This window comes from Trachemys scripta, chromosome 9 (genome assembly GCF_013100865.1).
Source record: "Trachemys scripta elegans isolate TJP31775 chromosome 9, CAS_Tse_1.0, whole genome shotgun sequence".
Lineage (NCBI taxonomy): Eukaryota > Metazoa > Chordata > Testudines > Emydidae > Trachemys > Trachemys scripta.
The window spans coordinates 42,523,698-42,584,534 of record NC_048306.1 but is presented as its reverse complement, the minus strand read 5'-3'; the positions used below and the strand labels follow the sequence as shown (position 1 = coordinate 42,584,534).

The window sequence follows — 60,837 nt, the reverse complement described above, 5'->3', positions numbered from 1 at the left end:
GAGGGCAGAATGTGCACAATGCACCCGGCCCCCTCACAGAATCTCTGCACACAGCAGCACAAAACCCAGGGCTAAAGCAGAGCTCCAGCCAAGTCAGAGCTGGAGGCCAGAACTCTGAGCTACACTCTGCACATGCTGCAGGGCCCTGTCCTCTTGAAGCAGGAATGTGCCCAGGTGTGCCCCTAGGGTGTGATTAGAGGGCAGACCCTTTCTTCACATCACTAACATCTCCACCTGCCTGGGTTCAACTCCATCCCAGTGTGACTCTGACTAGTTCTCGGAGGCTTCCATGCTGCTGTAGTAGGGGCCATGACATCTCACGGGCCCCATGGAGGTTGCAGGGAGATGCTAACGTGGCTGGGGCAAAGGAGACAGCCTTGTTGGATCCCACCAGTGAGAGCCCTAAAGCTGCTGCCCAGCTTGATCCCCTGGGGTTGTTTGGATGCTGGATTTGAAGTAACTCAGTGCCCAGCTACCAACTCTCTGAGACGTATCAGTAGCAGCGCCTGGCCAGCTATAGGGGCAGAATGCACACTCATACCTGACTACCAGCACACAGGAACCCACATCAAGTATTGCTCTGTTCAATGCAGTAGCACTGGATCCTGTCAGCCCGACTCCTGCCCTCTTCGCTGCTGAGATCCAAGGCCTTTAAGCCACGTGCCTTTCTTCCCCCCTCCTGCACCCTCCCCAATTCCCCACTCTGACCAGCAAAGGCTATTGCAAAGGTGTCGCGGAGTATCGGGGAACTCAGGGCCCTGCACCCCCGGCTTCCTNAGCCACACTCCCCTGTCAGCATTCACACACCACAGTAAGAACAGTCCCAGTTTGTCACAAAAGGGTAGCAGCATGTGAGCAACACAGGCAGCCAGAGCACCTAGAGGGTGATTGCGAGGGGGGATCAGACTTGAACCAGGGCAGCAAGGGGGCCGGAGAAAGTAACCTCAGTGAGAAGGGCATGAATGTCACCAAGAGCATTAATGGGCAAAGGGAACTGGAGCAAATCCACAGTCTGAGCTCCTATGTGGAGCAGGCACTGGCATGAGTAGCTGACAGATTCTGTGCAGGCATATCAGAGAGATGCTCTCTGTGGGGCCACAGAGGGGAGAGTCCCAGTCAGGGCAGGAAGACAGAAGGTAGCAGGCTCTGTCCATGCTGTTTGCACTGGGCCAGGCCTTGTGTGCGGGGCAGGGGGAACACGACCTTGGCCATACCGGAACACCACAGAAAGAAGTGTCAGGGTCGAACAAACCACACACTGGAGTGTGGCTCCCACCTGTCCCCCCCCTTCCCTTACAGGTCCACATTCCTACTTAGCCCGCAGCCCCTGTTCAGGGCTATCCAAGCCCATGGAGCTGCTGCAATGAGGGAAAGTGGGTTTATTGGTGTGGGCTGGCTGGAAGTGGGGGACTGCCCAGGTGAACTGGATGATGGGAGCCTAATAAAGTGCCAAGCCAATGCTGTTTCAGGGTTTTTGCTGCTGCTGCTGCCTCTGGTCCCTGCAGGAGCCCATCTACCTTAGGATCTGCCTCACCAACCACAGGATCTGAGCACCTTCCTGGAACACAGAGTGACAATAGGGAAGGCCTACATGGACTTCCTGGAGGCTGGGGCTGGAGCGGGTGGGGTTGGCCTGTGCTGGGTGAGGGGTGAAACCTCCGGCTAGTGCTGCCAAGGCTCTATCAAAGAGGGAGACCTTGCAGTGTTCCCCGAGTGCCAACTCCTTCTGTTTCCTTCTGGAGGTTGGCTCCAGAGCCGTCTCCCCTCTGGAGAGAATGCTTTGCCCGCATGGCTAAGGCCTCAGTTCCCCTTGTGCTGCTGGCTGGTGTGCTAGAGAGCTGGGGCTGTGCTGACGGAACCTGCAGCTGGGGGGCCTCTCAATGGGTAGCCGACTCGGCTAGCGAGTGAAGTGTCCCACCTAGAGGTGAAACGCGGCACCCATCATGACAGCACCGCCCCAGGGAAACCCAGCCTGAGGCCCTGCTCCAGCCACAGGACAGTCTGGTTCATTCCTCGGAGCTGCTGGCATACAGCTCCTGGGCATGCAGGCTCATTATATTTGCACAGCTTCCCGGGCCATGGGGCATTATGGGGTCCCATTAGTGGGGGGGAGGTGGGTATTTTGGGGCCCCTCCCACCACCCTAGGCACTCCCCTTACGCTCCCTGCTGGCCAGCCAAGGCCCTCAGTTGATGGGTCCATCCAGCTTCCCCGGCCGGTCCCCGGTGCTGAGGAGCAACCACTGCCATGGTACGCGGCCTACCACAGAAGTGGTCCTGGCTCCTGGTCACACTGCACTCCCCCTCCTGGGCGTGTTAAGGACTCAGTGTCTGAAGTGCAGGTTTTTAAAAGTGGGAGGGCAGGGCCCCTCCTCCCTTGTCTCCAGCACCTATGAGTTCAGGGACCCTTGAGAATAATTTGGGGTGGCAAGTGCCAGGGGGAAGCTCACCCAACATCATCTTTGCTTGTCTGCAGCCTAGGCTCTACCAGCTTTGGAAGCAGATCCCAGCTCCAGAGGCATGTGGCCAAGTGGCTTCCTGACCACCACCCCTGTGGTGTTGTCCTGAACTTGACAAATGAAGTCCCCTTAGACTCATCAAAGCTGCTGCAGACATGGGTGAGCTCCGCACTCCTGCGTCACTCTAGGACCTCACCCTCCTCTTGCTCTGACTGGGGATGGTACACATCATACAGAGCAGCTGAGTCACACATGGCAGCTATATTGGACAAGCCTGTGGCTGCAAAGCCCCTCCTTGCTGGGCTGCACAGCATACTGCCAGCACTCCAGCTGTGTCTACATTGCAAGCAAAGTGGTGTTCTTCACTTGGGTTAAAATAGCAGTTAGCTTTTAATTTAGGTTAGCAGCTCCTGTTCAACCCCAGGCTTCCTCATAGACAAACTTGAATTGCAAACTGTAGCCCATAGAGCTAGCTGTGGTATTTATTTTATTTAGCAGTAACACAAGGAACTTACAGGCCTGTACTCTGTAAGACACTGACTTCAGCAGTTAGCATAAGGCTTGAGGCCTATGAAGTCTGGCACAGGTAAATGGCCTAACGGTCACCCCTAAGTTTTGGGGAACTGGGAACAGTGTGTGTAAGGGGGAAGTTTGTCCATAACGACACCAGCCAACCACAGGAACATGAGCCAACACCAGCTTTTAGATATTTTAGAATGGGAACATCTGCAGATGTTTGACCACAAGAGTGCCATGGTAACAAACTGACATATATAATGATATCATGAATATACTAACCTATTGGAGAAGGGCACCCCAACATTAGTAGGGTGAGGAAATACAAACAAGGAAGAGGGGAGAAACCCCTACTGAATATGCATTACATAGAGTGGCATCAGCATAACCTATTATACAAGTTGTAGCCCATCCTATGTGCGGGGTGAGAGAGAGATGGGAGGTGCCAGGACGATGGCCACTGGTGATGGTGATGAGGAAGATAATGGCTAACATTTCAGGTTGTTCTGCAAGGGAAGGTGTGAGTCTCTGGATGTTCAGATGGAGAGTCTGTATTATCTCTACCTACCTTGCTGGGTTAGAGAGTTTGGGACTTTGCTAAATGTATTAAACTACTGTAAATATAGAGGGACTCCTAAAGTGTGAGTGTTGGAGCTGTACACAGCAGGACTCCCCACTGAACATTGAGTTAAAGAATACTCAGCCTGATGTTGGGCCAAGAACCTGTCAAACCTCAGATAAAATGGGGAATTCTTAAGTAATCAATAGAATTAATACATAATCTGTAGATTGGGTCACAAGATAGCCCCTCTGCTGCAAGCTGGGGCTTTTCACAGCTGATTGATTTAGGGGCCAGAGATTTCACAACTTTGGACTAACAGCATTTAGGGATCCTCTCTAAATTACAGCACAGCAGCAAACTGAAAATGCAGTGACCTGCAGGTGGAGAGTCCCTGGAAAAATACACCCAACAGCAACAACCCAATGAGCCCTGCAAAGCACACACAGTCGCATTTGAGCATCTGCACAATCTACTGTGAGGAGCATCTCCTTCTGTGCTGTCATGGGGTGAGGTTGGGGACAGTATCGCTGCTCCCACTCTCCCCTCCTCCAAGCCCTGGTTAATTTCCCTGGTTTAGTTTGTAACACTGCTCAGGGCAGAGGACTCCACTATCCTGTCTGCATTCCACTCCATCTACCTCACCAGCAGCTCCTGCCTCCCATAGCGGGGCCAGGGGTAAGGGGGAACTTAGCTGCGCAATCACCCTGAGGTTTAAGGGGAGATGGGGTGGGTGAAGCCATCCACCCACCCCTCTTGCCTGGGGCAATGGGAACACAACATGCCAGGCTGCTCCAGCAGGGGTCACTCTAGCTCAGCATTTCTCAAATGCAGCTACCAGAGCCTCTTCTTGCAGCCACAGCCTCCTGGGCTGTGATGGGGAGTGGGAGGGCAAAGCAGCGGCCCGACCCCTTCCCTCTTGTTCCTGGATGCAATTCCTTGGTGTTGGCTGCTGGGGCTGCAAGCAGGAGTTGGGCTAGCAATAAATAAATTACTATGATTTGGACATGTATATGGGTATATTTATTTGTTTCTCCTAAAGCTAATTAAGTATTTTAGGAAAAAGTGTGGGAGTGGCTACCAGCAAGAGTTGGTGGCCTCACTCTGAAGTTACCAAAAAATTTGTCCTGAGAACCCCTGCTCTAGCTCCAGGCCTGGGGTGGCAGACTGTCTTGAGTGGCCTCTGGCTGTAGCAGCACTTTGCTGCCTGCCTGCTGGTACCCCTGGGCATGATGCACGCAGAACCCGTGCCAGTTGCAGCATGGCAGATTCTTTTACATGTAAAGTGAAAAACAACTCAGTACCTTGCACCTGGAAAGACAAAAAGTGGTTGGACCCTAAACCAGGAGGGCCCCTAGCTCCGCAGTCTATGTCCCTACTCCACAGTTCTGTCAGTTTCTAGGGCTAGCTGGCAGCCAGCTCTAGCCAGGATCACACTGCTTCTCCTTTCTGAGAATCAGAACAGCTGCTTTCCTCTAGTTAGCTGCCACCTCCCCTCTGGCTCAGGAGCTTTCAGAGAGGGGTTCTAAGAATTTGGCAGCTAATTCCCTCCATGACCAAACATTCCTGTGTGATGTTGCACCCCATAATGCTTTATAGAACTATGCTTATGAGTGTGAATATAATGTAACTGGAATATTCTTCATGCAAAATGTCTCTTGTAAGGTATCATTACAAAGCTTGTAATCTACTGAGCTTGGTCATCCTATTTGTATAAATGTATCATTCTTGTATCTGAAACTAGAAATATGAAGTATAACTCTGAGGTCTTATTGTAATTATGCAAAGTGTGGGCCATTAATGGTGGCTTGGAATCTTGATGGCTCCCATTAACCAGGACAATTGATTGTAAATGGTCTGTTTATTTGTAAGTCTTCCCATATACCTGTGTGCTGGCAAGTAGGTAATGAAGTCTTACAGTGACATGGGATCATGTCACCTGAACTGGAATCCATCTTTAACCTGGTGCTTTTCCATTAAGAAGGAGAGGTGGGAACCCAGAGAAGGACAAAGGATTCCCGCCTTGTGCAAAAGATATACAAGGGGGTGGAACAGAACAGAGGGGGCAGCAGTCATGAGAAATCCCCTAGGAAAGGATTGGGTCCAGAGTAGAAAGGAGTCTAGCCTGTAAAAGAAGTTTATTGGAACATCTCTGAGGGTGAGGTTTCATCTATAACCAGTTTCTTACTGTATTAGGCTTAGGCCTGTGTGTTTTTGTTTTATTTTGCTTGGTAATTTACTTTGTTCTGGCTGTTTTTACTTGGAACCACTTAAATCCTACTTTTTATATTTAATAAAATCACTTTACTTATTAACCCAGAGCAAGTAATTAATTCCTGGGGGAGCAAACAGCTGTGCATATCTATCAGTGGTATAGAGGGCAAATAATTTATGAGTTTACCCTGTATAAGCTTTATACAAAGTAAAATGGATTTATTTGGGGTTTGGATCCCACTGGGAGCTGGGTGTCTGGGTGCTAGAGACAGAAGCACTTCTTAAGCTGTTTTCTGTTAAGGCTGAAGCTTTTGGAGGATGTGGTTCAGACCTGGGTCTGTGTTTGCAGCAGGCTAATGTGTCTAGCTCAACAAGACAGGGTACTGAAGTCCCAAGCTGGCAGGGAAAACGGGCTCAGAGGTAGTCTCAGCACATCAGGTGGCAGTCCCAAGGTGGTTTCTGTGACCCAACCCATCACACCCTGTGAACCAGACACGCTCCTGTCTGACATTCCTCCTTCCCAGGTACCCAGTAACTGCTCTCTCTCACTAATGTAGCATCTCCCTTCCTTACCAAGCTGGTTATGTTGCTTGTCCAGCTTGCTGTGGAAGAGTATGCTGAAGAGTTCAATAGCTCAGCGGTCCTGGGTCAACAACGACAATGACAGTGACAGTGACAAAATCTGCAGGTTCCCTTCAGTCTAAAACCAGAAAAATCACCAACCAGAGAGGAGATTAAACTGAAGGTACAGCTCCTCAGCCCTAATTACACCCCAGCCTCTCCCAGCAACTGGGTACAGCGAGATCAGGCTGAGACTTTGGGTGTCGTAGACCAGGCAGGGAAGTGAGTTGCCAGCAGGGCAAAGGGATTCCAGCTCAAGCTCCTGTATAGCAACACAGACATTCAAAAGGGGGCAAATGAAGGTTAAACAGGCAGCCTTAATTCCAGCATTTCCTACCTTGCAGGTGTTTCACTTTGCAACCTGAATGTTCTTTTAATGTAGAGCTTTTGTTTGGCTTGTGTGGGGAAATTCCTAGGTTTTTAAAAAGCAAACTGAAAAAATAAATTCCTTCAACAGGGTTGGAACCTTTAGATCCACCACACTGACATGTGAGCTAAAGCAGTGGTTCTCACCAGGGGTACGCGTAACTCCTGTGGGGGGGGGGTGGTACGCAGAGGTCTGCTAGGGGGTATGTCAACTCATCTAGATATTTGCCTAGTTTTACAACAGGCTACAGAAAAAGCACTAGCGAAGTCAGTGCAAACTAAAATTTTATACAGACAATGACTTGTTTATACTGCTCTATATACTATACACCGAAATGTAAGTACAAGATTTATATTCCAATTGATTTAGTTTATAATTATATGGTAAAAATGAGAAAGTCAGCAATTTTTCAGTAGCACCATACCATGACACTTTTGTCTTTTTATGTCTGATTTTGTAAGCAAGTAGTTTTAAGTGAGGTAAAACTTGGGGGTATGCAAGACAAATCAGACTCCCAAAAGGGGTACAGTAGTCTAGAAAGGTTGAGAGCCACTGAGCTAATGGAGCAACTGGGTAAAAGGGTAAACAGGATGACCTGGGTAATTATAGCATCCGAAGAAGTGGGCTGTAGTCCACGAAAGCTTATGCTCTAATAAATTTGTTAGTCTCTAAGGTACCACAAGTACTCCTGTTCTTTTTGCGGATACAGACTAACACGGCTGCTACTCTGAATCTTGTCTGTCTGACATCAATAGCTGGCAAGATAATGACATGGCTGATACAGGGCTTGATTAATAAAGAATTCGAGGGTAATATAATTACTGCCAATCATCATGGGTTTATTGAAAATAGATCCTGTCAAACTAACTTGATTTTTTTTTTTTAAATGAGATTACAAATTTGGTTGATAAAGGTAATAGGGTTTATGTCATTTACTTGGACTTCTGTAAGGCATTTGACTTGGTACACAACATTTTGATTACAAAATTAGAATATAAAGTTAACAAGGCACATATTAAATGGATTAAAAGCCGACTAACTGATAGGTCTCAAAATGTAATTGTGAATGGGGAATCATCATTGAGTGGGCATGTTTCTAGCGCAGTCTTATAGGGGTCGGGTCTTGGTCCTACACTATTTAACATCTGTGTCAATGACCTGGAAGAAAACACAATCACAACTGAAGTAGTTTGCAGACAACACAAAGAGTGGGGGAGTGGTAAATGATGAGGATAGGTTGCTTGGTAATCTGGGAAAGCAAACAATATGCATTTTAATGGCTAAATGTAGATGGATATATCTAGGAACAAATTAAAAATTGTTACCTACCTTTCTGTGATTGTTGTTCTTCCAGATGTGATACCCAGGTCCAATCCACTGTAAGTGTACATGTGTCTCATGCAGAGTTAGAGAACTTTTCCCCTCAGCGGCAGTTGTCAGTGTGGCTTGGCGCAGATCTAAGAGGATAGAGCCACTCCAACTCCCCTCAGTTCCTTCTTACAGGATAGATTCAATAGAGAAGGGAAGGAGGGTGGGTCGTGGAATGGACACTTGCAACACATCTCAAAGAACAACAGTTATGGAAAGGAAGGTAGCCATTTTTAGTTTGCGTGACTGCATATGTCCATTAAACTGTAGGTGACACATGAGCAGCTACACATGGAGGCAGGCTTAGAGTCTACCTGAACAGCAATTGTTGCTCTCTGAAATGCCGCCTGAAACTGGTGGTGTTGCTGGACTGATGGGAAATGGCATAATGAGCAGCAAAAGGATACACTAATGACCAAGTCACCGTTTTGCCAATGTCTCAAATAGGTATGTGCACCAGGAAAGCTGCCGAAGCTGCTTCCAATCTAGTCAGATGACCCTAGCAGATGGTTCGACATTAATTAGTAACACATACAAATGCAAGAAGAAATCTAGGAGGAAATCCTCCAAGTGGAACCCAGTTGGCCTTTCACTCTGTTTGCAACTGCAATAACGGTATTGAGATCTAAAGGACCTGGTGCAGTCCAAGTAGAAGGCTAAAGCTCTTCTCACATCCAACAAATAAAGTTTCTCCTCATCTCTGTGTGTGAGGCTTTGGGAAGAAAGTTTGCAAATAAACTGCCCAGTTATTGTAGGAAAAGGAAACCACAGTTGTAAGGAATTTTGAGTGAGGGCAGAGGTAAACTTTATCCTTACGGAGAACTGTATAAGGAGGATTTGAGAAAAGGGTCTTTATTCACTCACTTTCCTTGCTGAGGTTATTGCAACCAGAAATGGTACTTTCACAGAGAAATGGAGTAGGGAGCAAAACGCAAGAGTTTCCAAGGTCCCGTTAATTTTGCTAGCACCAGGTGGAGATCCCATGAGGGCACAGGTTCTTGCACCTGTAGGTATAACATGTCTAACCCTTTTAGAAATCTGATAGCTATGGGGTTGGAAAAAAGCAGTCTATTACCTACTGAAGGGTGGAAAGCTGAAATTGCTAACTGTACTTTAATAGAAGTGTCAGACTTTGATGTTTTAGGTGCAACAGACAGCCCAAAATGTGGGTGATGGAAGCTTGCACTGGAGAGACCAGACAGAAAAATGTTTCCCTTTGGCCAGGTACGTATGCCTAGCTGAAAGCTTTCTGCTACTCAGAAGCATTTCTTAACGGCTTCTGAGCAATCCCTTTCTAATTGGGTTAGCCGTGAAGCATTCACACTCTCAAGTGAAGGGCTTGCAGGGTGGGGTGGAGCAGATGGCCATGGTTCTGAGAATCACATTTGGAGCCAACAGGAGAGGCAGTGGAGCTCTCACTGACAACACTAGTAGGATTGCCAAGGCCACGTTGGTGCTATTAGTATGAGGTAATTATGGTCCTGTTTGGTCTTGAACAAGACTCTGTACACTGATGGTAATGGAGGAAAGGCATACAGCAGGGAGTTCTTCTATGGTAGCAGGACAGTTTCTGCCCACGACCCAAGCGGTGTCCCCTGCTCCCTGACAGCAGAACTGATGGCATTTTCTTTTGGCCTTTGTTGCAAACAGCTCCATTTGGGGAGTCCCCCGCAGCTAGAAGGGGCTGGCCACATCTGGACAGTGATTATTCCAGCTGAGTGGAGAAGGACCTGCTAAGGTGATCTGCCGTGTTCTGCTCTCCTAGGAGGTGTAAGAAGCTTTGAGGTGAATAGAGCTGGTGATGCAGAACTCCCACAGTAGAACTGCCTCCTGGCACAGTTGCGATGAACGCACCCCTCCTTGACTGTTTACATAGAACATAGTTGCTGTGTTGTCCGTTAACACTAGCAGCTTCTCTCTCTCAGTACGCGGACGGAAAGCTGAGCAGGCTACATGGACAGCATATAGCTTCCTGATGTTTATGAGAGTCCTCAGACCCTGTGAAGACCACAAACCTTGAGTCTGCTGAGTTCCCATGGTTGCACGGAAAGGAAGGGAACTCCCATACAAACTTTCCAAGTCTGCCAATCCAGGGAGGACAAAACTGGATGTCTGCCTGCCTAGATAATGTTGATTGGGACCATACACCAATGCTAGCCATTCCTGAAGCCTCCTGAGGCGTAGTCTGGGGTGCTGTACTACGTAGGTACATGCTGCTAGCTGCCCCAGGAGTCTGAGGCAAGTGTGCACTGTGGTAACGGACTGTGCTTTTAGTTCTATGCCCAGGCTATGGAGCGCTTGGAACCTTGACTGAGGCAGAAATGCTTTGGCTTTCGCAGAACCCGGGAGACCTCTGATAAATTCTATTTTTTGCACAGGTTCCAGAATTGATTTGTCCAGACTGAGCAATTGAAGGTGGATTGGATGATGGTCATGCTGGACACTATTTGAGACTCAAACTAGCCTCTCATGAACCAGTCGTCCAGATAGGAGAATATGTGATTCCCCAACATCCCAAAAGGTACGCAGCTACTACCACCATGCATTTTGTGAAAACATGAGGGGCTCCTGATGGGCTGAATGGCAGCAGTGTGAATTGGTAGTGGGCTCTATGAACTTGAGATACTGCTGGTGCCTGGACAGATCACTATATGCAAATAAACATCTTAAGTCGAGGGCAGTATACCAGTTCCCATGTTCCAAGGAAGGATGGAAGCTAGGGTAACCATGCAGAACTTAATTTTCTTCAGATGCTTGTTAAACTCTCTTAGATCTAAGATAGGCCTAAGATAGCCTTTTGCTTTGGGAATAAGGAAATAGATGTAATAAAACCCTCCCACTGAGGAACATAGGAACTTGCTCTATGGCCCCTGCTAGAAGGAGAGATTGGACTCTTGCTGAAGAATGGTCTCAGGAGTGTGGCCCCTCATGAGGGATAGGGCGGGAACGGGGGTTAGAAAGGAAAGGAGCATCTCAGATCCACCATGCTTAGGATCCACTGTACTCCTATCTGGTGAGAGTCCAAGTATGGAGGAAGTGGAATAGACAATTGGTCTGTACGAGCTTGTATGTTGCCCTCAACAAACTGTCAAAATGTGTGTTTAGACTGGGCCGGTGGTCGAGCGGAACCTGCTATAGCCGAGGAGAGGGGAGGTCAGTGGTTTGAGCATTGGCCTGCTAAACCCAGGCTTGTGAGTTCAATCCTCGAGGGGGCCACTAGGGATCTGGGGCAAAATCAGTACTTGGTCCTGCTAGTAAAGGCAGGGGGCTGGACTCAAGGTCCCTTCCAGTTCTAGGAGATGGGATATCTCCATTAATTTACAATTTAATTTATTTACAATTTAGTTCATCGCCTCCTGTAATTCCTGCACCTTTGTCTTGGCAGGTCTTGGGGCCAAGGTATAAAACTCTGATATCTGAGAGCCTGCTGGGGTCAGAACTGCTTCCTCTGTCACCCATGTACAGATTCCAAGAGATTTCAGAGTTACCCTGGAATCCTTTATGCTATGTAGCCTCTCACTTTCAAAGGACAGATTATCATGGATGGTCTGCTGTACTTCAGGAGGGAGACCAGAAGATTGCAGCCATGAACATCTACTCAGAAATATGGTAGATGCCATAGATTGAGCTGCTGGGTCCGTCGAATCCAAGCTGCCCTGGTCACCAGCTTGCCCTCCTCCACCATCACACTGAACTCCAGTAGCTTGTCTTTAAATTTCATGATGTTTTCCCACAGAGTGAAGTCACAGTGATGTAGAAGAGCTGAAGTGCTCGCTGGCTGGCAATTCTAAGTTGCAGCCCCCATCAAATAAAGTTTACGATCAAGCAAGTCCAGTCTCTTCAACTCCTTCCCCTTTGATGTCGATGCTCAATGCCCCTGCCTCTCCCATTCATTAGCTGCCGCAATCACTAAAGAACCTGTGGGAGGGTGAGAGTAGAGGTATTTGAAATCCTTAGAAGGGATATAGTATCTCCTCTCTGCCCATTTTGCCATAGGAGGGAGGGAAGAAGGGGTCTTTCAGAGTGTTTTGATCAGCTCCAGAATTGCTCTGTTAATCGGGAGTGCCGCTTTGGAGAGCCCCATCAAAGTTAATATGTCCACTAGCTTGTGGGATTTCTTGCAGACCTCTTCCGAGTGAATGTCTAACAATAAGGCCAACCTTTTAAGCAGTTCTTGGTGAGCCTGTGGTGAGCCTCTAGTGGTGGTGAAGCACTCACCATTTCCATAACCTCATCTGGTGATGAAGAAGACACATCATGATGTTGAGGCAATGTCTGATCTGTCTCTTGTGGTGGAGGAGCTGAGTAAATTCCAGCTGCTCAGTCCTGGTCATCAGAGAATGCTGTCTGCAGAGCTGATGATATCGGTGCACCCTCAAGTAAGTCAATTAATATGGGTGAGTGGAGGTCCTAGCAGGGAGGGAGACACTCCAGTGCCCAGAAACACTGGTACTGAAAGGTTGAGTACTTCTCTTAGCAGCTACATACACCTCTGCCATAGTCAGTACTGGAATTGGGTCTTGGGTTTGATATCTTGCATAGGAACTTCAGGGGTCAGCCTCGACGGACCTGGCACATGTTCCAGCATCTACTATCCCCTTTCTAGATGAGGAATGCTTCCCCTCAGTCTCTTCCAGAGTCTGTGTTTCTAGATGGCCTTGGTACCATTGATCTTGCTGAATGGGGTACTGAGTCCTGGGATGATGTGCGTCTTTTCTTCAGTACCAGAGACACAGAATGAGGTGCTGTAGACGTCTTGGGTGGTGTGTGCTGTATCAAGGGTGCAGCATTTGGAGTATGTTCTGAACCTGACAGCTCTGATGGAGAGCAGAATGCCACCTCCATAAGGAGACACTTAAATCTTGCTGCTCTCTCTTTTTTTAGAAAGATGTGGGACTTCTCCAAACATTTTAGGCAGCTGGGGTGGGGGTCGCTGACCAGCACTGTCTTAGCACAAAGCTGGCAGAATTTAAGCCCCCAGAAAGTGAAGTATGGCTACAGTACTGATCCTGGTACCAAGATTCTAATTTGGTCCAAATTGGACCTAAAATTAAAACCTATCACAAGCACTAACTGTGCTCTTTACCTAGCTAACTACTAAGAGAACAAAAACAATATACAAAGGGTGAGGGAAAAACTCACAATAGCAAGACCAGAAGTGCTCCAACAACCATCACTGGTGGTCAGAAGGAACTGAAGGAGAGGAGAGGGTGGCTCTGTCCTCTTATACCTGCAAACAGTGGTGCAGAATGGCAGAGGGCACTTGAGCTGCCCCAACAAGTACCACTGAGGGAAAAAAGTTCTCCAATAACTGTGCATGAGGGGTGTACATACCTACAGTGGAATGGACATGTGCAATTACTCCAAGAAGAATGTAGGCCATACTTACAGGATGGTGGACTCTATCCTGGGAAGCAGTGACTCCAAAAAAGATTATCCATCATGGCTCAAACCAGCTGAACATGAGCTACTAGTGTAATCCAAAAGGGCTAATGTGGTTCTTGGATGCATAAACAGCGAAATCTCAAGTAGTAGAGAAGTTATTTTACTCTGTATTTGGCACGGGCGTGACTGCTGCAGGAATACTATGTCCAGTTCTGGTGTCCACGATTCAAGGAGGATGTTGATAAACTGGAGAGGGTTCCGAGAAGAACCATGAGAATGATTAATGGAAAACATGCATTATTGTGAAAGATGCAGGGGGCTCAATCTATTTAGCTTAAAAGAGGTTAAAGGATGACTTGTTCCCAGCCTATAAGTACTTGCCTGGGGAGCACATATTTGATAATGAGTGCAGTTACATGATCAGAACTCTGTGTTGTGATTTTTAAGTACACATTTGAGATTCTTCTCCCCATCTCTTACTGCATAAATTCCTCTATCTGAATTTGCAGTAGTTTAGCCAGCATCTCAGGATGGTAGCCTGGAGTTCTAGAAACACAAGAATTGAAGAACTGCCCTCCTAAAGCAAGTGAAGGATGGACGTGCCAAACACCCAGGGTAATACTGTGTGAACATGTACACTCAATCCCAGGTGGTAGCTCTGCAGGCTGCTAGAATGTGAACGTTAGGGGAGCAGACAACAACACTGCCTTCACCCTAGTGGAGCAAACAACAGGTGACTAATTTTCCCACAACAACTCACATCTTTAGGAAAAAGGCCTTGAAATTAGAAGAATCTGGTTTTATTTACTGGTGCAAATGTTAGAGTTCTAGATTACTGGAAATATTCACAAAGTACTCGGAACACAGAGTCAGCGCTCTGAGGCGGGGCGAGCTCTCAGTCTGTAGCATGTGCGTCCCCACTTCCATCTGGCTGGGATGCATCGGTGCGTCTTGGAGCAGGGGCTCAATCTTCATGGATGTTGAAGAGCTTTGCTACTTCATTGAGGTCAGCATGCTCCTCTCCATCTTTAATGATCTGAGGAGACAGAAGAGGGCATTGAGGGCTGCACACGCTATGTATGTGCAGTCCACATTTCTAGTTGCCAATAGGGGGTTTCCTACACTTCCTCTGAACCACCTATTACTGGCCACTGCTGGAAACACTATAACTAGGTTAGATAGATAGACCAATGGTCTGGTCTGCTGTGGCAATTCCTATGATCCATTCAAAAAGACAGTCCCCTGGCAAGAAAGAATGTCCGGCAAGGGATAAAGATAGGGTTACTCTCCCTACAAAAATAGCCTGTCTACCTATTTCCCAGTTGGCTTTAAAGACAGGACAAGACATCGCAGGTGAAGGTACATTAGATTCTAGTACTTAGCCACAATTTCCTACTATGAAAATGTATTCTGCTGCTCTGATATGTACGGTTGCTGCCGACACATGCTGCATACATGACACTTGGTGAACTCAAGTGCCCCAACCACTCATCAATAGAAAGGAAACATCTGACCTTTCGAGCAATTGGCATCCTGTTGAAGATGTTCCATAAGACAATTCCCACCACCACTTTATCCCTGATGTAGAAGATGACCCCTTTGCCATAGTCTTCTCCTTGCTTTGGAACTTGAGGTGTTGAGGGAGAGCTGGCAGAGATTGTAATCTCAGAGGCTTCTGCTTCTGTCTCACTTTCTGAGCGGATGCCAGTCCCTACAGCAAAAAAAAAAACAAAAACAAAAAAAAACACCAAACCCAGGGGAGAGTCGCACACTGGAAATGTCATGCAAGAGTGCAGCTTTTAGTCTGCAAGGCAAAGCCTGCTATAAGAGCTCTGAATTGCCTATCCAGACCATGCCAATAGCTGCAATGTTGCAAAATACAATGCACCACTGTGAAGAGGAGACATGTCCTAGGTGAAATAAGCTTCTTTACACAAGAGAGTCACTTGTTCGTTAAGTGTAGTCTCTAGAAAGTGCCGTACGATTTTGTTTGATATGTAACCATTTGTTTCCAAGACCCTTACTTACTATCTCTGGAATTTTTAGTCTTTAGTGATAAACTTATTCTTGTTTTCAAAGTGCTGTGATGTTAAGCAAAGGGCTGATCCTGAGTGGAATCATGCACACTGGGGTGTACCGTGTTCCTTTGGGAACAGCAGACCTGGTAATTCTGTGAGCAGCCAGAGTCAGGGGCTGGCTATCACAGGGGAACGCTTCAAAGGGACTCAGATGCACCTATTGTTACCCTGCAAGCTAAAGGGCTGGCAGAGCCCAGAGGAAAGTGCTTGGATGGCTAGCAGGGAGCTGGCACCCAGCCAAGCACAAGGCTCCTTGATGTTGGAGGCAGGGGTAACAATGTGGTTCTCAGTCCTGGGTATCCCGAGAGCCGTCACAGCAGCATCCCCAGTATTGCTATCCAACAATTTTTATACCAAGGTGAGCCACTAAACTGCATTCCTACATCTCCTCTCCACCCCCAAAACCTTTGGTCAGAGCTCATCCCCTGCAGCAAAATGACCTGCCTTGTGGTGGACGAAGGTTGGACACTGCTTCCTGCATGAGGCAGAGGAGATTCAAGCTGAAGCTCTCTATTTTTTGTTTAGACAGAGAATGCTGTTCCCAGATGCACAGATCACTGATCTCAACCTGACCAGAGGAACACCGACATTGCCTAGAACTCAACCACAAGGGTGCTGCTCCCCTCTCCAGAGTGGTGTGGCCAGAAACACTCTCAAGGCGAGCCAAGTTCAAAGGGCAGGTGTCTCCGATGCTCAGCCAGCCTGCACAGTTCTGAAACCCCTGCCACAGGGGAGTGGAGTGACTGCCTTCAATACATGACATCCTTCCACGTATTACCACCTCTACAGGCAGCTGTACAGCCTCCAGCAACACCGCTCCCCTACCTGACTGCTCCGTTGCAGACTTCGGTGTATCTTTCGCAGTTGCTTTCGCAAAAACTCCTACAGTGGGCAAGCTACTGTCTACAAGGCCAATGGCTTCATATCCGACGTCAGGGCCCAGGTCACTCCTACCAATAAACAGAAACAGACCGTTGCAGTGTCCCAGTTTGAAACCTTAACTAGCCATTTAACAATCTGATTGATTTAAAAGAAACCTGAGGCCACAGAACATCCAATTTCTCCAGAACAGCTTTGTGCCGAGATGGGTTACCTGGTGGGCAGAATACTAGAGGTGCCAGCCAGCACCTGCAGGGTGCTCTGGCTGCACAGCTCTCAATGGACAAGTGTAGATCTAACCCAACAGGGGAGGGGGGGATGACCTAGCAAACTTGCCTGTTACTTCACAGTGAAATATTGCAATGCACCACCCCTCACAGAGCTACTCAGCAATCAAATGTGCTTCTGGATGGCCAAATACACAGGATCTACACAGTGAGCGCTATGCCATGGTACGCCGCGGTACCTGGTCTGGCAACACAGCAAGAGACTGGAGAGTAACTTTTAGCCATCACACACTGACAAATGCCGAGCTAGACCCAGTTTGGCTCGCCCGTGGGTTAGTACAGTTAAAATAGAATGTTTGTAGGATGCTGCATGTATTAATCCTACTTAGAACAGCTGCTCCCATGGTACAAGGTAATGTTTAAACATTTGCTCAGACTGTAAATCCCCCCAGGCAGGGGAGAAGCATTGCCCAGTGTGAATTACTCATTCACCACAAGAGGTGTTATCCCCTGCCCATCAGGAAGGATTACGGTGTCCAAATGTGTCATTTTGGAATAAGGCCTTGTTGATTGTTTCCCCCACAGCTCTGAGGAGGGGACATGCCCAAGCCCTCATCCCATCACAGCTTGAATGCTGGGGGAAGGGAATAAAAAGGCTTGTTAAGGAGAACTGATTATTCCTTTGCTGCTTGAACTCTGAGGGGCGAGTTTCTTAGCCTAGGCAAGGAGTCCTCAACAGTTGAGCTTGGGTGAGCCCTAAAGGACATCTCAAGTTTTTAATTACAGAAGTTTCTATTATCATTTGGAATGGAAGACTAACTTGTGTGTGTGTATTTTCTGCTTTAACCTTGTAAATAACTCATTTCTTTTTAGTTAATAAATCTTTAGTTAGTTCATTACAGTATTAGCTACAAGGGTGGTCTTTGGTGAGAGATCTGGGTGCAACTGACCTGGGTAAGTCCTTTGGGACTGGGAGCAAACTGAATATTATTGTGATTTTTGGTGTAAGGGACTATCTGTCACAAAGGCAAGCTTTAGACTGGCGTGCCCAAGGGGACTGTCTGAGACTCCATGGTAAGACTAGTATGTTGGGAGTTCACACTTGTTACTGGAAATCTAATTAAAGAACATACAACCAATCTGGGGCTCGTGCCCTGCTTTGTGACAGTCTGCCCTGAGGCTGACACTCATACTTGTAAGCCACTCCGGACAGCGTGTCAAAAGGTATATAGAAAGAGGGAGTAAAACTACCAGAACATTGACTGATGCCAATAAGGCTTAGCAGCTCCTGTCATGTTTTCTCCAGCTAATCTTCCACTCACAACAGCATGATCATGATGCTCCACGCGTCTTCTGCCTAACTTGATATCGTAGAAGCAGGCGGCATCTCCTGCCTTAAAGAGAGATGCACACAATGAAAAATGGACAAGAGAAAAGGAAAGTTAAAGAGAAAAAGAATGATGGGAGATGTTGCCCAACCATAAAGGGAAAGAAAACAAAGGGTTGCAGGACAGCCTCCGATTTAGCAGGTCTCCATGGCTTCAGCACTTCTGCCAGAACCGGGAAAACTAAGATAGTTTTGTGGTCATGCTGATCACACTTCAAGGAGGTTTGGATTCCCTGCCAAAGGGACCTTTGTGTGTCAACACAGGACTCCTCTGGCATTAGACAAAGAGGTGAGGGGTTACTGGGATATGCCAACTCCTCATGCATTCAGTGTTCATACTTGTCAAGTAGAAGTTTGCACACAGTTCTGACTACAGGAACAAGGTGTGCCAGCGACCGTGCATTATCTAAGATTGCTGGTAAGGCCCCAGACAGCTTCATGGCTGAGACGCTGCTGCTCTCTACATCTTACTTGTATTGTCAGCCCACAATTCACCCATTCACCTAAACTGGGTTTGTAATCACAGTTCTACGTACATGCTTATTCACTGCAACATAAACAGCAGATAAAGAAGAATCTTCCACCTGCACACACTTACAACCCAGATGTTGGAGCGTGCCTGCAGCTCTGCATTCACCCTGAACCCTCCAAAATCAGAGTCCACCTCCAGGCCAGCAGACTTTGCTAATTCCACATTGGGCTCCAGGCCCACTGCTGCCACTATGTGATCAGTCTCCACCTGATGGAGAGAGAAATTCAGACTGGTTACATTACTGGTTCCTTCTCCACATTGCCAAGTGTCTGGCTCACTACCTGCTCCTGGCATTTACCTTTCTTCCATCCTTCAGTTTAATTATCAGCCGGTTCCCACAGACACAGACGGACTTCACCACAGCATTGGGCATGACATTAACACCCTCTGGAAACAAAACATAGAACACTCAACTGGAGGCCGGGGGAGAAGAGCAGAGATTTCAGAGGAAGCCAAACTGTGTGGTGCAGACACGCAAGCAATGTACCACTTCTTGATTGTACCAGGCAGAATTGCAAATGGCTCAGCAGCTAAGGGACACTGGCTTCTCTTTGTTGTACACAGGATCCACAGAGTCCAGAGTAAAAGTGTGAACAGAAAGGAAACCAACTACAGTAGAGCCTCAGAGTTATGAACTGACCGGTCAACCACACACCTCATTTGGAACTGGAAGTACACAATCAAGGCAGCAGCAGAGACCAAAAAAAAAAAAAAAAGGCAAATACAATAGTGTTAAACGTACACCGCTAAAAAAAAATAAAGGGAAAGTTAAAAAACATTTGCCAAGGTAATAAAAATGTTTGTGCTTGTTTAATTTAAATTAAGATGGTTAAAAGCAGCATTTTTCTTCTGCATAGTAAAGTTTTAAAGCTGTATTAAGACAATGTTCAGTTGTAAACTTTTGAAAGAACAACCATTTTAACGAGTTGTTCAGAGTTACAAACCATCTCCATTCCCGAGGTGTTTGTAATGCTGAGGTTCCACTATAACGAGTCTGAAGAGGATTGTTTAGAAACACAGGAACTACAGCAACAAGTGACTGACTGTAAGGAGATGCAAATTACATGCACAGAAACATGCAGGGATTGGGTCCTCTGTTTTCCAGTCCTCAGGCACTATAATGGATACATAGGTTAGATATTGCTCCATTCCAGCCAGGTCCACAGACCGTACAAGGGATGTTCCAGGACCAGTGGAAGAGAAGCAGACCAGCCCTGTCAGTCACTATGCCGTGGCTAAGCCCCACGCCCAAAAGCCCATTAGCTCTATTCTGCCTCCCTAGCGGGTTGGGTGATCAGTCCACTTCCTTCCTCCATCCCAACCCTCGAGAGAATAAGAACTTATTCTCAATGGAAAATGACAAAGAAGAAAAAGGTACTTCAGACCCTATCAGCTCGGCCTGCTAATCCCGTCAAGTAGGGACAAACAGGGCCTTGTTTGCTCAAGATGGGAGACTGTGCAAGATGTGTTCCCTCTTCCACAAGTTTTACTCCAGGCTAGATGGCTGAGGCACAAAACGAGAGGCAGAATCCCAGGCTGTGGACGTTGTGTTCGATGCAGCTCAGGAGAAGGGTAGGATGTCAAGTCTTGAAGCCACACTTTGCTCCCAGAATGCTGGGGCGACCTGGCTGCTAGTATTGTTCCTGCCACAAATTAGAACAGCCTCAGGGCAATTACAGAGATCGCCATGGACAGGGTATCCCGACCATGCCCCCTGCACAAATGGTTGGGAGGACAGGTGCCATAGGACCCACCATGCTGGCTCTGTGCTACCCAGGGAATCCTCAAGCAGCCAGGTAAGCCAGCTTTAGGGCTGTTTTGTGCCACCTAAACAGACCAGTTGTTCTAGACAAAACATGTCCTGTTCTGCTCATGGGTTGCCTGGCAGCGAACCTGTGCCTCTTCTGCATCAGAAATCCCCTCTCAGTATTAGGCAAATGCTCAAGCAGGACCCCCTCCTCTGGAGGGAAGAGACATTCCTCAGAGGGGACACAGAGAGGATCAAAAGTCCAGCCATAGCTCCAGAGCTGCATGCAAAGGAGCGTATGATCAGGTCCAAGTGAGAAGAACCAGCTAAGCCTAAAACCTAATCAGATTAGAGATTCTACAGCACATGCATGAAAGATGGAATCAGTGACACTATCAAAGGTGTCAGTGAGGACATCAATTCCCATGGAAGGAGATGTCTGGCTAAGAGTTCACCGACAAAAAGGTAGAGGCTCTTCACTGGGGACGAGCTATGAGACGGCAGTGCTCTACCACCAGGAGGGCTGCTGTCATATACTTTACAAGAGTAATACTGGTGAGGATGGATCTACTCTACTGCTCCCACAGGCTACCTTGTAGGAGAAGGAGCTCTGAAGAAAGGAAGGGGTTAAAGAACAGCTTTACCTCTTTTGACTTTGTCTGTTGTCCAGTTGCTCAGATACTCAGGCAGGACCTTGCCCATGTTGCCGTTCTCTGGGAACATCTGAATCACCTCCAGCCCTGTGGCTTGTACTGTGAAGAGACCCAGAGAGCAGCCCCTTTATACCACATGGATAACAAGGAGCTAGGCAAAACTGTTTCTATACTTGTTTCATGATAGTTTACACTGCTTAGACAAAAGGAGTTCAAGTCCTTTATTACTGCAATTTCCTAGACACAAGTCACTCTAGCCCTGTGTCCTGGATTCCAGAGTTCGCTTCACAGGTGAGTAACAAAGGAACTGTCTCTGGCCTTTGGAGTCAGACACTGTCTGGATCCCTGACTGGCACCAGCGCACTCTGTGGGATCAGACACTGGATTTACACACAAAGACTAGATTGTGTTTGCCTAAAACAGTCTTAGCAGTGTCCATTTAACTGCCCCAAGGGCGAATTACATCCACACAGAGAGGCCTATTCCTTAGGAGACCTGCAGAAGTTAGGTGAGGAAGATATTCAAGAATGTATGCACACTTGCTAGTGAAAACCCAAACCAGCAGTGTTGGGCTTGTGCTCACAGGCCTTTGGGAGAATTACTGGAGTGGGGCTTCATTTACAAGGCAAACTTGACCTTTCCACAAGGAGCACTGATCTCCAAATGTACTCAAACCTGCCTGCTATTCCAGACAGCAAGCCCATGAGAGCCAGGCTCAAAGAACTGGGAAGCACTTCAAAATACTCTGGGGCCCTGGACTACTGGACCATTAGCTAAGGAGATGTGTGTGGGGCAATGGAGAGCCTCACAAGTCTACCCAGCCAGCCAAGAGTTCATGTGATAATGCACCGGACCACTGCAGGCAGACATCAGACATCTGTTCCACTGGCCAACTGCCTTGACTGGCAGGGAACCTGAGCCCCCGCCTTCCCTTCCCAAAATAAGACCAGAAGTGGGGGGAGAAGAGGGAAGAATATAATCTGAGGGCTTGTTCAGACAAATACGTAGTTCACAGCAAGTTGGGGTATAAATCTACCCCGCACAAGCCTGTCGCACAATGAGTGTCTATGTCAGGGGAGGCCAACCTCTGGCTCCGGAGCTGCATGTGGCTCTTCAGAAGTTAATATGCAGCTCCTTGCATAGGTGCTGACTCAAGGGCTGGAGCTACAGGTGCCAACTTTCCACTGCTCAACCCCAGGCCACGCCCCACTCCACCCCTTACCCCAAGGCCCCCAGCCCTTCCCGCCCCCTCCCCTAAGCCTGTTGCACCCTTGCTCCTCACCCCTCCATCCCAGAGGCTCCTGTACTCTGCAAAACAGCTGCTTGCGGTGGGCAGGAGAGATGGGGAGGGAGGGGGAGGTGCTGATCGGTAGGGCTGCTGACAGGTAGGAGGTGCTGAGGATGATGGTGGTGGGGGACTGATGGGGGCTGCTGATGTATTACTGTGGCTTTTTGGCAATGTACATTGGTAAATTCTGGCTCCTTCTCAGGCTCAGGTTGGCCACCCCTGGTCTATGTGAACCCTGCTGCCATACACTAAAAGTTCCCTAGTGCACTTTCACCTACCTTACTTTGAAACACAAGTAGGCCAAAGTGCACTGAGGAAGCGTTAATTCGCGTCAGCAGGGTCCACAAAGAGAGGCAGGCTAGCAAGGGGTAGAGTCACACCCTAGCTTGCTGCAAACTAAGCATTCGAATAGACAAGCCCTCAGATTTTTCTAGCTTGGGTCTCTCAGGGGTTTCTTGACATATGGCAGTCTCACATGTCAGGCTCACATGTGCTGCCTCGTGCAAGAGACTGAAGCAAGTGGCCTGATGCAATCCACTCACCCTTTCTTCCCAGAGCACAGGCCAGCTCACTACCCAAGAAGCCGCCGCCAATAATGGTGATGGACTTGACTTCTCTTGAAATTTTTTCTAGAGCTCTGAAGTCCTCAATCTGTAAGAAGATTTATTTCCATTTCAGATGCCCCAGTCAGTGACAACAGCAGACAGCATTTTGCTCTAGGACCTCCCTCCAAATGATTTGTGAACATGAAGAAAGCGGTCCCACACTCTAATTACAGGAAACACTCTCTGGGCTAAGAGTCAGCTGTACATATTTCCCCTTCTGTACTTTCAGCAGCAACTCTTGAATTTCCACTGCAGTCTGATTTGACCCACCTGCAGCGATCCAGAGCACAGAGATCGTTCCCACTCCCGGGGTGAACCATCTCCTCATAACAATTCCCCTCCAGCCAAGAAGCCTAATCCCAATTAACGGTGCTCCAAATGGGCCTCCACATATCACCCTAAAGCAACCAAGAACCATGTTGCTCACGTTCTCCCTTCCCCAGCTGAGTATGCCATCCCCTCCAGGCGCTCAGCAGGAGTTCAGGACTAAAAGCTGGTCTGCCAATCGGTAGCACACAACACGGCTCCTTATCACTGGTTCAGTGACTGAACTAGAACAGAGCCCCAACTTCCTCCCATTTAGATTTCAAAACACCACCAGTGCTGCAGACACAATGCACCTAAACCAGCAAGACCAGCAGTCCACTGAGCCCAGCCTTTCGTCCTCCACCATTCCAGTAGCAGGAAGAGGAGGGACTGCAAACAAACATGGGTTACTTTTGTACTGTCAACTCTCCACTGAACCACAAACTGACTGCCCTTTCAGTCTATGCCTAGCTGTAATTTCATAGAGCACAAGAACACTGGAATTGCATACGGGATCAATCCAAATGTCCAGCATCTTGACTTGACTAGTACCAGATGCCAATAATTTCCTTGTGTCTACACAAGGAAATTTTGTACCTGTTTGCTAGCAATGGTGCAACAATACCCATACTACCAACAAGGTAAAATGCAGTTGTAGACAAAGCTCAGGCACTTTCATCAGCCTGTCATTAAATCTACAGGTTTAATTCCTTGCTCCATCCTATCCTTTTATTAGTATCCTCTCTGAACTTTTTGATCTCTCCTCTTGAGGAAATCTCTCCATGGTTCTGATCATCTTCATTGCTTTTCCCATCTCTACAGTCTCCAATGAGCTGGGGTGTCCAGAACTGGACAGCATTCCAGGTTGAGGGATGGGGGTGCATCAGTTTATATACTTGCATTATAGTACCTTCCGTTATTGTAGGGGGTCAATCTAAAGAAATTTCTGTTTTGACAATAGGGCTCTACCAAATTCATGGTCCATTTTGGTCAATTTCATGGCCATAGGAATTTAAAAATTGTAAATTTCATGATTTCAGCTATTTAAATCTGAAATTTCAGGGTGTTGTAATTGTAGGAATCCTGATCCAAAAAGGAGGTTTTGGGGGGGGGGGCACAAGGTTATTGTAGGGGGGGTTGCGGTAGTGCTACCCTTGCTTCTGTGCTGCTGTTGGTGGCGACACTGCCTTCAGATCTGGGTAGCTGGAGAGCGGCAGCTGCTAGCCAGAATGCTAGCTCTGAAGGCAGAGCCGCCGCCAGCAGCAGCGCAGAAGTAAGGATGACATGGTATGGTATTGCCACTCGTACTTCCACACTGCTGCTGGCTGTGCTGCCTTCAGAGCTGGGTACCTGGCCAATAGCCACTGCTCTCTGGCCGCTCAGCATTGAAGGCAGTGCAGAAGTAAGGGTGGCAATACCACGACTTCAATTTGAGAAATGCTGGTCTCCGCCATGAAATCTGCATAGTATAGGGTAAAAGCACACAAAAGATCAGATATCATGGTGGGAGACCAGATTTCACAGTCTGTGACGTGTTTTTCATGACTGTGAATTTGGTAGGGCCCTACTTATTAATCATGCTGCCCTTAATCAAGGAAGAACAGAACTGTATATAGGAAAGGCCTCTGCAAGCAGGGATGGGATACTACCCAGGAGACATACACCATACTGGGGCTAAGGAGAGGGAAGCAAGAGCCAAGGAGGTAACTTTCCATCCCCTACCCACATTTAGTCACCATTGAAACTGAAATTTCTGTGCACTTGCGACTGTCTAACAAAGATAGCTGGTCACGTGGTTAGTGGAATCTTCCTAGACTTTTAAATCCTCTGCTCTAATCCATCTGGGCCAGAGAAGACAAGGGCAGAATGCTTTTGTGCTTACTGCACTGGACTGGGAATCAGTATATCTTGACTCAACCAATATGGCTGTGGGAAAATAATTTACCCTTATTGTGCCTAATTTGTAGTTCCAATCTAATATAAGGATAACCCCACCCTTCCCCTCCTGGGGGTTGGAGGGTGCTCAATTCGTTATTGCTTGTGAAATGCTTGGGAGATATGAGAAAGTCCTATGCAAAGGAAGTGTATAATTACTTGCTACTGCAACCCTAATTTATCTCTTTAAAATCCTGAAGCAAGGGCTCTAATTTCCTGGGGACAAGGTACTGGGATGCTAACACAGCTATCCTGTCAGCTCGCTTGTGGCCAGCAAAGCCGTATGAGGGACCTTCTAGTTACTGACTGAGACCAGTCCCTGATGGGCAAGATCTGTTAAGAATCCGAGTTAGCGCAGAGTTAGCACAGGCTGAAGGTAACAAACCCCATTACGCGTCTGACGAAGTGGGCATTCACCCTCGAAAGCTTATGCTCCAATACATCTGTTAGTCTTTAAGGTGCCACAGGACTCTCTGTTGCTTTTTACAAACCCCATCATGACAGGCTTTGGAGAGCACACAAGGAAAAAAGCCCCTTGGAATTACCTTACGGAACAGCGTCAGCCTTTGTTGCACATCTTTCCCTGCTCTCTCGATTGCAGGAAGATTCCTTGGGGAACCACCTGATAATAGGAGGAGACACAACTAGCAACACAACACTCAGATGAGAGCACTAGCCCTCCAGGCAAAGCTGCAGAATCTGGGTTTGGGCTCCTACGGCCGCAGAACTTATTCCACCCCCTGCTCCTCCCCTCCCACCAGACACAGACACACTCGTGTACATCTCAGCTCTGTTCAAAACACAGGGTTCAGAAGAAATCAATATTGTCAAATGGGACAAGGACAATTGACAAACTCATCAGCGGGTATGAACAACACTAAAGAGCTCAAAATACTGTGCTCTGTTAAGTGTCAAACGTGGCCAAATACAACCCATTTGATGTATTTACACAGCCTTCAGGACATTCAGAACATGCAGAATCTTGGGGTGGGGAGGTCATAAGTTTTCAGCCCTTCTGTTTGTGAAGAAACTTTTCTAAATGTGTCTCAAGTGTAACCAATGCAGGGATGTCTGCCTGAGTCTGCAGACAGCCTGAAACAAGCATTCAGAGGGATGGACTCCCTTGCCCTCCATTAATCTCATTGGGATGTTAACTGTAGCCCATAGAGCAGAGGTCCCCAAACAGTGGGGCACACCACCGGTGGGCAGGGGGGGTGGGGGGCATGGAAGAAGTGCCACCCACCGGCTCCTCTCCTGACCCTAGCCCCACATCCAGAGCTCCACTCCTGGCCCCGTCCCTGCCCCCAGATGTAGCCCCAGCCTCGACCCTCTTACCCCTGTATGTATTCCTCCGTCCCGGAGCCACGTCACCACAGGGTGGGGGGTGGACACAGTGAGGGGTGGTGTGAGGTAAAAAGTTTGGGGACCTCTGCCAAAGAGCTAGCTGTGGTATTTATTTTATTCAGCAGTAACACAAGGAACCTACAGGCCTGTCCCCTGTAAAACATCGGCTTCGGCAGTTAGCGTAAGGCTTGAGGCCTATGAAGTTTGGCACAGGTCAATGGCCTAATGGTCACCGCTAAGTTTTGGGGAACTGGGAACAGAGTGTGTCAGGGGGAAGTTTGTCCATAATGACACCAGCCACCCACAGGAACATGAGCTAACACCAGCTGTAGAGGATGGGAACATCTGCAGATGTCTGACCACAAGAGTGCCATTACAACGAACTGACATATGATAATGAGATCATGAATATACTAACCTATAGGAGAAGGGCACCCCAACATCAATAGGGTGAGGAAATACAAACAAGTAAGAGGGGAGAAACCCCTACTGAATATGCATTACACAGAGTGGCATCAGCATAACCTATTATACAAGTTGTAGCCCATCCTATGTGCGTGGTGAGAAAGAGATGAGAGGTGCCAGGATGATGGCCACTGGAAATGGTGAGGAAGGTGATGGTGAAGAAGAAGATAATGGCTATCATTTCAGGTTGTTCTGCAAGGGAAGGTGTGAGTCTGTGGATGTTCAGATGGAGAGTCTGTATTATCTCTACCTACCTTGCTGGGTTAGAGAGTTTGGGACTTTGCTAAATGTGTTAAACTACTGTAAATATAGAGGGACTCCTAAAGTGTGAGTGTTGGAGCTGTGCACATCGGGGCCCCCCCCGAACAGTAATTTTAATAATACTGGGGCTGATTTTGGGACAAGAACCTGTCCAACCTCAGAGTGATAACTGAGAATTCTTAAGTAACCAATATAATACATACATCATCTGTAAATGGGGCTATCTAACTCTAAACCCTTACAATGGCACCCTGAAGGTCAACGTTTAGCCATTTCAGTGCTAACCATTTTAGCGGAAGGGAGTGGAACAGCTTCAGGGAGGAAATTGAAGGGTGAGAAAAAAGAAGGAAAACCAGGAAAGAGGTAGAGAAACTCAGGAAGGAGGATTGGGAAAGAATGGAACACAGGGCAAACAGATGATTTTCCCACTAAGTAACACTAAAGATGGCAAGGTACTGAACAAATAATAGGTAAGGTAACAACAAACAGTTTAGTTACCACCTTAAGGTCAGTATTCTACACTTACCATGAGGGGTGGGGGGTTGCACAATCATGGGTGATCTGCCATGAACTGTGTCCTAATGTCACACCCTGGCCCACTGACTATGATTCAAAAGGGAATCCAGCCTTCTCCATCAGAAGAGTTTGGCAGCCCGGACTAAGAATCATAGGCTATAGCAGCAATGCCCCACAGAGGGGATTGGAGTTAGATCCTCCCCCTCACTCCTCAGGCAGGCAGGACCTTGAGCCTTGCTTGGCACTCAGCCTTATGTCAGATTTGAAACAAGAACCTCCTTCCCCATATCTTCTCGAGAGTCTCTTCTCAGATTGCTTGGCATGGCTTAGCATGCCTCCCCTGCTGTCCTGTGGCACAGTCAGCGGAGCATGGAGACATCCCATGGTTTCCATGGGATGAGCTGGACTGCACTGGACCAGACAGATTCCCATCAGGCACATCCTTGTCTGTGTAACTGTCCTAGACAAGGTTGCTCGGTTCTAGTCCCCATCAGCTGAAGGGTTCTGTATTACCGTCCCAGAGAACAAAGAACCTCCCCAACATGGTGTGTGACATTACCGGCAACCCAAGAATTAACATGTCAGGGGAAGACGACACACCATGGAACTTACCTGTGGCAATTAAACATTTATCATAGGATATCTGGGTTCCATCATCAAGTTTCACCACATTGCCTCGAACATCCATATGCACCACCTGCAAGGCACAATGCAGAGAGCAGCTCCGGTTTACATGTCCCGTAGGCTCTCTAATCAGTGGGCATAGGTTTACCAGGCAGAGAAGCAGCCACAGAAGATACATTAGCATGAACAAGGTTTCTCTGTAGATGCTCCCTTTTCTGGAGAAAGGAAGCCAGGGAGGGAGCATGGCTTCAGAACTAACAAGAGGTTTTAACTTGGCCGTAGCTCGAAGCTCAGACTGAACCTTCCCTAGGCTTGTTCCTCTCCATGATCAGTGATTCTCAGGGGAATGCAGATCAGGCACCTGCTATGATTCCAGGGACAGACAGGCTCACTGAAACCAAAGGCCATCTGGGCTCAGCTCCCAGGTGTACAGGGGAAGGAATGGCCAGCCAGGTTCAAAGGAAGAGGCCAGGCTCCCTACTCACTCCAACCACGAGACTTGCAAGGAGGCTCCTAAAGCTAACTACGCACACCAGCACAGGGTCAGGTAGTGCTTGGCAGCATCAGTAACACCCCACTGCCATGCTTCAGAACTGGAGCTCCAGCCCAAATGTCTGCACAGCTGTTTTTAGTGCGTACCACGAGCCTGCACCTGTCAACCTGGGCTCAGACTTGCTGCTGCGGGTTTTAAAATGCAGTGTAGACAGACTCTTAGGCTGTCAGCTCTGCTGTTTGTAAAGCACTGTGTAAATGTATGGTGTTGTAACACTGATTAATGCTGTACCAACCTTCTTGCCGCTGAGGACGGCCACTCCACCATTCTCTATATAAGGCAGATCACGAGCAGGTACGTAGAAAGAAGGCGGCTGAAAATATATACTGTAGAGAAAAAAAAGTGTTCCAATATATACAGTATCACTGGTTTTCCCACTTTAGCAGCTACTCAATGACTGGAAGAGCACCCACACATCGAAACACATACAGGATTTTACAAAGAGAAAAACAACCTCTGATAAGTTAACACGCTTCCCTTGCAAATTCCAGAAAGGATTTTGTTTCATAAAACTAGGATGTCTATACTGTTCAAAACCAAGCACTAGTACAGCAATGCTCTGCAATGGAGGAAACCATACAGCTCTAGTCAAAATTGCACGGAGGTTAGCTTTGCACCACATAATTGCATCAAGTTCTTTATGTTCATTTCTTGGAGGTTATACAGTCCAGCTCCAAAGTGTTCAGTATTTTCCCTGAAGACAAAGATACAGCTTTAGGGCAACAGTAAGACACTCATGCACTGCACAGGCACTTCACCATAATGGTCTCCAGCACTGCAACATCCTAGGTTTATAGTCTGTTGCTTGGTGCTTCCAATTGACAAGTCTGTGCACAATCTCAGCATTTAAAGCCAGGGACTCGATGCAGTCAGTGTACATAGTGAACTAAGCAGCTCAACAGTGCAGCTTGCAGCTGTTATCTTCAGTACGAAGTTGTAACTCTTGGAAACTACATGTACCAGCACAGAGTGCTCCTTGAGCAGTCTAGCCACAATGCATGGTGGGATATGTATTTTCAATAGGCTGTCCATCCATAGTGAAGATAAGTGCATGGAAATCTGCTCAATTTTAAGCCCGGAGGTCTTCACGCACCTAAGCAGGCTGTCAATGACTTACAGGTGAGCATAGTTTGGTCACTCAAAATGACATTAAGTAATTAATTCAATTCCCATTAATCACTGCATGCAGATGGCACATACCTTCTCTCTTTGCCATTCCACTGTTTGAATCGCAGAGTCTCTGTGACATTCGGATCCTCTGAAAACCACAGTTCTTTGGAAAGAGGAGGACGCATATATGGCAAGTCAGGATCTTCAGAAACAATCAGCACCTTTAACGTGGGAAATCATTAACAACCTCAACTGTGTTTACAAGTTGAGAATGGCAGAATGAAATGTACAAGCTCTAAAGGGAGCATATCATCTGGCTTTAGACATGCCCCACTCTAGAGCAGAGCTATGCACATCCCTTACCCTAGCCCCAGGATCACGAGCCCGAATGGATCGAGCAGCAGCAAAAGCAGCAGTGCCTCCACCAATTAGCAGAAAAGGAGCATGGGATGGACATTCAGGGCGAGCACTTGGATCTGTCTCTGGAGCTGCAAAGCAACAGATCAGACAGCCTGCTGTGAATACAGCAACAAAGCTCCACCAGGAACACTGCCTGGCCCCAAACAGCAAAGGGATAACATTCACCCTTGAAAGAATCATGACATCCTTTTGCATTTCAAATACTGGTAACTCTCTTTGGTGGGCTGCTGTCCCTTAGCTATTCACTAAAGGTTGCTCTTTCCCATCTCCTCACCCAGAGGGCTGCTTCTCAAATCCCACATGACATTCTGGGAGACGCTACCCTCACCAAGGAACAGCCTGAAACAATGAAGGACTCGATGTGTAGTTAGCATCAGAAGAGATACTATGGAAAAACTGCTTCTTAACTCCGCATACCTAGCTCCCTGTACGTGCCAGTCAGGCCTGCTAAGTTTAGTGACTAAATCAAGTTTTTACCCAGTTACCCTGCAGAGCCAACACATCTAAGGCACAGCAGAGGATTCTGGACAGAACAAAAGAATCCAATAAGATAGAGTCTGTTGTCGGGCTTGTGCTCACTCACCTCCCTGCTCAGCTGTTGTCAACCCCTGCTCTGCTATTTAAAAAAAAAGAAAAAGAGAGTTAGTTAAAGGAACCTGCATAATGAGGCTGACCTATAACTGCATTGGGACATCCTGTTACTAGGCATCAAATGGAGTTGCTTACTCATTTGAGCATTGCTACTGTACTTAGCGGCAGACTGCTATTCAAATGTTCATCAAGGCTCCTGTTATATTTAGAACACCTCCATTAAAAAAAGCTCTGCTTAAATTCACATAGCTGGGTGAAGTGGCTGCAGCATATTCAAGGACCCACAAAGCTTATTGTTGGCACTCAACATGCAACTTTAAAAGCTTCAGGTAAGACAAACATTCTCCTTATAGCTCAGGATAGTAGTTTATTCCAGACAAAGCATCAAAGATTCAATGTCTTTGAACCTTACAGAATCAAACAACTGGTTAATGCTGAGCAAGTGAAGTACTGCAACATCTGTGTAAGTCACACAGCCTGCAAAATGCTCAAACACCAGGGAGATGAGGCCACTAAAGCAGCACTTGATCCTGGTAATATCCTAGCACTTAACATAGAGACATGTTTGAAAGATGCCAAATTCCAACTGGCTGCTTTGTTTAAATCTTTGATGTAGGAAATCTTTACATTTTAAAACCAGAATCACTTAAAGGCAGGATCAAAATTTCGCTCTTGCATTTAGTGCACAGCTTGCAAGTAATCCAAATACATGGAATACTTGAAACCACCAGGAAAAAATCCTGGGGGATGTTTTCTTTTACTCATATATTGAGATGGAGACTAGCTCATAGGAATGTGTTTCTCCCACACACATTCAAACCCTGTTTTAAGGAACATTTGACTATCCTGCATACAGAAATAAAACTGAGTTCAGAGTTTTCAGGGCGATTCCTGGATTCTCTCTCACCTGTTGTGGCCTGGGAGGCAGCACCCACTTCTGGAAGAGACAAGATACTAGACTTAATTCAGCACGATGCAAACTAACAAGAATGCACTTGGGAAGCCACAATTCAGAGTTAATCTCTGGATTCCTCAGGATCAGCAAGCTCCCCTCAATGAAGGTGGTAGAGCTTCTAGTAACAACCTCTGTCATTAGACTGCTGTTCCAACATTTAACCTAGAGAGTTCTCCCCCCCAACCCCAGCTTTGGCTTAGATCTGCTGTGGTCCAAGTTATTGGTCTCAATACCAGGGTAACTGGTGAAATTCGTTGACCTGTGCGACCAGATGATCTAATGGTATCTTCTGGCTTTAATCTACAAATCCTCCAAAATGCAGTGAATCAACAACTTTTTCTTCCTATTGGTTTCATAAGAGAGCACCTCTCATGAACTTACCTCTCACTGCCCAGGACCCACAGTCCCCATTGGCCAGTTCTCAAGAGGTTTCATTCTTTGGCCCAGAAGAAGTCTACGGACCACAGTTTTGAGAAGTGATGCTCTAAAAGATGTGCAGGGGCCTTTGTGTCAAGCTGCCATTTCAGCAGCAGTTGGAGACACTTGACAGTATAAAAATTAAACTGGGAAATGTAATTGTGCAAATATAGTTTCTGAAATGGAAAGTGAGTTGGAAGTGTCTCTTGGACCACAAAGTGCTGCTGGGTTCACAAAGTGATGGAAGGGGATGATCTACAAATTCCAGGAAACATGAAATATGGTTAAGCTTTTTTTTTTTTTTTTTTTTTTTAAACAGTGCTACCAGATGGCCAAGAAAACGTGTTTAGAAACTTCCCTATGCTTTCCTCTTGCCCTTTTACAGAGAGCCATTTGGACGGCTAGCGCCACTGTGCATGCTTGAAAGCACAAGGCTGAGTGTACCAAAGGCTTACACACCAACGGGTGACAAGTGCTCTCCTGTCCTAGCATAGTGCTACCTTGGGCTTTGAAGAGTGTTTTGTCCAGTCTAGTTTTAGATGTCCCAAGTGATCATGATCACTTTTAAGAAAAACCCTTTCTTCTGAGACCCTAAAAACTGGGATATAGCTCGTTAGCTATGATAGGCTATTACACACCAGAGGTGGACTTCACATCTTGGGATTTCATAGCCATTGCCTCGATGCGGTCATTGAATCTCTCTTTGTCTTCTTTCAGTGTCTTGTACACCTGGAGAGGAGAAAAGTGGATAGCAGTTACGCATCTACCATGTGCATATCACTGCATCAATTTAACATTGTGCTTCAACTCATTGATAGGCTTTTGTCCACTCTGCTCACTCAGAAGAGCCATCAATTAAACAAATGAAGCAAAATGGAGCTCATTGTTAAAAGAGAACACATACGTGTGTAGGTAAGTCTACAAAATAATGCATATAGCTGAGGAATCTCAGATTTTATCACTGTTCTATTCATGAGATGAAGCATCTCCACTGTCTGGGTACATTCCTGATCATGGACTGAGAATTTCTGCAGATGTCTGGGAGTCGGGCTGAAGATTTGTTCCAAGATGGACTGTATTGTATGGACCTTGCCACAAAGGCAAAACAACCAATACAAAAAGAACGAGGAGTACTTGTGGCACCTTAGAGACTAACAAATTTATTTGAGCATAAGCTTTCGTGGGCTAAAACCCACTTCATCAGATGCATGCAGTGGAAGATACAGTAGGAAAATATATATACACACAGAACATGAAAAAATGGGTGTTGCCATACCAACTGTAACAAGGGTAATTAAGGTGAGCTATTATCAGCAGAAGAAAAAAAACTTTTGTAGTGATAATCAGGATGGCCCATTTCCAACCATTGACAAGAAGGTGCGAGTAACAGTAGGGAGGAAAAAAACAGCGTGGGAAAACAGTTTTATTGTGTGTAATGACCCATCCACTCCCAGTCTTTATTCAAGCCTAATTTAATGGTGTCTAGTTTGCAAATTAATTCCAATTCTGCAGTTTCTCAATGGAGACTGTTTTGAATTTTTTTTTGTTGGAGTATTGTGACTTTGAGATCTGTAGTTGAGTGACCAGCGAGGTTGAAGTGTTCTCTGGTTTTTGAACGTTATAATTCTTGACATCAATACAGACTGCCTCTAGGCTCTTTGCAAGGGTAGGCCATGGCAGGACAAGTGACTGGGTCTGCAGAAAGCTATTCTGGAGCAGAGAAGGAAGACAGGATGTACACAAAGCTACAGCAAGAAAAAGCAGACAGAAAGCAAAGCAGCTCCCAAGTGCACAGCAGAAGAGCACAGCAGAGCCTGGACTGGCTGGATAGGGCTCTAAAGCGGCAAGCCAGAGTCTAACTGGGGAAGATGGCAACGACTGCTGAGTAGGACCATTCATATCTATGATGGAGAAGACCCTTGAGCATGGAACAGAGTTGGGAGATGCCAGGAGACAACTGCCTTGTAACCCCCCTCATTTTTGTTCTCTATTTGGAAAGAGAGAGAGGAGAAATTCTGGCTGGAGAACTGCAACATGTATTCTAGGCCAATGGGGTGAAGGAAGAGGACAACAAGGTGATGTTTTTTTCCTTGCTTGTGGAGAGAGATTGCTCAGTTAGAGATGGAAGAACACAATGAAACAAAAAAATTCACTGTCTTCAGAGGAGGAGTGAAATATTCACGCCGTCCCCAAATACTGTAACGCCTACACATTTAACGCTAGAGTCCCAAGTCATCTAAATCCGTCTAGTGGCTTACTACCTGTAAAAATCAGCACCACAAAAAGCATAGGTACTGAGAGTTTGATCTTCTACAACAGGAATGATACTGTGATTAAAGAATATTGATTGAAGCAGCAAAGATGCCCAACTTTGACAGAGCTAAATCCTTGATTCATGGTCTTAACAAGGCAAAAATAGAGTACGGTCTCATTTAGGAGAAAACATTGGGTGAAGACCTGGCAGCATGACTGGCTTGGAATGTGCAATGGTCCCTATCAGTTAGCACTTGGGAGTCATTGTGAGTCTCAAGGAGGGAGAAAAGTATTTTTATAGTTCTTGGAGGAAAGAAAATCTTCCAGAAAAAGCAGAGATCCAAGGAACTACTTGAGTCCCAAGACAAGGAAAACTTGTAGGGAATTGAGCCTTGTGTAGGCTAGCACTTAAAGGCATGAGGTTAGCAAATTGAAATCACACCTCTTTAAATCCTAGTCTAGACAAAGGCCTTGGAGGCTCTGAAATAACTTAACTGTCTTGGCTTAGAAAAGAATTCACATGAGATCTTTTAAATGTTTCTCAGACACTTCTAGGGTCTGCTGCTAAGATGTCAGTGTCAGCACATCCATGCAAGGGAACATGGATTTTTGTCAGGAACTTGATACTAAACACCTGGAACCTCTTTCAGCTGAACACCTTTCCCCACGGGGATTTCCTGAGAAGTCAGCCTGGAATATGTGGAGACCTGAGGAAAAGGATAGGTGAGCACAGACTGTATTCTGGGAGACTTTTATTCAGAGAACATATATGGAGGATATATTCCAAAACCAGTTTTCAAAAACTCTCATGTGCATGGGGAGTGGAAGAGAAAGGGACATTCTGGAAGTGGATCATAGCAAGGTATTCCCCCACACCCACCCACTCCCCACCAGATAGCTAATAAATAAAAGGGAAGCACATTAACTGTCTGAAGGTATTGCCTAGCCTTGTGTGATTACGTAAATCCCACATGCACTGCATCTCTCATAATGCTCTAAGGAAAAACAACTGCTAAAATTTAACATACAATAATTAGACACCATGGTTTGGACCCTTCTCAGAGGGCATTAAAATTGCATACAAACTTGGATCTTTTCAACGTGCAATGTGCCAGTCAGGGCAACTAAAGCTGCAACGGCAAAAAGCAAATGACACTGAAGACATTTAACAGTTTATTAGCAAAATATTACATGATCCAAACTCTGTTTAAACTGAAGTTAACAAGCCTCTTGATGTTTTGGCATCTCTCCTACTGCCTAGACAGTTCAAACTTTACTTATCTCCGAGATTAAGCTTTGCATAGTGAAGCAAAGTAAGGTAAAGTCTCAAATGAAATCCAAATTATTTCAACCTTAATGCAGAACATGAATAAAAAGCAGAGGCAGACAAAAGCATATCTCTGGGATAGAAGCAAAACTTCAAGCATAATAGAAGTACTGTTTAAGAAGAATTAGCATAAAACATTTCATACTGTTACTTGTAATCAATTGTACAAACCCAAGGTTTGTAAACCTACCTCTGTGTTTTAGAGAGAGGTAGAATAGTGTGAAGTTGAGAAATGAGTTAAAAAAGAAGCATACAACAAATCAAAATCTGACCATTTAGGAAAGCAGATACATATAGGTACACATATTAGATCGAACTATTTCAGGCACTACCTCTGGATAGCAGTGTCCCTTTGGAAAACCTAAGTATTTATAATAAAAAAACAAAGCTACTCTCTTAGCTATTTGACAGAAGTGCTTTATTTAATGCTCCTTCTGTAGCATGATTACAAAGATAGGTAAATGAATTGCCCCCCTTTTTCTAATGGAGCTTGAAGTTAGTGGGTTACTTCCTTATTTGTAAGCTTGGAAGGATTAGATCATCAGTAAATGTTGGTAAACGTCAATTTCACCATACATGCAACCAAAGAAAAAGTATTTCCATAGATAACTGAAATATACAGATAGGCAAAGACAAATGCTGCTTGAGAACTATGAGTCTGATTTAAGGATATTTACTTTGTATACTTTGATGTAATGTTGACAACTTGTGTTTTAACATATATAAAGTTTTAATTTTTGAATATCAATATCTATCATTAAGAAAAATATTGTCTGGGCACCCCATAATTTTGCACAACTGAAAATCTGAAATGACAAAAATTGGGGAAAAAATACTTAAAAATAAAAATGTATATTATTGGTCAAAATTATAAAAAATGAAAATCAAATTTTGCAAAGCCTATTTATTTGTACACCAGCTCAATAATGTCAACATAAATCTGGTAATGTGACTTGTTAATTAACTTTGCTTCCCTGCTGGCTATGAAGAAAAGCAAAAGACACAATCAGTCCTACACAAGCTCTGGCTATTTTGACTTTAGATATTCAGTGTCAAAAAATTAAACTCAGCAGGAAGTTTCCCCATCAGAGACTTGAATTGTGTGGACAGATCAAATTTGGAGTTGTATACTATTTGACAATGTCCCTTTAAATAAAACCCCAGAGAGGACACTTATCATAGGATTTAGTTAAGTTATTATATGACTAACTTGATATTAGACATATGACAGGCACAAAGATTTAAATCATGCCATGGTATCCCCCACCCACACGCCCACTAAAATGCATTTAGTTCAAGCATCTTACATAAGCTCCTGCCCCAGTGACTGTTCCTCCTACAATTAAGTAGTATACTAGGTTGTTGCCATCTTTCCCAGGAACACCTGTAGACGTTAGAGATCTAGATGGGGGTCTTAGATGATGACACTGCAAAACTGTAGGTGAAGACAGGCAATGAAAGAAAAGAGAAGGAAAGAGTACTGAATATTAATGAGGACACTTCATCACACAGCTCTTGGCAAAGCAGGGTTCGTTTTCAGTTACCTTGTTGGTCAAAAGAAGTGTGGCTAATACATATTTATCATTTCAGGACTTAAATACTATGAAAGCCTCTTCCCTTTCTTATGGGCATATTCATTTCAAAGTGGACATAACATCTTCTAACCAGAAAGGCTCCGCTCTGATGCAATGTCTGCTTTCCTGTGTGCAGCTGGGGAAGGAGATGGGTATGTGTATCTCTCAAGGAAGATCAGTTCACACGCCGGGCTCACTTTATAGTTGGAGTCTGATTTTTACTGAAGTTTTCCAGCAGGAAAGGAGACTAGGCAGGCAAGCAGCTTACCCCCCAGGCCACACGCTTGTTCTAATGTGGAAAAACCATGGACATGGGTCTTACTGTTCCCAGCCCCTTGTTCTAACAACTTTTCCACAGTATTTCCTTGCTAAATAAGTCCTCCTAGAGGAGCACACAATTTAACACGTGGTTCTACTCCCCAAGGAAGCTTTTTCACATTCAGGAAGTTCCTGAGTGGCAGACTTATTTATTCTAAAATTTGATGGGGAGAATTATTTCTGACCTTTCCCCATTTAGGTGTTCTACTTCCTGGCTGCAGATCCATGACAGAGGTCAGATCACATTTGCCAGGCAGTTGGAGCTGGCATCTCTGAATTGGGAAGGAGGGTGGCAGAGCACACCTGAGAGCCAAAGGAATAGGTAAACCACATTTCTCCCCCAAATTTAACAAACAAACAAAAGTTCTATTTCCCAGGCTCCCCATCTATGTGAAGAGTTTCATTAGGGCAATAGCCACACTAAGTATTTGGAATACTTGTGTTTGATGTTTTAAATCAAGACTATCAACTGTAGATAAAAACATACACAATGCTTCTCTGTAAGAAACAGAACTTCAAAAGAGTAGATTCATATTCCTTAAAATGGAACTTCTCCATTACCAAACGCTATTTGTGTCTTAATTCACTTTGCCTTAGAACCTGATTTACCACCTCAGCCTGGCTGAACCATTTTGCTCTTTTTCTATTACATAAAGGGAGGTTAAAAGAGGTCTATAAATATCAGACTGGGACAAATGCAGAAGTTAAACTTAGAAATTAAAAAAGAAATTTGGCAAGCAATGGCCTGATTAAGTTTGTTGCTCAAAGGATAAACCATCAGAACTACGTTCTAATTATCACATACAAGAGAGACAGACAGAGCTGTGGTTAATCACAGGATACAGAAAATAATGTTTTTCTAGTAAAGATAAAAGGTAACTGAAATGACAAGAGAATATACTGGTTAATTTGCAGCTAGTTCCAGTTTGGACATCAGATTCCTAGGAAGTTTTCCAAAGCAGGAAAGAACAGCAGAGCTAAGAGGCAAAGGAGGCAAGAGAAAGTAATCACTTAACAGGAGCTGTGTTGCAACTTCTTTCATGAACCGCCTTTCTACTTACATATGCACCTGCTCCTAACGTTGATAAGCCCACAATAAGGACAAAAACAGAACTATCGCCTTTGCCCCCAGGTGCACCAGAGCTAGCCATTTGTCTGCTCATCTGTAGTTTTAAGGGAACATTCCATCGCTGCAACAAGTTGCCTAAGGAACACAATGTTTTTAAACAAAACACAAAGTATTGTCAATACATAGTAATATTTTAAGGTATAAAGTAATTAACTGTATTATAAAGCCAAGTAAATCAGCTACTTGTTTGAAGAGCCCAACACCACATTTGACTGACCCTAGTGAATTACTTTGTGCTAAAGTGAGACCACTATACTAAGTTTGAGATCCCACCTCGCCTCCTTCAACAGCAGAAAATGGAACTGCTACTGTACTCAGTCTTTGGAATTTGTATTCAAACTTCCCTCACAGCCCCCCGTTATTGACTACAGTACTGCCCAAATAGCTTGTTCACAGGAGAGGAATTTCCAGCACAGTTTAGACCCTGTCCATACTGGGATCAAACTCTTAGCTGCAACTGTGTTTGCACATGCTGGGGGTCAGCAGGGTTCCCCTGCAACCGGCGAGTATTTCTGTGAGAAGTCAAGCTTCCCCCTGAGCTCTCTAACAACTTATAGATGGTTCTAAGGCCTGGTCTACATGCCAAAGTTAGGTCGATGCAAGTCACCTTGTGTCAACTTATTTGTGCATGTGTCTACCTTTAAATTAGTCTCCAGCTGACATCAGCACCCCGTTACAGTGACACAGTAAGACCACCTCCCAGTGTTGAGCCATGGTTGAACTACTGAGGTTGATGGCACTGCATGAACCATGTTGACCCTAACAGTCCTCCATCAGCTATCCCACAATTCCCCATTCCCTGCAACAGTGATCACCCTGGTCACAATTGTAAACTCCACTGACCAGGGGTCAGAGACCGAAAGCCACCACCCTTAAAGCCCACTGCATATTTCTGAAATGCCTTTTCCTGATAGCCCACCTTGGCAAGTATACCTAGCAGCTCCCCTTGCTCTATGCAACTGCCCAACCAACCATGCTGGCTCCATGCGCCAGAGCCACTCCTGACTGGAGTACACAGGAGGCATTGCAACTCCTGCACCTATGGGGAGAAGAGGCTGTGCAAGCACAGCTATGGACCAGACATAGAACTGTGGATACCTGCAAAGAGAGGCACAGGGGTTTGCAGGCAAAGGGGTATGGAAGGAACTGGCAGCAGTGCTATGTGAAAGCAAAGGAACTTTGTCAGATGCACCACAAGGCCAGGGAGGCCAACAATTGATCTGCTGCTGAGCCACAGACCTGCTGCTTCTGCAATGAGCTGCATGCCATACTTGGCAGAGGCCCCAGTAGTGCGCCACAGACCACAATGGATACCTCAGAGGAGCCCAAGACAGAGCCCTCTGTCATGAACAGTAAGGAGGAAGAGAGGAGTCAGGGGAGATGCAGCTGAGGAGGAGCCTAGCCATGTCATGAGCCAGGACCTGCCTGAGACTCCACCCCAGTCTAGCCAGTCCTGCCAGCCAAACATGGATGAGCCTGCTGAAGGGGAAGGAACCTCAGGTAAGCATGGGGATGTATTTTTCCTTACAATGTTTAAAGATGGTGCCCGGCCCATCCCCAAGTCAAGACAAAGGTATCAACTTTTCATTGTTCTACTCAGACGAGACGAGTTAGTGGAACAACAAACAAACAGGTAAAATTGGCATCTACTTTTCATTCCCCTGTTGGGCTAGGTGGGGGGGTAGGGTGAGCCAGGCAGGGCAGTTTGGTTTCATGTACATAGGGATGTCCCTCAATAAAACTTTCACAGAGATGCTCTGCAATCCTCTGCCGAAGGTTTCTAGGGATGGCTGCCTTATTTCTTCCTCTGTGGCAGGATGCTTTCCCACACCACTGTGTGATGAGTTCAGCTGGCACCATTGCAGTAAACTGGCTAATAGCATACAGACCCGGGTGGCTTCAGGACGCCAGTAGCAGCCGCTCCCTCTGCGTCTTTGTTACACTCTGCAGTTAGATACCAGCTAAAACCTCCACTGCTTGTGGAAAACAGGACCAGTACTCAGTGCCACTGCTCCGTGCTCCCACCCACCCACCCTTAGAATAGGGACTGAAATTTTATTGTTTCATGCAACTGAAATTCCTTCCCCCCCAACCTGCCATCTTGCCCCGGATGGGCCATACTCACCATGCCTAGGGCTGGAGAGTGGAGCTGTGCCCAGGCACTCTATTGCTGAAGTGTCAATAAGCATGTCTTATTAGAAGTGTTTATGGGAATAAGGGAAGGGAGTTTTGAATCTCTCTCTTCCTGTAGTGGCTCTAAACCCTATGGCACATCTGACTATTGTTATCAGCAGATTCTGGCATGGAGGCTTTGAGGGCTGCCCCCTCCACTCTCACAGAACGCCTGACCCTGACAAGGAGGAGAAAGAAGAGGACCAGGAAGGACATGTCCAGCAAGATCCAGTGCTGCATCAGACTGTGATAAAAAGGGCCTGGAGGGCCAACGTGGCAGACAGCAAGAGTGGACAGGAGAAAGGCCCGAGAGTCCCAGTAGGAAAAGGAGAGGGAAATGCACGAAGGTGTAATCGGTCTTCTCAGGCAGCAAACCCAAACGCTGCAGATCCTGGTGAGCTACCAGTCCAAAAATCCCGGAACTCCAGCTCCAGCTCCCTACATACCATATGGAATCCTGGGCCACATCCTTATCCCTGCTACTCCATGCTGGGGGACAGCAAGGGAAACCACGACTTCAGATACTCTAACCGGAGAGACCCACACCTGGTGTATATGTAGTCACAATCGACTACATTTGTGCATTCAAATGCGCAGAAATGTTTGCTGCCTTTCCAATCTTCAAGTTCCATTCCATTAATTTACAATTAACGTTTGTACTGCCTCACATGCTTTTTGCACATTGATTTTTCCTGTGCTGTTGGTGCAATTCAATAAATTTCTGTTTTTTGAGAATGAGATTATCTTTATTACTTCACACCACACGCAAAAGCACACAGTACTTGTAAATGTACATGATCACAGTGCACGCACGTCCTGGCAAACAGCCAGTCCTATTTATAAATAGACAGCAGGCACCACCCAATTCCTAGCAGCACCCACAGCTCGAGGCTAGAGAACACTCCAGAATAGCATCCTACTGCAGCACTTTCAAAGCAACCTTCACTAGCTCCATGCTCAGTTCTTGTGATGGTCCCTATGTCTGGCTGTTCAAAGTCAGCAGACAGCCAGTCATGACAGCTTCCCCTCCCCTTTGCCTCACAGATTTTATGCAAGACACAACAGCCAACTATAACCATTGAGATATTTTTCTCAGCAAGATCTAATCTAGTGAGTAAACACCACCAGCGTTCCTTCAATCCACCACAAGCATATTCAACAGTCATTCTGCACCTGCTGAGTCTTTCCTTAGTGGTCTTGAGGTGGTCAGCGTAAGCTTCATGAGACAGGGGAGCAAAGAGCAGGCTGGGTCCCACAGAATCACTACTGGCATTTCAAAATTGCCAATGGTAAGCTGCCAGTCGGGAAAGAAAGACCCTGCTGGCAGCTTTCTGAGCAGCCCTGTGTTCTTAAAGATGCAAGCATCATGCACTTTCACAGACCAGCCTACACTGGCATTGGTGAAGCATTCCCGGTGACTGACCAATGCTTGCTTAACCACAGAAAAGGAACCGTTTCTGTTGACGTCTCTGTTGCAAGGTGGACTTGTGCTAAAATAGGGATACATGTGTGCTCTTTTGCCCCACCACAGTTTGGGAACCCCTCACTGCCTAGCCATCCACCATGTCCCACAACATTGCGAAAAGTCAATGGTCCCCACTGTGGATTTTCCAACTCCAAAATGATTTCCCACTCACTGGTAGCAGTTCAGCATTGCAAGTTTCCAGAGTGAAATCACCACTCTTCTCCACTGCCAATGCAGCTCTCATTTTGGTGTCTCTGTGCTGGGGGTCTGGGGACAGCTCAGCACACAGACCGAGCACTGTGGCCTTTTGCATCCAAAAATTCTGAAGCCGCTGCTACAGCAGGCTGGACAGAGTCTCATGATGCCTTCCCTAGAGTAGACTTGCATACTACAAGTGAAAATCATTACAAATGAGAACTCTGACATGCTTCCTACAAATATTAATGCCAGATGCTGTATATTACCCCAGATTATCGCCACATGAAAACCAATTCCAAACAGAAGACAAAGAAGATACTGTCTAGAGTGAAGGGGGATTGTTACTGGGACTAAATGGCAATGGCCCTCATTCTGGTGATCCAAACAGCTACAGTCCCACGTAAGGTGTCAGCAGGAACTTTCTTAATCTCAGAGAAGCAGTGTACAGCAGAGGGGCAAGGCATTTGTCTCCCTGACAGAGCAGTCCCTGCTATCTCAGGAAGTTTGCTGTTAGTGCATGGAGGTGAGGGGAGAGACCAACTTGATAGGGGGAGGGATAGCTCAGTGGTTTGAGCATTGGCCTGCTAAACCCAGGGTTGTGAGTTCAATCCTTCAGGGGGCCGTTTAGGGATCTGGGGCAAAAATCTGTCTGGGGATTGGTCCTGCTTTGAGCAGGGGGTTGGACTAGATGACCTCCTGAGGTCCCTTCCAACCCAAATAGTCTATGATTCTAACTCAATCAACTCTCTCAACTTCAAAGAGAGGCCATCGGAATGCAATTATTCAGCATGGCGGACAAAGCCTGTATGGTGATCCCCTTCACCTGTCTGGTTTTCGGTTTATGTGTCCCATAACATGCTGTTCTAGCACAATATTTCAATTGAAGTCAATGGGAGCTACAGGTGCTAAGCACCTCTGAAAGTCTGGCCTCAGGTACCCAACACTGGACTTGCAACAACTGAGACCCCTAAAATCAGTGGCCACTTTTGGAAAATTTGGCTGCATCTGGAGAGGCCTAACTGCAACAGAGGTGAATGGAGACAAGAGAGAAAAGGACACAAAAGAGGGTGCTTGGAAGGGTCAACCAACAGTTCTGTGAATCAAACACGTATCTAATATGTTTTATATTGAATTTGAAATATTACAAAAAATGGTATTCACACTATACCACAGTTAAGATAATAAAACATCAGGAAATTCAAAAGTTAACTTGGCCACATTACACATACAGTATGTTTTCATAGTCTGTATTTCTAGGAACCTAGATATTTCACAAGAGAGAAAGAGAAAATAGTACTTAAATGCAACACAGCTGAGTAATGTTGGAATATTCGGATCACATCAGTGAATGCAGCAGTCAATTATGTATTGTTAACGTTGCATTAACACACTTCTTTCCCTTTAATTTTAAGCTTACAGAGCTTGTAAATTCTTTTAAGAAGAGCTACTAGACTAACAAAATTTCCAATCTGTGCAGACTTCACAAGCCGCACCATAAGCGTCTTGAACCAATCTGTGCATGTATCTAACTAGCTGCGAACAATCCATGTCTCCTGAGTGTGCATATGGAAATTTAATTTTCTCTTGTGAAGGCTTAGCAGGCAATTTTCAAACTATTTTATTCAATCAAAACCAAGGTATTTTGTGTGTAGTACAGGCACTACTTCTCAAGGAGGACTGTCCCAATGCCAAGTTTAAATCTTCAGCCATTTTTTATATAGCTCTCTTTAAAAAAAGTGGCTAGATTTTCTTAATACAGGAAAAAGGAATTTTTCAAGATCAACTGAAAGAATTTTGCTCCAATTTATGAAAAGGCCACTTTTAGGTAGAGATCAACATGCAAAATTTAGGAACACAATAAGAATTTTCCTAAATTTGTAAGCATGAAAAATAGGGGAGTAGAAGGGAAACATTTGCATAACAGTGACCAGTATAAACATTAGCAACTTTCAAGGACATGTGCTGCTAGATTCTCCAATGGCCTTCCAAGGTCATTGCTACACTCCTGCTGAAAGCAAGGCACTGATCCTTTGGGATTCCTTTTACTTGGCCACCTATAGAACCCTGTCTACATGACACACAGTGATTGTCTGAATAGGGCTTTGAAGAATTAAATTAGCTGACAGGATAGTCCAGGAAAAATGTGTCAGCTAACTCAATTCTTCACCACCACATTCAAACACAGCAACAATCTGTAATGTGTACAAGACCTAGAAGGCCTCAACATGTCTGATGTGCCTCAAGACTTGCTATGAGCACACTAATTCAGATTTCCCAAAAAACTGCCATGCCAAGAATAGCCACAAGTGAGAATCTGCCTCTGCCAGAAGAGGAAAAACTAGGGTTAGAACACTCAGAATTCATCACTACAGATATCAGAGGGACCCCTACCACTACCCACACTAGGTGTATAATACCAGAGCACATGGCTCTTCCTTGTAGCTCCTGCCCTCCAATTAATGAAGAAATCCATTTCAGAGCTCCCTGCTCCACTGTTTCCATTACATTCACAGGGAGACCAAGCTTCCTAACCAAGAAGCTCTCTTAACACTAGAGCAAGGGAACATTCAAACATTTCACACATCTACTGTGGAACCCACTGTCCCAGGATATTGTTGAAGACAAAAGCTTATCAAGACTCAAAAAAGGACTGGACATTTATAAAGATATCATCTGAGAATAACAGTAAAAAAGAAAAAAAGTGTGGGAATTGAGATCAAACCTCCTGCTTTGGGATTTAAAAAAAAAATATATATATATAATGGAGATATCCCATCTCCTAGAACTGGAAGGGACCTTGAAAGATCATCGAGTCCAGCCCCCTGCCTTCACTAGCAGGACCAAGTACTGATTTTGCCCCAGATTCCCAAGTGGCCCCCTCAAGGATTGAACTCACAACCCTGGGTTTAGCAGGCCAATGCTCAAACCACTGAGCTATAGAAATTTAAACCAGTTTCTAATTATTAGGGTTTAGGATGGACATTCAAGGGGAGCAGATTATCCCGCACCTGCCTACTGCATGGTTTCTTGCACCTTCCTTTGAAGTACATGGTGCTGGTGACTGCTCGAGACATGATACTAGACTAGATGGACCATGGATCTGACGCAGTCTGGCAAGTCCTATGTAGGTGCTCCCATCCAAAGTCTGCATTTATCCATGATGCAAGAAATTTGGAAAGCATCCTAAAGTGACCGGTTCCTACCTGGCCAGCCAATTCAAAGTCACACACAAGCTGTGTCTATACTAGAGAGATTTTCCAAAATGTCTTGCTGTAGCTACCATCAGTTCATCTCCACAAGTTTACACTGGGGCTCCCAACTTTGTTAACAGATCACCAGAGTTTGTAAACCATCACCTGATCTTGTTCACAGCAGGTCTAACAACACTGTGCTGAAAACACTGGCAGCAGTCTATTTACACAAGAGCTCTCAGGACTGCAGAGGGGAGGACCTGACTGGCAATCATGGAAAGCATTTGCAAAATTTAGGCAGGGCTTGAGACCAAAAGTTACCTCGTAATATTTACTCCCAAATAAGAAGGTTTGGGGGGATTTTTTCCAACAAAGGAGTTAAAGTTGAAAGTGTGCTTTAGAGTCCAGCTACTACCCAAAAATTACACCCTCTTTGTTCAAAGGTGTAGGGTTTTTATAGTCTGGGAAGTTAACATTTAAGGGATCCACTGTCATATCTTCTCCATCGTTGTCATCACTTACTATCTTACCTGATTTACACCAATAAGTGTAAGTTGTTTTCTTCGACTGCTAGGTCTATGTTGTTTATTCAATGGATAGTAAATATTTCAAAGCGTAGAGTCTCAGGTTCATTGTTACATCCAAGTTCCGTACATTTTCTCAGTGTGATGTATTGGTGGAATAGAGTGGAAACACGATTGATCTGTGGTGTCATAAGATAGGCTGACTCTATGGTGTTAAAGGGTTATATAATTGTGGGTATAGCTTGCAAGTTTGTATTTTTAACTCCATTACCAATAATGTGTAGCAATTAACAAATGCAAGTTTTGTAGCGAGTAGTGTTGCACTGTGTCTCTGCTATACTACCATAGAAATGGAGTCTGAATAAGAAACAGGATTTTATGAACTCCTAGTCATTTGTCATTTTGACCTTTGCACAAACTTCACTAGTTTTAGAAGGACAGTTAAAGATGGTTGGGTGGTGTAAAACGGGCAGTGTGAGAGTGAGGCGTGAATCAGTTAAATTCCAGAATTTTTAATTTTCTGGTTTTTCTAACAGTGTCAAATTTTGGTCAAGATTTATTTTGGGAGGAGTCCACTGGAACACACTTTCAACATTAACTTATTAAAACAAGCTTTATTTGGGAATTTCCCTGATTTTAAATGAGTGCCAAGTTTAAGTTGGGTTGGCATATAAAGCCCAGAGGAAGGACCCCACGCCCCCTCCTCTCATAGATTATAGCAACTCAAAACAGGGCTTCCTCTCCTGCATGAGGGATACATAGGATAGCGAACAATGGAGGAGGGACAAGCTTTTGTGCACACAGGAAACACTAATTTTTATATCCACAAAATTCAGTGTGGATAAAAGAACACTTGGCCTCTCTCTGTCCTTTCCAAGCACCAGTCTGCTTTCTCCTACAGAGCCCCCTCCCAGCCCCTCATTCCAAGAAGCTAGGCACAGTGCTTTTCCTCTGATTTGCCCCACACCTCCAAACCATGACTACCTTGGTTCCCTGTCAGCTCCTCCTGAACACTGCCCCTCTGCATTTGCCATTAGTGCCATACCCATTCGCCCCACTCCATACCCCTCACCTCTGGCTCAAGCCAGCAGCTGCAATAGCACAGCCTGGAATCAGCTGCAAGCCAGTTTACAGGTCTATATGAATATGGCCCAGGTTGTGACTGTGGATCACAGGAAAAAAAAGAGGAAAAACAAAGAAGAATCCCCCAACTCCTGCATCCTGCAGTCAGTACACAGGGATTTCCCAGCCTGGCCCATTGCGTGGGATTCAGCATCATCAGACTTAAAGCAAAACAGCAAACCAGGATCATTTGCTTCAGTCAGGAGAAACACACACAAGTCTCCTACAAGAAACTGCAGAAGCAAGAGTCAGTTTCCCAGTTCATCCTTGGTTCCAAGTCTGACTATGGGCCCAAGACCTTCCTGAGGCTGTTTCATTGTTGAGCTGAGAAATAAGAAGATAACATCATTCTTCTTCTCCTCAGAGACTCTCCCCCAGCTTTCCACGACATACTCTTTCATTTGTCAAAGTAAATTTTGCTGAATTTCATCCTCACTGCCCTTGAACTCACTCAATTGAAACTAAAGCCCTGCTCTCCCTCCCTGGCAGTATTTCACACACTCAGGAATACTAAAGATTTTTATCTAGTCTGGAGCATCCACGAAGAGCACTAACAGTCTTGTTAGGCAAGATCACTTATGCTAAATGACAGAATCTGCATCTTGCAGTTTCAAAGTTTAAATAAAAACTGTAGCTCCTTTCTATGGAACAACGACACAACATACATATAAAAGATATTTTGAGTTTACCAGGCTACTGGCAGCAGCAGAATATCAGAAGTGGATTGGCTGCAGCGCATGGAAAGCAGGACTATGGCCAGCTGACTATATTTGTGTCCATTTCCCTTCATTATCATCAAAGCAAACTTCACACCCTTTGCACTGTAAGGCTAGTCTTGAAACCTCTGCTGCACCTTTTCCACTTACAGTTCTCCAGTTTACATCCTTGCAGTAAGAGTCAAACTTCAAGATGGGGAAAGTGAGAAGGCAACATTGCATAGTTCTTATCTCATGTCATGCACCTCAGGAAGGAAGGGGGGGGGGGAATCAAGAAAGCTGAAAGTTCAAATCTGTCACCCTTTAGAGGAGGAATGGGAGAAAAAGGCAACAAGATTCTAAAAGAATTATAGATTTATTATTTCAGTAGCTGTTAGAAAACATGTCCACTGTTCAATGAAAAGATAATTAACAAGATTCTCTGGGCTATTAATTTGGCAATGCTCAGGAAGTACAACAATAGGCCACTCATCTTAATCAGTGACCTGAGAGGTGCAGGGCAAATCTCTTCTACCAAAAGATATGCTGGAAGAGAAAGAATATGCCACTTCCTTAAAGGTTAACATCTGATGTTAAAAGTAAATGGAGAACACAAGGACAGATAGTGTAGAATAACTTGCTTCCATGCAAGGATCTGCAATAAAAATTTTTGCTGGCATTTTCATTTCACTACTCATGCAGACCTCTCTGAATACTTTAAAAGTCCCCAAAAACAAAACCAAGAGAAGATGAATTCAAGCCAAGAGATCTCTAAAGCACCCAGGTCCAAAGGCCTGGGCATCGCTTAAAGGTAAACTATGAAGCCTAAAGTCTCCTTTATTATGTTCAAAGACAGATGCAAGCCCTCTCCCCCCACTCTAGAACAGTTTCCATATTTGAAACATCAGATTCTCCCTTCTTTCTTAAAGGGCTCTGGAAAGATCATTGGAGGACCAGATTATTGACAGAGAGCAGGGGTGGGAAGACAAGAGAGAATGCTGATTCTTAGACCACAAACAGTAGTCTTAGGCTGTCAGTTTCCAGTCTGAGAATCAGCATTCCTTCCCCACCTCATTTTGGAGCATGGGGAGCTGAAGCTGAGGTTATAGCCTTGTGTGACATCAGTAACATCCTCCTCCAAGGAGCTTGCCAGAAACTGCTAACAAAGAAGGAAACAAGGAGCAAATATTGATATTCCCAATATGAAGGACAGACAAGCAGAACAAAGTCTGAGATCCTCTTCAAGTCCTTCTATCAAAGGAGGAGTAGAAAGCAAATGCACACTGTGTGTGTTGCTTCATAGTTCATTCGTAAGGAAATAGCAATCTCACCTCTCAATCCTGGAGATTAAGATGGCCTTCCTACAACACAGAATTAGATTAATGGAATGGGAAGTTGCACAGGGGACTTCATTCACTAATCTCATGCTCTGAAAGCTCAAAATTACATCCTTAAACAGCCCTCACACAGAGATGTCACAACCTCAAGGACGATAAACAGTGATAAACACAGTAGTGCTAAGAATTCATTTAATGGTGCCATGGAAGCTATTTTTCACTACCCACATTCTGATGCAAAAGATCACAGAAGTGGGTAAAAAGCAACACAGCTAAGAACCTCTAACTTTTACCATTAAAACCCATTGGTTTTATTTCTGTTCTAGACTCAAAGTTTCTAGGACTCACACCACACTTAAATAACTGTTTGAGGACTCACTCACATCCTGTCTCTTCCACTAGGAGGTACTCAACTCGAAAGCCATTCAGCAGGCAATGCTGCAAGGAGCTCTAGAAGACTGTCACTTCACACCTAAAATATTTCTTTGGAGGCCCAACTCCTAGTCACTATCCTCAGCCCTGCTGGCTGACAGCAATGAGATCGGGTTCTAGGAAGGGGTAAGAATACAAGAACTGCCATTCAGTCAAACCAATGGTCTATCCAGCCCAGCACCTGGTCACAGACAGTGGCCAGTACCAGAAGTTCAAGGGGAGTGTACAGAACAGGGCAGTTGAATTGATCCAACCCCACTTCCCCTCCCGGCTTCTGACAATCAGGAGTTCGGGTGTCTGGAGCACGGGTTGCATCCCTGACCATCCTGGCTACTAGCCACTGATGGACCCACCCTCCATGAACTGATCTACTACCTTGGCTGCCTTTGCTTAACTCATTCTGCCTTGGTGCCCCGCAGCCGCCTTGTTCAGCTAGTAGCAGTATCCAGGCAGACACTGGCTCCTCCCCACCCGCCGTCCGGCTTTCACACACCCACTTCCCCGGAGGCCCTGGCTCCCGGCATAGCGCCGGGCTGTACTTCTCAGCACCGGCCTCAGACCAGGCAGGGGCGGGGCCCGGCCCCGCTCGACTCCCCAGGGCGCGGGGGCTCGAGGGACTGGCAACGTCCTGCTCCTGCAAGCAGCGGGAATTCGGCCCGGAGCCGCTGTAGGGCGGGATCTGGCCCAGGGGCGCCCCGCGAAGATCGCGACCATGCTCGGATAGGCCGGTGTCTGGGCGGCCGGGAACGGGGGTCGTTCACCCCGACCAACCTGCCGCCGCCCGGCCCCGCGGCCTCGGGGTCAGGGAGCGCAGGCTCCGCACCAGCTTCTCCGCCACGGCGGCCACTCGGCAGCGGAACATGGCTGCAGCGTGCCCTAGCCTCCACTCCGTTGTGCACTGACCCCGGCCTGCCCTCGGCGCATGCGCCGCTCGCAACGCCGCGCCCCGATTGGGAGATCCCGCGACGCACGCGCAGAGCGCTATGGTCCGCGAGGGGAGACGTCTCGCGTCGCATCACTCATCTCTCGCGAGCGGGCAGGGCTGCGAAGTGTCGCTCTTGCCCCCGTCTCTATGGTGCGGCCGCCGGTCGGACCATGCTGTCGTTACCGGCGCGCTGCCTTCTCCGTCCGCCGCGGCGTCCGCTCCCGGCCCCTTTCCGGTGGGGAAGCTCCGGGCCCGGCCGCCGCTGGCTTCTCTCCACCCCGATCTTCTATGTGAACGGGCCGCCACACATCGGGCACCTCTACTCGGCGCTGCTGGCCGACGCGCTGCACCGACATCGGGGCCTGCTGGGGCCGGGCCCGGGCCGCCTCGCCACTGGTGAGCGGGAGGGGGCCGGGGGTGGTGAGCGGAGGGAGCGCGGGAGCGGGTTAGGGGCGGCCCTGGGCCGGGAGCGGATCCCTGCGGCGGCAGCGGGTGCGGGACTTGGCAACTCTCCATCCCCACCGAGCAGGCGGTGCCGTGCTCGCTGGGCAGTGCCCACGGGAGGCGGATACCCCTGCCCTGCAGCCTCCCTGGCCCAGCACCCAGCTGCCCCGCTTGGCTGTTCCAGGGACGGACGAGCACGGGCTGAAGATCCAGCAGGCGGCGGCAGCGGCCGGGACGTCTCCTTCTGAGCTCTGCGCGCATGTGTCCGACCTGTTCCGCGACCTTTTCTCCCGGGCTGCCGTCTCCTTCACCGACTTCATCCGCACCACGGAGCCGCGCCACCGCCGGGCGGTGCAGTGCTTCTGGGCGGCGCTGCAGGGCCGCGGGCTACTCTACAAGGACTTTTACGAGGGCTGGTACTGCACCCCGGACGAGTGCTTCCTGACCCAGGGCCAGATCACCGAGCGCCCCGACGCCCAGGGCCGCCCCTGCAAGGTCTCGCTGGAGAGCGGCCATCAGGTACAACACTGAGCTGCGCTGCCTTCCTTCCTGCCCTCCTCTTGGCATGGCCCGATGTTTCCCTGCCTCGCTGGCCAGGGCAGGTGTGCAGGTGCTTTCTCGTCTTCCTTCCCACCCTGTGCTCCCCTTACGGATGCTCAGTGGACCGCCTGTTTAAGAGAAACAACAGCAGTTTCATAGTTAATGTAGCAAGAGAGAAGCTGAAGTTTCAAATCTCTCTAGAATTTTCTTGTATGGTTAGATCAGCTTGAAATTTGGTGAGTCTGTTCATGGGCTGCAGCAGAGTTAGCTGTCTAAATACGCACTCATTTAGGGCAGGTCTTCACTACGGGGTGGGGGTCGATTTAAGATACGCAAATTCAGCTACGCGAATAGAGGCTTCCCGTCGACGGCGCTTACTCCCACCTCTGCTGGTGGAGTAAGAGCGTCGATTCGGGGATCAATTGTCGTGTCCCGATGAGACGTGATAATTCGATCCCCGAGAGATTGATTTCTACCCGCCGATTCAGTGGGGTAGTGTAGACCTAGCCTCAGTCAAAGGATTTTGGAGATGTAGAATACTCTAAAAGGAGATGGTTTTAAAACCTCAACCTTCTTATACCAATCTCTGGGCACAAATGGGGACAAAACAGAGGGCAATAACCACATAAATCACATGTCACTTCACAGTAGGTATTGAGAGCTAGCATTCAGCACCAAGAAAAGCTTCCTATATGTAAAAATTAGGGCTGTCAAACAATTTAAAAAAATTGTAATTAATCGCTAGATTAAAAAAATAGTCATGCTTAATCTCAGTTTTGATCACACTGTTAAATTTAAATTGGTATTCTATTACCGTTATACATATTTTTTGAATTTTTTCTACATTTTCAAATATATTTCTTTCAAACACAACACAGAATACAAAGTGTACAGTGCTCACTTTATATTATTTTTATTACAGATATTTACATTATGTAAACAAAAAATAGTTTTTTTTCAATTCACCTCATACAAGTATTGTAGTGCAATCTCTTTATTGTGAAAATGCAACTTACAAATGTAGAATTATAGAGTCCACAAGTCAAAGCATGAAGGGGCACACGAATGTTTAACATATCTGGCACATAAATACCTTGCCAATGCCAGCTACAACAGTGCCAGGTGAACATCTGTTGTCACTTACAGATGATATAAATAAGAAGCAGATAGCAGAGGGAGAGGTGTAGTCCTTGTAGTAGAAATGTATGGGGACCATGGCCAGGGGCGGCTCCAGGCACCAGCGCAGGAAGTGCAGCGTGTCTGCGGGAGGTCCGCCAGTCCCGCGATTTTGGCAGCAATTCGGCGGCGGGTATGCTGAAGCCGCGGGACCGGCAGATCACCCGCAGAAACACCACCAAATCCATGGACCGCCCGCAGGCGTGCCGCCAAAGGCTGCCTGACTGCCGTGCTTGGGGCGCAAAAAACATAGAGCCGCCCCTGACCATGTCTCTGCAGTTCCTGGTTTTCCAAGGTTCGAATTTTGAGAATTAAGCTCTTGTGCAGTGGGAGGGCCTAAAGGGCACCAAGCACTGTTGGATGTCTACAACCATAACTCCATGTTAACAAAGCCATGGGTGTCTCTTGTAGAACGTAGTGAAGGGTATTGATTGTAATTCATTTTTCTCTCTCACTCTCAGGTGCACTGGACCAAAGAGGAGAATTACATGTTCAAGCTGTCTGAATTTCAAGAGCCGTTACGGAAGTGGCTCCAGGGGAATCGGCATGTCATCTCCCCTGAGCCCTTCTACCAGGTGGTGCTCCGATGGCTGGAAGAGGACTTGCCAGACCTGTCTGTCTCCCGTGAGAGAAGCCGATTACAGTGGGGTATCCCTGTCCCTGGTGATTCAACACAAACCATTTATGTGTGGGTAGATGCCTTGGTGAACTATCTGACTGTAGCGGGTTACCCTGATGCACACCATGCCTGGTGGCCAGCTGCTCACCATGTTGTTGGCAAGGATATCCTCAAGTTCCATGCCATCTACTGGCCAGCATTACTCATGGCTGTGGGGCTTGATCCCCCAGAGCAGATCTATGTGCACTCCCACTGGACAGTCCATGGGCAAAAGATGTCGAAAAGCCTGGGCAATGTGGTGGATCCAGTGGCATGTTTCAAGCAGTACACGGTGGATGGCTTCAGGTACTTCCTGCTAAGGCAAGGTGTCCCTGAGCGAGACTGTGACTATTATGAGGAGAAAGTTATTAAGCTGGTGAATTCTGAGCTGGCGGATGCGCTCGGGGGGCTTCTCAACCGCTGTACAGCCCCTAGCATCAACCCCAGTGGGATTTACCCACATTTCTCAGAGTCGTGCTTTCGAAAGAGCTCTGACCACATGGATGTGGAAGCCTCAGGTAGGGCTTTGGCTGAGGACTATGAGCTGGTAGCATCAGTTGATCGCTTGCCTCTCCAGGTGGCTGATTATTTTGAACACTTCCAAATATACAAGGCTTTAGAATCTGTTGTTGCATGTGTGAGGCAGACCAATGGCTTCTTCCAGAGACACACGCCCTGGAAACTGTGCCGAGACAACCCTGCAGAGAAGTGCTGGCTTGACACAGTCCTTCATGTGACTCTGGAATGTCTGCGGATTTATGGGATTCTGCTGCAGCCAGTGATTCCAGCCACTGCGGACAAGTTACTTTCCAGGCTGGGTATTAAGCTTGAGGAAAGGGCTTTCACAGACTTGACATTTCTGCCTCGCTACCATGGAAAGTCATGTCCCTTTGAAGGAAGAAGACTTGGCCCTGACACAGGGGCCTTATTTCCTAGGCTGGAAACACCAAGAAGGCGTCAGCTGGAAATCAAAGGCCTTAGACCTTGACAAATAACTGCTGTGAATAAAACCTCCAGGGACACCCAGAACATCTGTCTCTGTTTAAGTATGTTTTAAAAAAAGTTAGCAGCTCCTTGGATCAGACATCAGCGGGGTAGGTCTCATGCAGCCTCCTCCTGGTTGGGATGCCCTTGCCAGAGTGGGAGGCCTGAATACCTCATTGTGATAGAACCCCAGGAGCGTGAGCCAGGCCTGTTGTCTTTTGTGGGGTTTTGAGTGGAGTGTTCTATGATGGTGTTGCTGGTAAACATCCTCAGCTGCTCTTTGATTCAGTCAGCATCGGGAGGGTGAACTGGAATTGCAGCACAGAGCTGGAATGTTGCTGCTGTTTCCTCTGCTGTGCGGGTGGGACATGAAAAGGGATTAGGATAATGCCGGACTCCTTTTTAAAAGGGTAGGTCTTTGCTGCCGGCCCTTTCTAAATAATATTTGGGCTCTGAAAAGTTAACCCCACCCCCAGTTCTTACCCAGTTAGTTTCCTTTTCCATCCCTGTCTGCCTCTCTCATTAATGTGAGGAGTTGGGTGGTCATTCTACTAATGACATCTGGGCAAGAGCACAGCAGCCTGTCCCCCTAAGTGGCCTCTCCTCTTCTGGGGTGAGATCCCTCCCTGCTAACACCTCTATGCAGAGAGGACCCAGAGCCCTTGGGGGCACTCAGGCCTGCTGGCTGACTTAGCAGGTCAGAGGTGTGAGAGAGAGTTGAAGTGAGAAGGGCAAGGGCTGATGACTGGGTAGTGAGGGGAACTGGGGTTGGTGCCAAACCCTGTAGCCAGCTGTTCTGCACAGGGCTTTGGATGCTGAGGCTTAAATCATAGAATATCAGGGTTGGAAGGGACCTCAGGAGGTCATCTAGTCCAACCCCCTGCTCAAAGCAGGACCAATCCCCAGACAGATTTTTATCCCAGTTCCCTAAATGGCCCTCTCAAGGATTGAACTCACAACCCTGGGTTTAGCAGGCCAATGCTCAAACCACTGAGCTATCCCTCCACCTCTGTGTTGGGCTCAGTGCTGAGGCTGGTGCCTTTGCCTGCTGGCATCAATGGCAGCAGTGATAGCTGCAAGAGCGCTCTGTTGATGGCTGTAGAATGTTAGTTTCTTTTGTCCTCGGGATACAATGGCCCCTACATGTGTTTAGTAGCTTCATCCTCCTGCGTTGGGGGTTGCAGATGGGTTGGAGCGCATGCAGTGTAGATTTCCTGCTGAGTCTGACCAATTGCCCTGCAGAGCTGTGGAATGTTATGCTGTGGGAGAGATGCAGGAAGGTACCACCATCGTACAGCTAATGAAATTGTACTCTGGGGCAGTTGCTCATCTGTCCAGAGGCCATGTGCAGGCAGGATGTTTAGTCTGTCACTGCTGCTGTTCAGTCTGGACGTGGGGCTGCTAGGAGGATTGGATGAAGCCTAGTTTCCAGTGTCTGTTGTCATGCTCTGTAGCCTTGGCCAGGCTGCAGTTGTAATTGGCCTCTTTCCCTCCCTCCCTGTTGCTCATGGATGTGCTACCCTGCACCACCACCCCCATTGCTCCGGACCCCCACTGCCTTTCCCAGCCCCGCATCCATCTCCCCACCCAGGGCTTAATTTGTCCTGGGGTTCGCTGAGAAAAGTGATATTAACAAACATGCAAGTATCACTTCTCACAGCAGACTTACTAGCTAGTTGGGAGGCAGTGATGATACTTGTATGTTTGTTAATATCACTTATAGCAGCTTCCCAGCTAGCTACTAAATGTGATGTGAAAAGTGATACTAACGAACATACAAATATCACTTTTCACACCCTTATTTTTATCGTGTCTGCAAAAAACAAACAAATCCTACATCAATAAATTACAATGATTTGGGCGTTTATATTTATTTGTTTTCCTAAAGTTAATTAAGTATTTTAGGAAAAAGAGTCAGTGCGGCCACCAGCAAGAGTTGGTGGCCGCACTCTGAGCCAGGGACTGATAGAGACATGGCTGCTCCACCCTTCCACCCAAAGAGGGAGGGGCCTGCCACTACTCTCCTGAGCAGGGCAGGGGGAGTCTGAGCAGGGGCAGGGTTAGTCCCACTTTACCCTCTAGAGCCACAATGGGTGGTAGCTGCTCCCCATGGGCCATTGGCCTGGCAAGAACACACTTTCTCTCGAGAAGATTGCCTTGTAACACAGCAAAATCCCCCAGAAACAACCATCCCTTCCCCTGAGTGCAAGAAGAGATCCTGGCTGGGAGGGTACTCCCTGGGCCCTCCACCTTTGCTGCCTTTCCCATCTCCAGCTTTCATTTAAAGGCCTTGTCTCATGCAAACCATTGTGCTGCTGTCCCTTAACCCAGCCTGGCAGGAAGCTTCCTCAGCAAAGCCAGACCTCTTCTTATTCCAGAAAGGGGTGAATGCAGTGCCTAACTTGGACCATTTACATACCAATATTAAGCACGAGCCATTTTTTCCTTCTTTGACTGTCCCAGCATTTCTTCCCCCTGCGCTGTGGAGAGAGCTACCATTCAGGGTTCAGCCTTGTATTGGCAAGCAGGTCTCCCAGAGGTCCTGCCAGGACCCTCCCACACAGGGCAGTGAGAACCTGAGACTCCATGTGTGGATAAGCTAGCAAAGAGCAAAGTCCTGATGTTCTAGAAGGATAGGAAGGGGCCCTGCTGACAGGGTTGCATTCAGTTTGCAAAGGGTGTCTGAGGGAAGAGGACCCTGTGGCAGGGAGCAGGCTGCCATGCAGGTGGGGTATCAATGTGTGCATATGACTACCTCATTCCCGCACTTCACGTGCCTCTCAGTCCTGACCCACGTGCCCCCTGCTGTTTCAGGGCTGGGATCCCAGGCAGCTCTGCTAATGTACCCCAGTCATGAGGGGCACAATCCACCCCTAGTTTGCTCCTGGGCTTGCCTCTTGCACAATGCAGTGATTTAAGAAGGTGCACACATTGGAATTTGAAGGAGACCTTCCAGACTCATTTCACTTGTGGCTCTTTCCACAGGTGAAGGGCGAGTGCAGCTGCCCTGTGCTGAGTCCTGTGCACTGCTGAGGTTCTCCACTTTCAGTGCAGGGGTGAGCCAGTCACCCCGTGATAATGATTGGAGATTCCTGTGTATCTCCTAAATCCAGACCTGGTCTAGGACCATCACTGTTTAATGGGATCCCCCTGAAAGAACACTGTTCTGCTTCTTGCTGAGGTGGGAAGATGCCAGAAGGGACATCCTCCCCAAAGGTTTTTCTACTCACCTATTATGGTAGAAATGTTGGGGACCTGGCTGGGCATGTGGCTGGATTTGCTGAATCTCAGCTTTCATTTTAAAACAAAAAGTAAGTCTCTAGCCCTCCTCAATGCAGGGAAGTTTAAAAATGTGACCTCTAATGACTGAAACACAGAGGCAAATCAACAGAATCACAGCTTTATTAGTTTTTAAAATCTCATGATTGTTAAGCCAAACTTATGACTGTGTGAGGTCTGATTCATGGTTCTTGAGGGCTGGGGGTTGGCAGTACTGCATGGGAGATCAGAAAAACATGGTGGGGAGAAATCCAGAGCATCCCAGCCAGTGCTTAATTTGTAATGAAAGAGGTGCTGGGGTCAAGCAATTTTTTTACTTTCATAACTGATGTGGCAAGTCCAGAGGTGCCAGAGCTATGAACTCACAAGCCTAGAGGTGCCAGGGCTAAGCCCTGGCATAAATTAAGTGCTGGTCCCAGCCAGTTCCCCAGGTCAGAGTAGGGCCATGTCCTGTAGAATATTCACCAATTGAAATGACTCCTGACAGTGACCTGGCAGGAACACGTTTCCATGTTAGGGCTTCTGTCTTTGCAGCCTACCAGTAGGAAGGTGTCTTCTGATTTCAGCTTGTATTTTCCCTTTCATCATCCCCACCCCCCCTTTCCTCCTAATTCTACCCCCTTGCCCTACACTAAGCAGTCCCAGTATTGCCTATCCCTGTGCTCAGCAGTTGTGAGGTTGGCTTACAACTCATAAGGTTTGTGCTTATCCAGGAAACAAACCCAAAGGTGGGGTTCTGTTTCTTTGCCTTTTGGTGTCAGCCTGTGGGATCTTGTTTAAAAACTTTTCTTCAAAACAAGGACTGTAAAAGTGAGAACAGATTATTCCGTAATTGCCTGACTCCAGGATCTGGGGATTTAGGAAAAACACCAAATATCATGAGATTTATGATCAAATTGTGAGAGCTGGCAGAATCTGGCTGGCTTATATCCAATACCTTTAGGGAACTATTCCCTAGCTCTACAGATCTAGCTCTTTTAATATCTCATCACAAATTGCTCCCTCAGGATCCTTCATGTTGCTCTTCTCTCAATTTCCTTACAGTCTGTCAGCATCTTTCCAGAATTGTTAGATTCCCCCTACTTCTTGAAGCCAATATAGCATATTGTTGACTCATCAGAGTTGTAGTGTGAGGTGAGACCTCTGCATGTGCAGCCCAAAAGTGCAGATGGGGTCTTGTCCAATGAAGCATCTACCTCACAGCTTTCAGAGTAGCAGCCGTGTTAGTCTGTATCCGCAAAAAGAACAGGAGTACTTATGGCACCTTAGAGACTAACAAATTTATTTGAGCATAAGCTTTCGTGGGCTACAGCCCACTTCTTCGGATGCATAGAATGGAACATATATTGAGGAGATATATATACACACATACAGAGAACATGAACAGGTGGGAGTTGTCTTACCAACTCTGAGAGGCCAATTAAGTAAGAGAAAAAAACTTTTGAAGTGATAATCAAGATAGCCCAGTACAGACAGTTTGATAAGAAGTGTGAGAATACTTACATGGGGAGATAGATTCAATGTTTGTAATGGCTCAGCCATTCCCACGAAAGCTTATGCTCAAATAAATTTGTTAGTCTCTAAGGTGCCACAAGTACTCCTGTTCTTTTTACCTCACAGCTGTGACTGCACACCACAAGCCGTCCCAGAAGCATATGGAAGTGCTCCAGACGCTGCTCTGTCCAAGCCTCATCTGGGCTCCTTATATAACTAGACCCTTCTTGTTCCTGCTGGTTTGTGACTCCTTTGGCTCTCAGGGTATGACTATACTGCAATAAAAATCTACAGCAATGAATCTCAGTGCTTGGGTCTATTGACTTGGGCTTGCGGGGCTCGGGCTGCGAGGCTAAAAATTGGTGTGTAGATTGGGCTCGGGCTGGAGCCCAGGCCGTGAGACCCCTCACACACACCCTGAGTTTCAGAGCCTGGGCTCTATCCAGAGCCCAAACATCTACACTGCAATGTTTATCCCTGCAACCTGAGCCCCACAAGTTTGGTCAGCTGACCTGGGCCAGCTGAGGCCATGCTGTGGGTCTCTTATAGTGGAGATGTACCCTCAGCTCTCCCAGTGCAGCCTGCAGTCAAAGTCTGCATCAAACTCTCCTGGGGCGGTTAGAATCCTCTGGGTGTGTTTCTAATGCACGGGTCACCAGAGTACTCGGATATTCTCCAAGGGAGTGACTGGAAACTTCTAAATTCCTCACTGTCGCTGCAAACAAAGAATGCCTTAAAGCATTTTCGCCCATCCCCTTCTTAGCTGCACTGTCTTTTTCACCAGCATTTTCTGGGGTGTACATCCCTTCAGCAGCGGAGTGCCTTTCAACAGCCTGCTCCTGTATGCATTTAGAGTCCTGGCCAGGAGAATCCTCCTCCTAGCTACAGCCATGACTACTAGCGGGGTTCTAGCATGGTTTCCTTGACTACAGTGAAGGGTGTTAGGCCTGGTCTACACTACGGGTTTAGGTCGACTTTAGCAGCGTTAAACCGAATTAAGCCTGGACACGTCCACACAACGAGGCCCTTTCTTTCGACTTAAAGGGCCCTTTAAACCGGTTTCTTTACACCACCTCCGACGAGGGGATTAGCGATAAAACCGGCCTTTGCGGGTCGGAATTGGGGTAGTGTGGACGGAATTCGATGTTATTGGCCTCCGGGAGCTATCCCACAGTGCTTCATTGTGACCGCTCTGGACAGCGCTCTCAACTCAGATGCAC

General features: G+C 46.8%; 2 protein-coding genes across 11 annotated transcripts; one reads left to right on the top strand and one right to left on the bottom strand.

Moving 5' to 3' along the window:
* Positions 1 to 14,265: 14,265 nt before the first annotated feature.
* AIFM1 (apoptosis inducing factor mitochondria associated 1) lies at positions 14,266 to 51,131 on the bottom strand. 10 transcript variants are annotated; one of them, XM_034782244.1, is made up of 19 exons: positions 50,889 to 51,021; positions 42,327 to 42,329; positions 38,914 to 39,056; positions 33,019 to 33,109; positions 31,916 to 31,945; positions 31,001 to 31,033; positions 30,361 to 30,485; positions 30,088 to 30,218; positions 29,123 to 29,213; positions 28,323 to 28,407; positions 25,670 to 25,746; positions 22,821 to 22,929; positions 20,982 to 21,089; positions 18,889 to 18,977; positions 18,657 to 18,797; positions 17,923 to 18,065; positions 16,391 to 16,515; positions 15,002 to 15,198; positions 14,266 to 14,523 (listed from the first exon to the last, which is right to left on the bottom strand). In XM_034782244.1, the coding sequence occupies exons 1-19, from the start codon at positions 50,977 to 50,979 to the stop codon at positions 14,452 to 14,454; spliced, it is 1,884 nt and encodes a 627-aa protein (XP_034638135.1). In that variant the 5' UTR covers positions 50,980 to 51,021; the 3' UTR covers positions 14,266 to 14,451. The 10 variants fall into 10 exon arrangements, with proteins under 10 accessions (XP_034638135.1, XP_034638138.1, XP_034638143.1 ...); XM_034782247.1 differs by having other exon boundaries at positions 31,001 to 31,030; XM_034782252.1 differs by lacking the exon at positions 42,327 to 42,329 and having other exon boundaries at positions 51,021 to 51,131.
* On the top strand, positions 51,085 to 54,889 carry MARS2 (methionyl-tRNA synthetase 2, mitochondrial). Its single transcript, XM_034782257.1, has 3 exons — positions 51,085 to 51,438; positions 51,671 to 52,005; positions 53,664 to 54,889. The coding sequence occupies exons 1-3, from the start codon at positions 51,213 to 51,215 to the stop codon at positions 54,846 to 54,848; spliced, it is 1,746 nt and encodes a 581-aa protein (XP_034638148.1). The 5' UTR covers positions 51,085 to 51,212; the 3' UTR covers positions 54,849 to 54,889.
* The last annotated feature ends 5,948 nt before the right edge of the window (positions 54,890 to 60,837 follow it).

What these genes read in the sequence shown, in the direction of transcription:
- MARS2 (XM_034782257.1), top strand. Translation starts at nt 51,213, where the DNA reads ATGCTGTCGTTACCGGCGCGCTGCCTTCTCCGTCCGCCGCGGCGTCCG. An exon ending in CCCGGGCCGCCTCGCCACTG is followed by an intron (nt 51,439 to 51,670) that starts GTGAGCGGGAGG and finishes TGGCTGTTCCAG; the next exon opens with GGACGGACGAGCACGGGCTG. An exon ending in CGCTGGAGAGCGGCCATCAG is followed by an intron (nt 52,006 to 53,663) that starts GTACAACACTGA and finishes TCTCACTCTCAG; the next exon opens with GTGCACTGGACCAAAGAGGA.
- AIFM1 (XM_034782244.1), bottom strand. Translation starts at nt 50,979, where the DNA reads ATGTTCCGCTGCCGAGTGGCCGCCGTGGCGGAGAAGCTGGTGCGGAGC. An exon ending in AACTGAAGGATGGAAGAAAG is followed by an intron (nt 18,798 to 18,888) that starts GTAAATGCCAGG and finishes TCTCTCCATCAG; the next exon opens with GTGGAGACTGATCACATAGT. An exon ending in GTCTGCAACGGAGCAGTCAG is followed by an intron (nt 15,199 to 16,390) that starts GTAGGGGAGCGG and finishes TTTTTGCTGTAG; the next exon opens with GGACTGGCATCCGCTCAGAA.